At 39.4% G+C, this 60,228-nt stretch overlaps 2 protein-coding genes and 1 pseudogene across 17 annotated transcripts; 2 read left to right on the top strand and 1 right to left on the bottom strand.

Annotated features, from left to right (window-relative positions):
* The first annotated feature begins 1,078 nt into the window (after window positions 1-1,078).
* On the top strand, window positions 1,079-52,011 carry CCDC125 (coiled-coil domain containing 125). 6 transcript variants are annotated; one of them, XM_064596201.1, is made up of 12 exons: window positions 1,080-1,308; window positions 8,784-9,136; window positions 11,689-11,747; window positions 12,988-13,074; window positions 13,880-13,957; window positions 14,665-14,750; window positions 18,404-18,486; window positions 19,910-20,037; window positions 20,792-20,899; window positions 22,044-22,218; window positions 26,143-26,273; window positions 50,676-52,011. In XM_064596201.1, the coding sequence occupies exons 2-12, from the start codon at window positions 8,827-8,829 to the stop codon at window positions 50,697-50,699; spliced, it is 1,269 nt and encodes a 422-aa protein (XP_064452271.1). In that variant the 5' UTR covers window positions 1,080-1,308; window positions 8,784-8,826; the 3' UTR covers window positions 50,700-52,011. The 6 variants fall into 6 exon arrangements, with proteins under 6 accessions (XP_064452270.1, XP_064452271.1, XP_064452272.1 ...); XM_064596202.1 differs by lacking the exon at window positions 50,676-52,011 and adding an exon at window positions 30,259-31,861; XM_045895998.3 differs by lacking the exon at window positions 50,676-52,011 and adding an exon at window positions 27,495-28,543 and having other exon boundaries at window positions 1,082-1,308.
* On the bottom strand, window positions 3,469-57,871 carry CDK7 (cyclin dependent kinase 7). Of its 11 annotated transcripts, XR_010413090.1 has the most exons (14): window positions 57,605-57,871; window positions 56,984-57,043; window positions 51,025-51,058; window positions 50,056-50,123; window positions 48,151-48,219; window positions 45,886-45,996; window positions 44,684-44,802; window positions 43,331-43,430; window positions 35,476-35,562; window positions 34,037-34,186; window positions 31,717-31,864; window positions 10,039-10,090; window positions 6,520-6,666; window positions 3,469-3,682 (listed from the first exon to the last, which is right to left on the bottom strand). XR_010413090.1 is itself a non-coding variant. In XM_045896053.3 (13 exons), the coding sequence occupies exons 1-12, from the start codon at window positions 57,668-57,670 to the stop codon at window positions 10,071-10,073; spliced, it is 1,032 nt and encodes a 343-aa protein (XP_045752009.1). In that variant the 5' UTR covers window positions 57,671-57,871; the 3' UTR covers window positions 6,086-6,666; window positions 10,039-10,070. The 11 variants fall into 11 exon arrangements, 10 of the variants coding, with proteins under 10 accessions (XP_045752009.1, XP_045752025.1, XP_045752014.1 ...); XM_045896053.3 differs by lacking the exon at window positions 3,469-3,682 and having other exon boundaries at window positions 6,086-6,666; XM_045896069.3 differs by lacking the exons at window positions 3,469-3,682; window positions 6,520-6,666; window positions 10,039-10,090 and adding an exon at window positions 10,170-11,314.
* LOC135365277 (ATP synthase subunit g, mitochondrial-like) lies at window positions 34,158-34,566 on the top strand (annotated as a pseudogene).
* Window positions 57,872-60,228: the final 2,357 nt, after the last annotated feature.

The raw sequence follows: 60,228 nt of genomic DNA, 5'->3' as shown, positions 1-60,228 counted from the left end.
ACCTGGGTGGCTGTCAGTTAAGCATCTGACTTCAGCTCGGGTCATGATCTCTGGGTTATGAGATTGAGCCCCCAGATGGGCTTCCTGCTCAGTGGGGAGTCTGCTTGTCCCTCCCTACTCTCCCCTTCCCCTGCTGGAGCTCTCTCAAATAAATAAAATCTTAAATAAATAAAATTGGGACGCCTGGGTGGCTCAGTCAGTTAAGTGTCTGCCTTTGGCTCAGGTCATGGTCTCAGGGTCCTGGGATGGAGTCCCACCTCAGGCTCCCTGCTCAGTGGGAAGCCTGATTCTCCCTCTGTCTGCTGCTCCCCCTGCTTGTGCTTTCTCTTTCTGACAAATAAACAAAATCTTTAAAAAAATAAAAATAAAAATAACTGGTTGTGCTGATTACATAACTGAATTACTAAAAAATCAGAGCTGTATACTTTAAATTGTATGCTATGTGGATAAGAGCTAAATAAGGCTGTTAAATAATACACATCAGATTTGAAATGTACGTTTTTAAAGACATTCAGCACACATTTGTTATGCAATAGTTTACCAGCATAGCACATAGTGATGAAAACCAACTTCAGACTCATGTCTTACTTATTTTAAAGATTTTATTTATTTATTTGACAGAAAAGAGAGTGAGCACAAGCAAGGGGAGCAGGAGAAGCAGGCTCCCCACTGAGCAGGGGGCTCGATGCCAGGACCCTGGTATCACGACCTGAACTGAAGGCAAACACTTAACCGACTGAGTCACCCAGGCGCCGGGACTCGTCTTTTTTAAATAAAAATTTTATATGCATGCATTCAAAGTTCTGCTTTCTGGAAAAGTCTGACAAAGAAAATAGAGTTAAAGTTTTTCTAGGGGTAAAGTTTTGAAATATTTTTAGGGTAAAGAAGGCTATTTTAAATAGTTCAAAGTTTAAAAAAAAAAAACTATTTTTGGTTTCCAAAGCTACTGAATATGCTAGATAGTAGGCAAACTGACTTTAAAGCTATAAATATATTAATCTCTTATGATAATCTTAAATCCCCCGAGGATCTAACATGCACACAGCATTGATCTTGTTCTAAGTCTGGTTTTCCATTTGTGTAGGTTATGCTTCCTTGGGGAAGTGGGCGGTTAAGGGAAATGTGGGCTGGATCTGGAGAAAAGGAAGAATAAAGGAAGTCTGCTACTGTGAAGAAGGGGCTCATTAGCTTGTTTCTAATCCAGAGAAATCTTTAAATCCTGCCAAGTTTCTGGACCACCACGAAGTCCCTTCAGTTACTTCAAGGACGTCGGACATTAGAAAATACTATCAAAATCACTTCCCCCAGGTAAAGAAGCTATTGACTTGGCACGTTCCGGGGGGGCTGGTGGGAGCTAGGGCCCGTCTCCGGAAATCCACGGGGCTCGTTCCCAGCAGCAGCTCTCCAGGCCCCCTCCTGTTCCTTCCCACTGCCACGCCTTTGCCCCAGCAGTTCGTCTCGCCCGCAAAGCCCTCCTCATTTCTTGCACGGAAAGCCTGCTTTCCCGGTCCACCTACACCGCAGACCTTCAGTTCGCATCCAGCTTCCTCTTACGGGACCCCTGGACACTTCGTGTTTCAGCCATCTCATTTCTACCTTTACTGACGCATACACGGGCTTGTCCTAAGGCTCGCGCTACCATTTCTAATTCGGTCACTCGTAGTGGGCAAATCTTGGGACCTGCAGCTGGACGGAGCCTGCGGCGGGCGCGGGGGGGCCGCGGAGGCGTCCCAGACGACGCCGGGGGCCACGGCGGCCTCGCCCCTCCTTCCGGTCCGGGCGGCGCGCGCGGTCACGTGGCTGGAGGGCGGCGGCGCGCGCGGCGTAGACGCTCGGCGCCAGGTGAGCGCGCTGGGTGGGGTGGGGTGGGGTGGGGTGGGGTGGGGGGCGGGGGCGGCGGGGGTTCTACGCGCCGGGTCGGAGTCTGGGATCCCGTCCCCGCGATCGGCGCTGCGGAGGTGCGGGGCCAGGCGCGGCAGGTGGGGACGGCCGGGGGACGGGGAGGCCCACGGGCCCGGGCTGCGCGGATTCGTGGAAACTCGGCAGGTTGTGGACAAGCTGGCACACCGGCTACTTTTGCCCTAACCGCTAGTTTAATGGCCTTTTCTCACGTTGAAAAAATAAGGAATAGATTTGAAAGATTCTGTTTCTGCTTTCCGCCCCCCTCCTCCTTTATTTTTCCTATTAGTGTTGAGCCTTAAAATTACAGCGCATTAAATGCAATGTAGTGTCCTGCAACAGAAAAAGGACATCAGTAGAAAAACTGAGGAAATCCTAATAAAGTTTGTAGTTTGGTTAATAGCATGTATCAATATTAACTTATTAATTATGATAAACGTACCCTAATATTAACAGAGGAGTCTCAGCAAAGGATATACAGGAACTCTCTGCACTGTCTTTGCAACGTAATGTAAATCTAAAGTTATTTTCACAGAAAGTTGAAAAATAAAATGCCAGAGAATGGTGTAACAAGCCATTGTTCACCAGGGAGGGCCCACATTAGTTCCTCTTTGTGGAACCTGCCAGGAATTAGGTATCTGTTTGACCAACCTGTTTGCTAGGGCAAGAGTTGTCAGGCTAGTGGGTGTGGATGCTTCTACTCCCAAGTTTTCTGGGCAGGAGTCTTTTTCTTTCAGTTCCGTCTATCACATTTCTGTGGATACTCCTTGCAGGAGGGGCATGTGTGATAAAAATGTCAGGAAGGACCATTAAAAAGGTACAGAGATGCCTGGCTGGCTCAGAAGAGCATGTGACATTGCATCTTGGGGTCGTGAGTTCGAGCCCCAGGTTGGGTGTAGAGATTACTTAAATAAAAACTTTAAAAAATGGGGCGCCTGGGTGGCTTAGTCATTAAGCGTCTGCCTTCAGGTCAGGTCATGATCCTGGGGTCCTGGGATCAAGTCCCACGTCGGGCTCCCTGCTCAGCGGGGAGCCTGCTTTTCCCTCTCCCACTCCCCCTGCTTGTGTTCCCTCTCTTGCTGTGTCTCTCTCTGTCAAAATAAATAAAATCTTAAAAAAAAAAAAAATTTTTTTTTTAAATGGGAGGCATGCTTGGCTCAGTCAGCTAATCATCTTACTCTTGGTTTCTGTTCAGGTCATGATCTCATGGATCATGAGATCGAGCCCTGTGTTCGGCTCCACACTCAGCGGGAGTCTGCTTGAAGATTCTCTCCCTCTGCCCCTCCTCCCACTTGCTCTCTGTCTCTCAATAAATCTTTTTTTTTTTTAATTTAAGATTTTATTTATTTATTTGACAGAGAGACACAGCGAGAGAGGGAACACAAGCAGGGGGGTGGGAGAGGGAGAAGCAGGCTTCCCGCGGAGCAGGGATCCCAATGCGGGGCTCGATCCCAGGACCCAGGGATCATGACCTGAGCCGAAGGCAGACGCTTAACGACTGAGCCACCCAGGCGCCCCAACTCTCGATAAATCTTAAAAAAATAAAAAGGTACAATACAGAGCTAGGGAGCTCAGAGGTAGGAGAAATCACGTCTGGCTCAGGAGTGTCAGGAGCGCTGCTGGAGGGAGTGGCTGTCATGAGCTGATGGGGACTTAGAGGAGAGAGCATTCCTGGCGTGGAGAAGAGCGCCGGCAGCGGCTTGAAGGTGACTGCACAGAGAAGGCCCGGGTGCAGGTGCAGTCCTTAATGGAAGCACAGAGCCTGTCCAGGGAGCAGTGACAGCTGAAATGGGAAGTAAAAACTGAAGTCTCATTGTAGATAACAGGGTGACACTTTAATTATATATGCCACAGGAGCCATGGAACATCTTAGGGTAAGAGAGGGTTATCACTAGATCTGTGCTTGGAGCAACAGTGTATAGGATGGCTTGGAGTAGAACAACTAGGGAACTATTGGTTTAGCCCAGGAGAGGTAATAAATTCAGCCAGGGCTGCAAAGTTAATATCCAAAGAAAGATATGGTTTGGGGAGATTTTGTGGGCCTAGAGGACTTGGTAACTGAAGGGATCAAGGAAAAGAGAACTTCCAAAGTTTTGGATCTGGGTGTTTTGGAGTATGAATGATACATATGCAGAAACAGAGGACCCAGGATGAGATCTTGGGTGGGGCGGGAGGGCATTGATTTCTTTTTTGAACAGCTGTGTTTGAATTGCTGGCAGGACATCCAGCTGGAAATGTGTTGTAATTGTGTTTAACATTTGAAGCCAAATGTACACAGCAGGGACGGAAAGAGGAAAAGGAGCCTGAGCAGGCCGGCAGGAGGCAGTCAGTCATTCCTGTGGGGCTGAAGGGCTAAGGTCACTGGGGGCCTGCTCGTAGCAAATCGGTAGTGTCACAGATTCTGCACAGGTGGGAGAGGCTGTGGAGCAAGCCTAGATCTCGGATTTAGCAATTAGGAAGTCAGTGGCCACTTTTCAGAGAGTTGTTTTAGTGCAGATGTAGGAAGATTGCTCATTGCCATCTGTTCATCCTATGGCCTCTCCCAAGTGACCAGAACACTGTGCCAGGAGCCAGAGATATGGCTTCTAAATATGGCCACTACCTGTGTAATTTTGGGAAAGTCATGTATAGCTGTACTAGCAAAGAAAAATAAAACTGGAAGAACCCTTTTATTCCTAGCAACAACAGTCCATTGAACTAGTGTTCTACAGGGCACACTGGGAAATGCTGATACAGAACCAGAATTTTAGAGCCTTAAAGAAACAAAAAACCATCTTATCCAATCCTCCCATTTAACAAAAAAACTGATACTCAAATTCTAAATCAATAAACATTGATTTCAAATACATCGATGGTACCCAAAACAACCCTATAAAGTAGTAATGCTTAAGCCCATTTTGGAGATTGGAAAACACGCTCCGAGAAGTTAAAGGACTTGCCCAAGATGATAGAGCAGCAAGTGGTGGAGTGAAATTTGAACTCAGACCTCCTGAGTCAGGGCCTTCTCTCTCACATATCCTGCTGCCTGCCTGGTTTTCAACTGGCTACTGGAACATTAGTAACTTAGAACATTTTCCCTTTTTTAGAAGGCATGTGTTCAAAAATAAAAAAATAAAATAAAAAAATAAAATAAATAAATAAATAAAAATAAAAAAAAAAGGGCGCCTGGGTGGCTCAGTTGGTTAAGCGACTGCCTTCGGCTCAGGTCATGATCCTGGAGTCCTGGGATCGAGTCCCGCATCGGGCTCCCTGCTCAGCAGGGAGCCTGCTTCTGCCTCTGACCCTCCCCCCTCTCATGTGCGCTCTCTCTCTCAGTCTCTCTGTCTCAAAAAAAATAAAAATAAATAAAAATAAAAATTAAAAAAAAAGAAGGCATGTGTTCTAAAAGTCGTTTAGTTTGACTTCATTACATATGAATATTAGTAAATAAAACATGAGAGAGTACACAGCTGGCCGTTCCCAAGTTATATTTTTAAAAACGGTAGAGTACTGGATCATGGGAAAGCTCATTATGTTCAGCTGTGAACAGCAGAAAGACAGAACGATGATACCTGATTTTATGTGGCACATTAAAAAATATTCTTAGCTAATCCTGCGGTTGCTTACTCTTTCCTCATGCTACTTTTTTCCTTTGTGTTGACCAATTCCATTTTCTCCACTGCTGGCTGCCCAGTCCTGATCACACCGTCCTTAACAGAGGTGTGAGATTGCATTTATAAGCAGGAATTTGTGATAGAGGTAAAACACAGCTTCTTAGGGAGTAATTTCCTGTCTATCTTGACAAGTAAAAATAGATAAACTTACTTATTTCAGAAAGGAGCCAAGATGATTTTATAAAAATTTGGGGGAAAAAATGACTTTTACTTTCAGTTCTGTTTGATGTCATAAATAATAGAAATGTGGTTTATTCTGATGTTAATTTCATTCACATTCCCAGAAAGCAGTGGCTAAGAGTGTCACAGTGTCTCTGACATGAGGGATCAGGATTCAAAATCTGGTTCTATCTCTTGTTAGCTATGTTACTTAACCTCTCTGTGCTTAAGTTTAATTATCTAGACTTAAACAATAACAGGAGTGTCTTGCAAAGTAAAGATTAAATAGAATAAGTAAAACACTTAAATAGTGCCTAGCACATAGAAATAAGCAACAAGTACTATTATTACATCACTGAAAAAGAACTGGAGCCGATTTAAAGCATCTAGTTTAATAATTTGCTTATCTAGGAGGGTTACAACTGATGAACACATTTCTCATCTTGTTCCCTAATCCAGTTAAAGATCCCTTATTCTTTTTTGTTTAAACATTTTTTCACATTCTTAAGGTATAATTTACATACAATAAAATGCACCATTGTAAGGATGATGAGTTTTGACAAACCATCACTCTGGTCAAGATAGAAGACTTTTCTATCACCCCCAAAAAGTTTGTTCATGCTCTCTGAAGGCAGCCTTTCACCCTAGGCAACCACTGATCTGTGTCTGTTATGTATATTAATTTGGCCAGGATTTCACACAGCATGTCTTCCTCTGTTTGCATAATGTCTCTAAGATACATCCACGTTGTCACATACATTAGAAATTCATTATTTATTGCTGAATATATTCTGTTGTATGGACTTACCACAGTTTGTTTTTCTGTTGATGGACATTTGGGTTATTTCCAGTTTGGGGCCAATTTGAGTAATGCTATGACCATTCATGCACACACCTTTGAGCATATGTTTTCATTTCCCTTGGGTAAATATCAAAAATGCAATTGCTGGATCACCTGTTTAAAAGAAACCGTCAAACTTTTCCATAGGGGTTGTACCATTTTATACCCCCGCCAACTGTGTATGTCCCCATCCACAGCAACACAGAATTGACAGTGGTATGTAACAGAATCTCATTAGAGTTTAAATCTACAATTCCCTGACAACTAATGATGAGCGTCTTTCTGTCCGTGTACCTTCTTTTATGATGTTATCTTTTCAAATCTGTAAGGGATTTTGCTTTCAAATATTGAAAATATATGGTACTGGGGCGCCTGGGTGGCTCAGTCCATTAGGCATCTGCCTTCGGCTCAGGTCATGATCACCGTCCCGGGTCCGGCTCCCTCTTCTGCAGGGAGTCTGCTTCTCCCTCTGCCTGCCGCTCCCCCTGCTTGTGCACTCACTCTCTCTCAAATAAATAAAATTAAAAAAAAAAAAAAAGTATAAAACAACAGAAACCCCTTCAAACATGGTCAGATTTATCTGGCATCTATGTGTGGTTTTCTTTTTTTTTTTTTTTTCCCAAGATTTTATTTATTTGAGAGAGAGAGAGAGAGAACACAGAGGGAGAGTGAGAGGAAGAAGCAGACTCCCTGCTGAGCAGGGAGCCCGATGTGGGACTCAATCCCGGGAGCCTGGGATCATGACCTGAGCTGAAGGCCAACACTTAAACGACTGAGCCACCCAGGCGCCCTATGTGTGGTTTTAATAGTGGAAGAATAAGAGAAACATCTCACTAAAAAAATGCAACACTTAGATTTAATTATTTTTTAAAGCCCTGGTAAGCAATTATGTAAACAGCAGGATATTTAGAAAAGATGTGAGATGTATTTTTTTTTTTTAATGAGTCTTGAGAAAAGGATGAGATGTTTCTAAACAACTGCATCAAAACAGCGCTTTTGAAATGCCTGGTGGCCAAAGTCCTTCTCAACCGTCCTCTGTGCAGGAGGAACAAGGCTGAGCAGTTAAGGTGCTCTCCAGCCACCAGGTAGGTGCCTACAGTGGTCAGTGGTCTCCCCACAGGGAGGGCTCAGTGGTGGGCACTGTATGGCATTTTATCTGGAGTGTTTTCTTCTGGGAAGAAGGGTAGGCACTTAGCTCCACGGTATGCAGGGTGGAGCCTTGCTGAGGTGACTGTTTTTATGCCGGACAGGCAAGTATTTCAGTTTGTTTGTTTATTCCTTCCTTCATTCACTTATTTAAGAAGTATTTCTTGAGTACCAGTTATGTCCCAGATACTGTCTTAGGCATTGGGAACGCAGTGATGATCCAAACAGACAAAATTTTCTATTCCGCTTAGGGCCATCTGGAGCAGGTCTGGACTCCGGCAGAGGAAAAGTTTCAGGTTGCCCTACTTTTGAGAGGCATCACAGGCCGGTCAGAACCAACTCCTACTTTCCTAGGCTCCCACTTTTGTACTCCCTTCCCCCTTTCGGTGGCATGATTAGAAAAATGAGTAAAATAGGGAGGGGTATGTTAGAAGGTCCTAAGTGCTAAGGGGCAAAATAAAGCAGAGAAGTGGGAGAAGGAGGAGTTGGCAATTTCAGACCCGGTGTCAGTCACGTAGGTGCCACTGAAGGAAAGACCCAAAGGAGGTGAAGAACCAGGTGAGCAACTGTCTGGGGAAGAGCATCCCAGGAGAACTGTGTCTTCATAGAAACAGAAGATGAACCAAGTAGAGCTAGAGGAGAGGCTCTAAGCACCGAGCCCCTGAAGTGCATGAAGGGCCATGAAGGGACAGAGGCGGGGTGGTCTCCATAGTCACTGCAAGTCCCCGTTTTCAGAGACTTCTTGAATTCTATATAGTTCTTCGCTTGTGAAAGCCATACCCTTTCTTCTCTTCCCTTGGCAAAAGCTGATCTGCTTTCTCCTGATCAGGAGATGGTTAGATTCAGTTAAAAGGTTTTCCTGCTTCCTTACAATTCACTGCAATCTTTGAAATAAGAGGTTGGATCTTCTCCGACCTAAAAGGCCCTTAAATGTTAAATAACTTGGACTGGATTGTAAGGGCTCTTTGTGTGCCAGTGCCTCGCTGGGATAGCCATGCCTGTACAATAGAGAAAGAAACTTTTCTCCCCACCAAAACCCAACTTTATTATACTGATGGTTTTTAAACTATTTCTCTGAATCACAGATAACAACCTGGTTTTCCTTATGTTAAATACGGCATCTGGCTGATGAGCAGGGTTGTGAGGCCGCCGAGTGAGGCAGAGGTGTGGACCTGGGAAACAGAGGACGATGACATGGCAGAAGGCGACTTAGGGTATGGCCTCGGAAGAAGGCCCGGCGGTATTTACGAAGTGCAAGTTTCACACCTACCGACATCAAGAAAAAGATCTGATGGCAAGAACTTCAGCCCGCCCCCACTTCCAGGAAAGGGGGAAGAAAGAAGTGGTGCCATTTTTCAGTATTCCAGGCATAAGAGCTTGCAAGATACATACCCCGCAGAGCCCAGAACTTCCCACTACACACGACAGAGTAGCAGTGGTAAGAATGCTTAGTGCCCTCTCCTTTCTCCTCCTCTCCTGTGAATTTCATCAATGCTTTCACCCTTCCAACACCAGATAATAGGTCACTGTAGTGTGTGGAAATTCATCTTTACTCAACCAACTACCACTTGGTGATAGTATAAAAGTAACCCATGTTTCTATTTCCAACTATTGTATGAATGGAGGAGTGTAGCAGTTATTCTGCATTAATACACATATGTTAGTGATATTGGTGATTACCTACCTTGCTTTTGTGTGTGTGTGATTTAGTGGTATGCGTCATCCATTTTTTTTTTTTAATTCAAGTATTTATTGGGTACCTCTTAGGTGCCAGGGGCTGTTCTAGGCTCTGGGAACATTAGTGAACAAAATAGTCTCCATGTCATGCAGTTCACATTCTAGTAGAGGAGTGAAAAAATTAATCTACTAGTCAACAGCTATGTAACATCAGGCAGTAGTAAGTGCAGGAACATTGAATATTTGGAGGGGTTGGCGCATGCTCTTTCAGGCAAGGGTCGGGGTACCTATCTAAGGAGGTGGCTTTTGAGCACCAGAATGAAATGATGTCCAGGCCTGGTACTTATCTGGGGAAGGTGTGTTCCAGGCAAAACATGTATGCTTCTAGTTATTTTACAAATGTCATGAAATCTTCCCCCTAAAAATTAATCTTTTTTAAAAGTAATCTCTACACTCAGTGTGGGTAGTGCAACCCAGAGATCAAGCGTTGCACGTTCCACCGACTGAGGCAGCCAGGTGCCCCTCGAAAAATTCATCTTAATTTATCAGAAAAAAAAATAAATTATGCCATATATTAAAAAAAGAATAAAATTCAGAATCACGGTGTGATAGAATGTTACAACTCCAAAATGGTTGGGAACCCAGGGGTGACTCCATGCCTACCTGGTGGCACAGCTCTTGTCTGGCTGAATCTTCTATAATCCATGTGGTAAAACTTCCCCCACGCAAGTGGAACAAACACAAATTAGAACAACATGAGAATAATTTAAGAAACATGGTTTTTAGATTTACAGAAAACATGCTGCAGATGCGGATCTTATCCCCCATCTTTCAAAATCCTTCTTGAAATTAGGACAGGATTATTTATATATTTTTCTTTCAGTTCCTATCATGCATAGAGGTTGGGTTCTGTTTTGCAAGCAAGATGTTGAAAACCGCACATATTGCTAAAATGCCTTTATAAGAACATGAGGAAACCACTGGGATATAAACAAAATGTAACAGTAAAAGTATGAGCTCCTGTCTTGTTGGGTTATGGACTTTTATCTTAAGTTAGCTTGATCCTACCTAAGGATATTGTATTGGTTTCTTGTCGCTAATAGGTAATTTCCAAATTACCACAAATTTATTGCCTTAAGATAACACAAATTTATTATCTTACAGTTCTGCAGGTCAGAAATCCAAAACAGGTTTTACTGGGCTAAAATCCAGAGGTCGGCAGAGCTGCGTTCCTTCTGGAGACTCTATTCCTGAGAATAGTATCCATTCCTGAGCCTTTTTCAGCTTCTAGAGCCCACCTACATTCCTTGGCTCGTGGCCACCTTCCTCCATCTTCAAAGCCAGCAATGGCTGGTCAAGTCTTTCTCATGCTGTTTCACCCTGACACTGACTTTCCTGCCTCCCTCTTTCATTCATAAGGACCCTTTGTTGAGTACAGTGGGGTCACCTGAATAATCAAGGATAATCTCCTACTCCTTAACTTAATCAAACAAAGTTCCTTTTGCCATGTATTCACAGGTTCTGGGGATTAAGATGTGGTCATCTTTAGGACCATTATTCTGCCTAGCACAAGTATTACTACAACAGAACTTGTCATTGCCAACCCAGTGTCACTTGTCTCTCCTTGGAGCCTTGTGCCATCAGAATAAAAACAAGATTTAGTTTTTGCCTCGGATACTGTCATACTGAAAGTTCAGAACAGCAAAGAAGATATTGTTTTGAGAAGTTTTTAATGTCCCTCAAAATACTCTTTCTAAAAAATCTTTTCTTCCTTTTACTTCTTCTTAGTCTTCTTGCTTGTAATTTACCACTTTCATGTTTTTCTATTGCCAGTGAGACCACAATGAAAAGGAAGCTCCTGGGAAGCTCAGTTTAATGTCTCAATTGATCACAGTAAGGAGAGAATAATTGAAGTTACAGGAGACTTCTAGTCATTCTCCTTGGAAAGAAATTAAATTCAGGTTATTTCTTAGATATTTCGTATCACTATATTGATCAAACTTAAGCCAAACCACCAAAGTTTATTTCACTGACCAATATTCATGTTTTTAAATACTGTTTTGTATGTAATAATTAACCAATTCATTAACAACAGTTTTATTAGAGAGTCCCTTTTTAAGGAGTATTTTTATTCAAAAGTATGTATCTTTTCATTTGTGCAATGTTTTAAGCTACCTATTTTTATCATTATGTGGCTTATTACAATTCTTTCCTCTTGACAAAAAATTGTATTTGATATTTTGTAAACAGATGTCCTGTATTCAACTGGTTAAAAAAAAAGTATTTGTTTTGTTTTGTTTTTTTTCCTAATAGATTCTAATTCAGAATTGTCAAATGTAGAATTAAAGCGACGTCTTCAGGATACTCTAGAGGTAAGTACTCCAGCTAATATAAAAATTCTCCTGTGAACAAAGCCCACTGATATTTTAAATAATGCTGGCTTTCCAGATATGCTCAGTGAGCCACAGTGTAAAGCTCATAACTTTCAACTGTCCTCCTCTATCTCTTATCTTCCTCATCTCTCAAGAAAGCTATTTACGTAAACAGGCCCTTCAGCTCGCCTTTCGCCCGGAACCTTTCACAAGAGAGTTACAGACTTCCCTCCATCTGTCTTCCCTGTGTGTATGGCTTGAAATAAACTGACTTAATTTAACCTCTTTGAAGTCAGAGGACAGCAGGCTTCCCAGGTGCTCTGAGTCCAGCCTGCTGCTGGGAGTAGGAGTATGTGTGCAAGGTCCCTATCTTTCCAGGAACAGGAAGACCGAATGTGAATTTGTAACTCTTCTGGTGAAAGCTACCGAGCTACCGTTCTGTTTTCTAGGGCTGCTATGTAGCAAAGCACCACCAACAGGTGGTTTGAAACTACAGAGATTTATTCTCTCTCAGTTCTGGAGGCTAGAAATCTGGAATCAAGATGTCAGTTGGCCATGTTCCCTCTGGAAGGTTGAGGAGAATCCTTCTTTGCCTCGTCCTAGCTTCTGGTGGTTGCCCCTGACATTCTTGGCATTCCTTGGCTTATAGCCACATCACTGCAGTCTTTGCCTCTCTTTTCACATGGCCTTCTCCCCTTTGTGTCTGTACCCAAACTTCCCTTGTCTTAGGACGTAAGTCATTGCATGAGGCCTACCCTAATCCAGTATGACCTCATCTTAATCTGATTATATCTGCAAAGACCCTGTCTCCAAATAAGGTCACATTCTTAGTACCAGGAGTTAGAATTTGGACAAAACTTTCCTTGGTGGGAAGGACATAATTCAACTGATGATAGCCACTAGCTCTGTGGGTGAGCACGTGCTTATTGTCGGTGCTGTAAAGATCATTTTCAGATTATTAGCTGTGTGGTCTGGAAGGGTAAAAGCAGGTCTGGGCTTTTAGTTACAATGGGTACCTGATGGTGAGAGTTTCAGTCTAAAGCCTGCCTGGGCCGCTTAGGAAGCCTGGAGGAATTCCCAGCCTCTTTTGTAAGGTCAGAGCGCTTAGGTTTAGAGCGCTTAGGTTCAGAGTGCTTGCTGAGTGTCAGAGTGTTGAGCTTACATGTAAAATATCCAAATTGATCATTTTGGGGGTTGCATATCTTACAGATATGTAGACTAATTTTACTTCTCCTCTCAGGAGGTAGAAATTTTAAAAACTGAACTTGAGGCATCTCAAAGACAACTAGAAGGTAAAGAGGAAGCACTAAAAATTCTTCAAAGCATGGTAAGAAGTTATTTTTAAATTTTGGTCACTTACACATTCCAATCATAGGTAGTATGGTTTTATCTTTTAAAACAAAAGCGTCAGTGCTTATTAATATAGGGTTTTTTTTTTTTGAGGTGCAGATTTTTAAAACAGTTTTATTGAGGTAAAATTTATATGCCATGGATTTCACTTGTTTTCAATGTACAACTTATTTTTGCTAACCTTAGAGTTGCATAACCATCACCATAATCTAATTTTGAATATTTTCAATATTCCCCAAAAGGAAGCTCTAACCCATTAGCAGTCATTCCCCATTCACATCCCCAACCCCAGACAACCACTAATCTCCTTACTGTCTTTTGGATTTGTCTTTTCTATTTCATGTAAATGGAATGATATAATATGTATCTGGATACCTTTAATTAACATGTTTTTGAGGCTCATGCATGGTGTGGCATGTGTCAGTACTTTCTTCCTTTTTATTGCCTAATATTCTATTGTATGGCTATGCCGTATTTTATTTATCCATTCACCATTTGATGGGCACTTACACTGTTTCCTCTTTTGGGCTCTGATGAATAACACTGCTTTATTTGTTCATGTGCCAGTCTTGTGTGGAAAGTTCATTCATTCATTCTCATACTCATCAGGAGAGTCAAACCAAGATCTTTTGACGTGTGAACTATCAAATTCTCTATAAAAGGTGGTCTCTATGGAAATTCTCTGGTTTTCTATCGTCTTAAAATAAAAATGTGAACCTTACTGTGCATATAGGAGTAATGAGAAATTTAATTTATACTGATGGGCTTCTTATTCTTCTTAGGCAATTTTTGGCAAAGCCACAAGTCACACCCAAATGATGCTGCAAAAAACTATGGAACAAAAGAGATCCTTGGAGAAGGTATTTGCCACTTTTAGTGTAGACTTGTTCAGTCCACCAAGCTTTCAAATAGAATTTCCTTTAAAAATCACCATACTAGATGGATATGTCATTTGCCCATACCCTCTTTTAGTTGGGCTTCTGTTTTATACAGTCCCTTCCCTTTTGGAGCTTACAATACAAAACATACTATTACACGGGCAAAGAATTAAGATTTCTTTTACTGCCTCATTTTAAGGTAGTAGGAGGCTTGCCAAGTTGACACTATTTTTCTTCTTTTTCCTTTTTTCTTTCTCCTCTTGCCTGGCAGAGCCTGCCTCTTTCTGACCATCTCATCGTCACTAAACGGTAGTTAGGAATCACCTTGGAAGGTCTTGTTCCTGTGCCTGTTGTAGCCTCTCTTGATGGCAGTGTCCTGGGCTCAAACTCCCGGGCACGTGTTTTGCTTGTGGTCTGTATGGGTTGGGGATGGGGCAATGAGAAATCCAGCTTCCGAGCAGCAAAATTTGAAGCTGTTTCTTATAATAAGCAAGCTTTGGCAAAGCTTTTCTTGAGTGCTAAAAAGGCATGTTACATGTGCTTACAAATGTCACAGACTCTTTTTGAACAATAATTAGTTTCTCTTTAACCTATCCCTTTAAGTGACTGATGATTTATTTCAGCTATTCACAGTGTCCTGAAGTGATCCGTAGTAATTTTCCATGAAAAGTGCTATTTTCTTTCTACAGGAAATAAATGCCCTGCAGTGGGAAATAGAGTTTGATCAGAATAGATTTAAAAATATAGAGGAATCATGGACCCAAAAATATGACAGGTTTGTATATTCTTATTCTATAGTTTTTCTTTGGAAATCTTTTTTTTTTAATTAAAAATTATTTATTTATTTGAGAGAGAGAATGAGAGAGAGAGAGTACATGAGAGGGGGGAGGGTCAGAGGGAGAAGCAGACTCCCTGCCGAGCAGGGAGCCCGATGTGGGATTCGATCCCGGGACTCCAGGATCATGACCTGAGCCGAAGGCAGTCGCTTAGCCAACTGAGCCACCCAGGTGCCTCTCTTTGGAAATCTTTGAAGTGTGTATAAGTTACCTGTATTTTTATTATTTTTAATATTTATTTATGTGAGTAATCTCTACTCCCAACATGGGGCTTGAACTCATGACCGCGAGATCATGACCTGAGCCGAAGGCAGACGCTTAATGACTGAGCCACCCAGGCGCCCCAAGGTTAGGGATTTTTAAGATCAGTATTTCCTGGGCATCTTGTGGGGGAGATGCTTTGAGATTATGTAGTTTATCAGATTTTCACCCACTAGTTTTTACATCCACAGATTATTCTGCCTGAAGCAATCATTACTGTGATGGTTGCCAAATGGTAATTTGCTAATTCTGTTACTTCTTCTGCATTTATTTGCTGGCATTTTACTATAGTAAAGAGCTTTTTTTCTCCATTTGTTTATACCAAAATGGATTCATGAATTCTTGCATTATTCAACTGGTTAAAAGCCATTACTATTGTAATTTCTTTTGTTGCTTAAAATTTTCCAATTTTGGGAGCGCCTGGTGGTGCAGTGGGTTAAACATCTGACTCTTTTTAGTTTCAGCTCAAGTCATAATCTCAGGGTTGTGAGACTGAGTCCTGCATCAGGCTCTGCACTCAGTGGGGAGTCTGCTTCAGATTCTTTCTCTCCCTCCCCTTCTGCCCTTCCCTCCTCCCCTGGGTGTGCGTGTGCTTTTGCTCTCTCTCTAAAAAAAATATATAAATCTTAAAAAAAATTTCCAACTCACTTTGCTTTCTGGTATAAGATATTGTAGGCTGTTATGCATAAAATATTAAGCATTTCTTCAGGGATCCCTGGTTCCTTTTAGTGGGGAATGGTGTTTAGAAATCAGGATCTTGGGATGCCTGGGTCGCTCAGTCGTTAAGCGTCTGCCTTCGGCTCAGGTCATGATCCCAGGATCCTGGGATCGAGCCCCGCATCGGGGTCCCTGCTCGGTGGGAAGCCTGCTTCTCCCTCTCCCGCTACCCCTGCTCGTGCTCCCTCTCTCGCTGTGTCTCTCTCTGTCAAATAAATAAAAATAAAATCTTAAAAAAAAAGAAATCAAGGTCTTAGTGCTAAGTGTGCTCATTGCTACTGGAAGTCATTGCTAAAAGGTCTCAGAGGACAGAGCTGGAAATACACACCCACACTGACACAGACCTAAACCTCTGTCTCTCTGTTCAAAACCCTGAGTTCAGACCCCTATCTCCAATTGCAGACCACCACCACAGCGTTAATTTTAGCCTTGCTCCTTGCCACATTTGTAACTTCCACAGTGAGAAACATGGCTCTTTTTACCCAATGTTTACTTATTCATTCTGTCATACAATATGCAGAAAGTAGCTTTAGAATTGCTAATATACACCATTACAGAATCAAACCTAGAGTTCAGTATTTGTTTATAGTTTTTTTTCTAGCCTGAGGAGATCCAGTCAATACACCGTGTTCAAAACTTGTTTAGTTTCTTGGGGCACCTGGATGGCTAAGTTGGTTGAGTGTCTGACTCCTGATTTCAGCTCAGGTCATGATCTCAGGGTCATGAGATTAAGCCCTGTGCCGGGCTCCATGCTCAGCGAGGAGTCTGCTTGAGTTTCTGTCCCTCTCCCTCTGCCCCGCCCCACCCCCTGTGCTTACTTGCGCTCTTTCAAATAAATAATTCTTTAAAAAAAATAAAACTTGTTTACTTTTTTCTCTTCAGTATGGTTATACTGTTCATTTAAGTTCATTTGTTTCTATCTATATTCGATCTTAGGTTTTTTTCACCATCCTTGTTGATTTAGTTATTCGTCTTTATTTTTGACCTTGTAAAACATTCCCATGCTTCCAAAAGTCAGAACTATGCTGAGAGGTATACTCAGAAATGTCATTTTCCCCCCATTCCCAACCTCCTGTCATCCTTCCTTTTCCTCACCATCTGTAGATAACCAGTCTATTTTCTGATTTATCCTTCCTGTGTTTCCTTTTGCACAAATGGGCATATATGTCTGTTCTCTTATTTCTCCTTCTTTCTTACACCAAAGAACAGTTGACTGTAGATAGTCTTTTAAACTGTTTTTTCTGTTTAACAATATATCCTGGAAACCAATCCATTGTGTGGATGTGCCATAGTGTATTCAACCATTCTCCTTGATAGGCACTTAGATTGTTTCCAGTATTTTGCAGTATAAACTATGTATCTTTTTATGCAAGTTCTTGGAGGTGGCCTAAGTTTATAGGTGGGGGTTAAGATGATTAAAACTTTAGTAAAGAAAATGAATATTTAAAAGGATGCCTCAGAGATACTTCTGATTCTTTTATTATTTTTATTTTTTTAAATCTTATATGAGAGAGAGCGTGATGAGCAGGGGCAAGAGGAGAGGGAGAAGCAGGCTCCCCACTGAGCAGGGAGCCCAATGCAGGGCTTGATCCCAGAACTGAGAGATCATGACCTGAGCCGAAGGCAGATGGCTCAACTGAGCCACCCAGGCGCCCCACTTTTTTTTTTTTTTTAAGATTTTACTTGTTTGAGAGAGTGTGTGTGTACACAAGCAGGGAGAGGGGGAGGGATAGAGGGAAAAGCAGACTCCCCATTAAGTGCAGAGCCCGACTTGGGTCTTGGTCCCAGGACCCTGAGATCATGACCTGAAGTCAAGATGCTTAACTGACTGAGCCACCCAGGTGTCCCTGATTCTCTCTTTTTTTTTTTAATTTTAATTAATTAAAGGGAGAGGGAGAAAGAGAATCTTAAGCAGGCTCCATGCCCAGCGTGGAGCCTGACATGGGGTTTGATATAACAACACTGAGGCTCATGACCTGAGCTGAAATCAAGGGTCGGACAGATGCTTAACCCACTGAGCTGCCCAGGCACCCCTATTAATTTTTATTTTAAGTAGACTCCACACCCAATATGGGGCCTGTACTCATGACCCTGAGATCAAGAGTCATATGCTCTACCCACTGAACCAGCCAGGCCCCCTCCCTTTTTATTATTTTATTATTTTTTAATTTGAGATACTTCGATTCTTTCTCAGCTAAATACACAGACAAATTAAAAGTATGTTCAAAATCTTACCACACTTTTTTTTTTTAAAGATTTTTATTTATTTATTTGACAGAGGGAGAGACAGCAAGAGCAGGAACACAAGCAGGGGGAGTGGGAGAGGGAGAAGCAGGCTTCCCGCCAAACAGGGAGCCTGATGTGGGGCTCGAACCAAGGACCCCGGGATCATGACCTGAGCCAAAGGCAGACGCTTAACCATCTGAGCCACCCAGGCGCCCCATTACCACACTCTTTTAAATTGTTTTTGTTTTGTGACACATATATGTTCTAGACTGTTTTGAAGTAGGAAAAATTTTATTTGGGTTTTTGTGTTCTAATTATGGGATAAAAATATTCTCATTCAACCATGAAGTGTTAATGTTTTAGTTATTTGGAGGGTACTTTTTTCCAGGCTAAACTGTGAAAATGCAGTCCTCCAAGAAACTTTAAATGTAAAAACAGAAGAAATTAAAATGCTCAAGTCGGAAAATGCACGTAAGTGAAGAGTGGTATTTTGATGATTCTTTAAAAATACTGTTACAAGATCATTTTTAAATAGAGTATCCTACGTTAAGAACATACATATTGATAGACAAAGTGCTATTATTTCAAAGTAATATGCTTTAAGGATAATAGAAGATATCCATCTTTTAGGGTTTTTGCAATTTAAAAACATTTTTAGGTGAAATTCAATTAACAAAATTAACCAACCATTCAAAAGTAAATAATTCATAACACCCACAATGTTTGCAACCATCTCGTTCCAAAAGATTTTCATCACTCCAAAATAAAACCCTATATCCATTAAGTATTTCTCCCCATTCTCCCTTTATCCTTTAGTTTTTATACTCCTTGTAAAACAAGATTGTAGAGCATCTGATGCTGAGGAACCTTAGTTGGTATATATTTTATTGGAATACTAGTAGTAACTGTGTAATTCAACATTACTTTCTCTCAAAAATATCTTTTGTGACTTTATTGCTAAGATTAATATTCTTAATTTTTCAAGATGACTCATTAAAAACTTGAAATTTCTTACATATATGTGTATACCTATATACCCTTTATGTAGTGAGCCATCTTATGACAAAAGTTAGTAAAAGAATAGTAAGGTGTTTTAAGAATATTAAGATGGCATCAACTTTTTATAAAATTTTAAGAGATGTTGGTTCTTCCTTCTTAGCAGAAACTGTTTTAAAGTAGTGGCTTGAAGGGGACAAAGTTCTAAATCATGTCATGGACCTGAGAGGGGCACTTTCTGTAGTTCAGTAAGTGTACTGTGGCAGGGTCCCTGGGTGAGAATTGCACACAGAAAGTGGTGCTTCCCAACACCAGTGATTCGAGCAGATGGGAGATCTCTCCTGTGTTAGGTTAGTTCAGGACAGAAGTTGCCCATAGCCACATCCCCTCCCCCTCTACCACCTCACCCTGCAACAAGAGAGGGAAAGTTACTATTTTCTGCTCAGTAGATCGCAGGACCCTTCTTGTTCTAAATGTTTGGTTGAGAGCCTCTTGTGAAAGCTCTTAACAGAAGTCCGATAAAGTTTGTATAGCTGGTACATTTGACGTTAAGGTAGGAGATCTCATCATCTGGTTGTCTTACTATCCAGCAAGTGCAAATAATTTGCATTTGTATGTTCTCTTTGAAAATCCTGCAAATTTTCTTTGAGCAAATGAAGACCAGACTTTGTTTGCAAAATTAAAATACTTCAACGTTAAAAACAGTCCTATTTAATCTAGTGTTATATATGTATTATCTCACTTGATACCTTTTTTCAGGATGGGGCCAGATGTAGTAGGTAATGTCTGTGTATATGCATTGCTTATAAGAAATGAGTGCATGATGCTGGTGTAACTCAACTGGGTGAGGCTGGAGTTAAATTTCATAACTAACACTCTGCTCTTTGGCCCTTCCTAGTTTTAAATCAACAGTATTTAGAGGCCCTCGCCATGCTTGATGTCAAACAGCAGATGGTGGCTCCGGAAAACGTGTGCCATGATAAAAGTGGTTTTACAGAGGTTTCAGGTCTTGAGGTAGGTAAGCAGGTAAGAAAATTGAACAAGAGGGAAGTTTTCTACTTTCCTTTTCCCCATCACCTGCTCCATGTTCTAGAATAGCATTATACTTAGCAGTTTGAGAGTGAGGGTAAGGAGAGGCCCATCGGTTTCCCCAGGGCAGTTCTTCAGCCTTACTGGCACCATGCCCGTCCATGCACTATATTCTTGGACACTAGAAGATGTGCGGGCCACCTCCTGCCCCTTTTATTTCTTATTTTTATAGCTTTAGCAGAAGCTGTGTTAGCTGTGTCTCACATTACATGATGATAGGTATTTTTTAGAAGTGGAAGGATGATGATTCTCCTGACGTATTAGAAATCATTCATCATTTCTGAGCATGCACCTCTCCCTGGTGGGAACTGGAAGGAGTAAATACTGGGCAGCAGGACCAAGCTCAGTCACAAGAAGTAACAGTGGGTGTTAATATTTACTTCATTAGGTCAAGTTGCTGCCAGGGATACAGAACTATACAAAACTGGTGCCCACTTAAAGGTTTTGGAGAAGGAAAAGCAAGGTAGAATTCCTTTAAGGTTTTGTTCCAAGTAGTAACATTGTTTCCTCATTTGTAATTTCCACTTGGATCTTGAAATCCTCCTCCCAGCTTTCTTTTAGTTTTTTCTTCTTTCCAGGTTCTTTGAATGATGCTTGAATAGAAATGTGTATGTGTGTGTGCGCCCTTATGTTTGTGTGCAGCTAGGCAGTACGGCACTTAGTAACAGGAATAATGCTTTTGGATTTGAAGCTTGCTGTCCTCGGAGCCTGCCTCTGCCATGGCCCTAGAGGGAGGCCCTGTGATTGTGCCAAAATGGCAGCGTCTGCTCGCGGAATGCTTCTTAAGCTCAAACAGGAGGTACTGTATTATCAAAACACTGAAGTTTTGGTTTTGTTTCTCTAGTAATAGAATAAAGGAAAATATCTGCAATAATTAGCTCATTTTGGTAGTCATTGGCTATGGAACTTATTTGTAGTTTTATGTGATAGAATTAACTTATAAATTTAATTTTATTTTTATTTACACGGTTCCAAAATACAAATAGTACCTGGCACAATATGGTGGCAACATAAAGTTGTTTGCCTCAGCTTGTACTTAACATTGCCTAAATTTTTCTTTTCTCTATAAATGGCCCTCAAAATTACTATATTGCACACTCATGCTTAAAATCACTAGGATCCACAACTCTGATAAATGGGGAGATAAACACGAAGCTTATTAGAAAAGCAGCAAGGTACAGTGGAAAGAACCTTTGTACCAGCCAGATCTAAGTTTAAGTCTTAGCTCTAGTATTTTCTAGCTGTGTGGGTTTGGATACACATTAGAGAGTAATAACTAGTTATTGCGCTGTTGCGATGATACAGAAGAAGCAGACATTTAATGTTTAGCACAGCGCCATGCAGATGCCTGGCATTTAATCAAACAGCGTTTGCCATTATCATTAGTTTTAATAACAAATACGGAACATGGACCATAATTTTAAAAATATTTTACCTTTATTGAAGAATGGAATTTTAAGTCTTCAGATATAGGAAAAATAACATAAACATTGGCAATTCATTAAGAAAAGCCTAAGATTACACAGATCAGAGTCAGGGTCAGCCATGGCGGACATGTAAAAAGTGATACTCGTAATTATTTTCAGTGATATTGCCTGGAATGGCCCAAGGCGGAACTGAAATGCAGCCTTTGGTGTCCTCCTTTCTTACTCTCTGGGCAGGACACACATAGGGCCTGCCTAGGGTAATGTGGTGAGGTCCAAGAAATGGATTAACAAGGAATGATCAGGCACCACAAGGGAAACGTCTGGTAATTTAGCTCAGAGTGGGCAGCTACTATAGAGGGTAATTAGCAAGTACTAATTAGTTTAAGCAGATGGACTAGATCAGACACTAGAACCATGCTTAGGCAGGGAGACTACATTTGCTAATCTGATTCAGTATTCAGGCAAGAATTGTTATGTTTTGCCTCTGACACCTCTCAAACTTTCTTTCAAAACTAGCTGGGACTTTTGCAGAAGAGTAAAGAAGAAGCTTACATAATGGCAGATGCATTCAGAATTGCATTTGAGCAACAATTAATGAGGAAAAATGACCAGGCACTGAGATGGACACAAATGGATAAAATGTATACAAAAGCAACAAAATGGATAAATTGGAAGCACCTTAAGGAGGATGGTAAATATGAGTTATAATGGCAATAATCAGGTGTAATTTTAGTTGTTTTTGGTAATAATCAAGTTGATTAAGCATAGTTAATGTAATGGAGAGTATAACTGAAATATCAAAGATAGTTGTGATTTATTACAGAATTTAGTAACTGTGGTTAAAAATGGGGTCACTGGATGTTACATATGCAGATGAGGTAATAGGATCACCAAAACCTTAAAATAACAGAATCTCTTTTTTACTATTCATCTGTCTCATTTAAACAAGACTACGTTTCGTGGGAAAACTTTGTAAAAATGCCAGATGAGTAAAGGGAAATTGCCTAGGAAGTAATAATGAAAATAGTGAGGGGCGCCTGGGTGGCTCAGTCGTTAAGCGTCTGCCTTCGGCTCAGGTCATGATCTCAGAGTCCTGGGATCGAGCCCCGCATCGGGCTCCTCGCTCTGCGGGAGGCCTGCTTCTCCCTCTCCCACTCCCCCTGCTTGTGTTCCCTCTCTCGCTGTGTCTATCTCTGTCAAATGAATAAATAAAATCTTAAAAAAAAAAAAATGAAAATAGTGAAACCCAACATTAAATGTATCTAATTAAACTTTGTTGAAATATGTAAAGAGATATTGAGGGGTAGAGGAAAATTTTTAAGTTGGAAATATTAATATTCATGGGGTGCCTGGGTGGCTCAGTTGGTTAAGTGACTGCTTTCGGCTCGGGTCATGATCCTGGAGTCCCAGGATGGAGTCCCGCATCAGGCTCCCCTCTGACCCTACCCCCTCTCATGCACTTTCTCTCTCAAATAAATAAATAAAATCTTAAAAAAAAAAAAAGAAATATTAATACTCATAAAAATGAAACAAGTTAAGGTTTAGGTTTTGGTTCACAAACCTATCAAAGTTCATGGCCATGGCCATTTTTTTAGTACTGTTGTACTAGTGGAAAACAAAATATATAAAAATGTCATCAAAGAATAAAATTACAGTTGAAGTATATCATCCAATATAATCAAAGTACCTGTTATTTTTTAGAAATGTTAGTTCCTCTAAATGGTCAGTATCAGTTTTTATTTATTAGTATTATTCAGTGCAACTTCTAGTGCTTCAATTTAAAATTCTAATTTGAAACCTTTTCTTATTCAAGAAAGATTACAGTGAAGTTTATAAGTTTAAATGTTATAATATTAAAATTCTGAGATGACTATATTTCTAAATATTTTTTAGTATGTCAAAATCCATAATCCTAATTCCAGTATCTCTCATTCTCAGATGAATTTGGGTTAATAAGAATCTTATATTAAAAATTAAACTTTTAATAATAGATACCTATTTTGCTTTAAATATTTTTTTTCAATAGTACATATTCCTAATAGCATACATGTTATGTGTTGTGAAATTTTAGCTTCATTAACTAAACTTTACCTGTCTCTTTGCTGAAATGGTAAAAAGTGCTAAGCTTACAGGGATAATAAAAATAGAAGCAGTACACAAGAAGTATGAAAGTAGGGGCGCCTGGGTGGCTCAGATGGTTAAGCATCTGCCTTCGGCTCAGGTCATGATCCCAGGGTCCTGGGATCGAGTCCCACATCGGGCTCCCGGCTCAGCAGGGAGCCTGCTTCTCCCTCTGACCCTCTCCCCTCATGCCGTTTCTCTCTCGCTCGCTCTCTAAAAAATAAATAAAATCTTAAAAAAAAAAAATAAGTATGAAAGTAGACAGAAGCAGATCATAAGAGTTACATATTGAGACTTTTCATCTGGGAGAAGTCAGGGAAACACAGGAAAACGTATTTCTCAACATTCATTCTTAAAGAGGCATTCCACACTGTCCTGAAATTAACTTTTAAAAAGTTTTCGGACATGAGACTTATAAAAGAAATCACTGAGCTGGCTAATATAATGTCTAAGTCCTTAACTATCATTTATGATAAATACAAAATCAGTATTTATATGACTGTTACTTATAATAATCCCTTAGTAAAAGCTGAAGGTATAACCTTAATGTCCAGCTCAAGGTAGGTGATTCTGCTAGGGAAATAAGCACAGTCCATATACTTAGACTTTTAGGAATCGATGGAAAATCTTTAGAGTATCTATCAAGGACAACAAATGTGTAGGTGATCTTCAGGCACCTCTTCTAAATTAGTCCCCCGATAGGAGTTGGGACTGCTCAATTTTCAAAGATACTGTCTTTGAGGATAGCCTTGGTGTTCTGTGACATAAACTAAAGGCAAACCCCTTTGGAAATCTGATCTTAACTGCTTGTTTTTACAGAAGGTAAGGAGAAAAGTTAGGGGAGAAAGAAAAGGGAAAGGCCTGGTTAATCCTAGGAAAGCAGCCACGTTCTTTCACCTGGCATAGTAGACCCAAGGGTGTGCATGGAAGTAGGCCACAAGGGTAGTGGTAGGTAGAAAAGGCTGGGTTTTTCCTAAGAGGTAGATTTGTATACATTCAGCACTTGAGTATGTATTCATTTCATATGCCAGAACTCCTGCCTTTCCTAGCTAATAAGGAACCTCAAGAAATTCTCCATAAAAAATATGATTTGATAGGTATAGCTCCTGATCTGTTTTCCATTAAGACCCTGAAGAGACTGGAAGCAGTAAAATAACTGATTCATCTCAGAAAGACCTTTACAAGTCCATACAAGTGTCAGTAGCTCTTTGTCAGTTTTTCAGTGATGAGACTGATTTTATTCATTTATTTCAATAATCTAAAGGTACAGGATGACTGTCACAGGTCATTTTCTTATATGTGGTTAACACGTTAAGAAGACATCAACTTTTGTCATTGATACGCAGCTTAGACGAGTTCTGAAAGATAGGTTATAAGCATATTTCTTTTTTTTAGACTGCCAAATAGACATTCATCCACTTGTCTGGCCTTTCTCCTTTTGCCACAGTTGCTGGAGGAAGAGGTCATGAGTGAGCTCGTCACTGCAGTTTATCAGGATTGGGTGTAAAGGGAAATGTCTCTTATCTGTTCTCAGTTTTCCATTAGACCATTTACAGAGCATTCCGAAGGCATTCTTGATGTTTTCTTTGTATAAATCCGCAATTTTTGTACCGTCTGCTATAAAACTGCATTCTTTCTATGAAGAACATCATCAGTGTACACATTTCAGGATGTGGCCTCTTAAACATTATGTCCATACCTGGGCTAGTTTTCACAACTGTGGCTATGTTATTTTTTAATTGTGATAAAATATATACATAAAATTTACCATTTTAACCATTTTTAAATATTCACATTTTTGTAACCATCACGACCATTCATCTCTACAACTTTTTCATCTTCCCAAACAGAAACTTTACCCATTAAACACTAACTGCCCACTCCCTTCTCCCAGCATCCCCCCTGCTCTATTATTTAATGGCACCGCAATCCTGAGGCATAGGTACTATTCTTCTTATTCTAGAGGTGAGGAAACAAAGCTCAGAGACCTTGTCCAAGGTCATTTAGTAAGTGGTTAAGTGAGGATTCAAGTCCAGGTCTTTCTGCTCTAAAACAGAATTTGCATGGTTCAGAGCCAGGTTTTGTTGGGTGTGCACAGTGTTCTCAAATAACAGGGGTGCGTAAGTGGCTGACATTCAACATTGGGAGATTTCACATACAAAACTGGATTGCTGCCTCCTCTGGAAAGCTGCTGATAATGTGGGCTGCATGCTGTCCCCAGGAGCAGCTGTACGATGAGACAGAGCGGCAGGCAGGGCATTGCACTGGGTCTTACACTGTGGCCCTCTCAACCTCCGTTTGCCATCCTGGCTCTAAAGTCTGTGTTCTCCCAGTACACACTGTGATGCCTGACTCACTAGAGGTCTCCTGAAGAGAACCACCTCCTGGCTGATTTACAAATGAATTATCCCTGGTTCATACTTACCTCTATTCCTGGAACTACATTAGTGAGTGTGTTTTTATGTCTCAGTTGGATGTGCATGTTCAATTTTAGGGTTACCATCACGAGGAAGTAAGAAGACCTTAGGGCAGAAACTGCTGGGGATGCTCCCTTCAGAAAACAGTTCTAAGAAGACCGATGACCAGAATAACCCTCAGGAGGTCTTTAAGATGCTAACAGAGTTGGTTAGTATCTTTGCTTTCCTTTTGTTAGAGGTTGTGGTTAAGTTAATCTTTCTGCTTCCTATTAATTAAACTCTTTTTTTTTAATTTAATTCTTTAGCACTCTATACTTGCCTTTTATGCCCTTTTCCCAGCTGAGGTACCATCCTCCAGTTTTGATCTTCATCTCCTTAAATTCCCTGCATGCTCTTCCCACTTCTCCCATCCATGTTCTTCCTGTACAAGTTTAAAGCTTCACTTCTGAAAAGAGGGGGCTCCCCTGTAATTAACTGCAGGCACCTCTGTCATCTGCATGTATGCATACAATCCATGCCACTCAGGAATTTTTAAGGTGTACAAGGCAACTTTCTCACACATTATATCCTTTAATCATCACTACAACCCTGAAAATCAGTCCTATTATCCCCATTTCATATATTACTAAACTAAAAGACCCATGCTATATGAACATACTTATCTATAGAAGTGTTCAAGTTATTCTCAAATAAATATATAAAAACAATTTCACATATAAATAACTTCAACATTCTCTTGCAGAGGTAAGTACATGTTAATATTATATACACATAGGGCGCCTGGGTGGCTCAGTTGGTTAAGCGACTGCCTTCGGCTCAGGTCATGATCCTGGAGTCCCGAGATCGAGTCCCGCATCGGGCTCCCTGCTCGGCAGGGAGTCCGCTTCTCCCTCTGACCCTCCTCCCTCTCATGCTGTCTCTCATTCTCTCTGTCTCAAATAAATAAATAAAATCTTAAAAAAAAAAAATTATATACACATATATACACACACACCCCATGTATATGTTTTTCCCCTTTCTTCAGATGATCTACAAAAATTTCAGCAGAAGGAATGCTGCTTTCTGTTCTTCCTTTAAAAAAAAAGCCTCAGTAATGTGTACCGTATTATTTGGGAATCAGTAAACAATTATTTACATTGACTGACTTGACAGACTGAAGACAGAACATTTATTGACTAACTGGCGTATTTTTATTTAATCTTTTTTTTAAAAAGATTTATATATTTATTTTATAGAGAGAGCACATACAGGTTGGGGGGGGTAGAGGGCGAGAGAATCTCCAGCAGACTCCCCAGTGAGCGTGATGAGCACTGAACGTGGGGCTCGGCCTGATCTCATGACCCAAGCTGAAACCAAGACTCAGATGCTTAAATGACTGAGCCACCCAGGTACCCATAACTGGTATAATTTTAAATTTTTGTATATGCAGTTGAATGATAAAGAAGAAGCTCTGGCTCATCAAAGAAAAGTTAGTTACATGCTTGCTCGGGCACTGGAAGAGAGAGACACCACCTCAAATGAGAATAAAGAAAAAAGTCCCGTGAAAGACAATTTTCCATTAAAAAACCTCTGGGGGAAATCTTCAGAATTCCCTGAACTGCATGATCCTGTATTTTCAAGTGTTCAAATTTTAAATTCTGCGGGCTGCATTTGTTCAATCCAGCACCTTCACAGAGATCAAAACTGCACAAGAACTCTCAAAAGATCCTGTTCTTTGCCATCAAATATCATATTTTGAAAATAAACCAGTTGAAATCAGAACCAAGAGCTGTTTCTATCAAGAGACTTTAAAAAAGGACTTAACAAATGTTGCTACATCATTAGAAGTTGTGCAGCTTAAATACTCATTTTCTACAAGAAATTTATTAGTATTATGTTGACATATTTTATAAATTACATTACCATACCTTATTATATTTTCAGTATTTGCCAACATCTTAAAAACAACAAAATGATTTTTGAGAAAAATAGTTACTTACTTAGATTGACTAAAGGGATCTTTGACTGGCTTAAGTAACAATATAAATTAATGCTCTAAGAAGTAACAATGCCTAGGAGTGACTGAATGTTAATTTTTAGATTACATATATTTTGTTTTATTGTATTTTTCAGGATTTTTCATTTGCCACAGAAAGTTTAATAATTTCCTTAACTTCAATTAAAAAGTTATTATGGTGGGACTTTGGCAGAAGTATATTCAAAACATTGTTAGTTACCTTTATAGCTTCTTTTTTTGTTGGGGTGGTGACACTTTGTAGCCAGATCTACACATAATTCTAGCACTCACACCATTCTGATTTACCTTCTTGGTTTTGATGCTGAATTTTAAGCCATTTAATTTTTTCTTTCTTTCTATAAATGTTACATAGTAAAGATCTTTAATAACTTCTGGGAATGTTGCTATATTAATAACATCACATGTCAAAGGAACTGTATTACATTATCAGAAATTTTAATAAAACTTTTATCTAGTTATGATCTCTAGTAAAAAAAAAATACATACATGGCTTGGCTACGTTAACTACTACTTAAATAGATGAGGTAACAACAGGGTAAAATGAGGTAACAACGAAGTATAAACTATTGTTGTGTTAAAGCAACACCATTTAGTTGGAATTAATAAATATTAATAAAAGATGAAAACTTGGCAAATAAATTTTGCAAAAAGGAGTAATGATGAGGAACTAGTGTTACTAGATATTAAAAATGCATTGTCCTGGGGCACCTGGGTGGCTCAGTTGGTTGAGCGACTGCCTTGGGCTCAGGTCGTGATCCTGGGGTCCTGGGATCGAGTCCCTGCTCGGCGGGGAGTCTGCTTCTCCCTCTCCCGCTCCCCCCTCTTGTGCTCTTTCTCTCTCTCACTCTCTCTCTCAAATAAATAAATAAAATCTTTAAAAAAAAAAATGCATTGTCCTGATAGTAATATAAAGCTACGTTATTTAAAACAATGTGGTACCAGTAGGTCAATGGAACAGGATAAAGACCACACACAGATTTAATACATGTAATGATTTAATATGTGTAATGATTTAATATGAAATAAAAGGTAAGAAAAGGAAAGATTTGGTAATGCTCAACAATAACAAACCTGGAAGTGTAAAAAAAAAAAAAATCAAATAAAAAAGGTTCTTTTTTGGGCGCCTGGGTGGCTCAGTTGGTTAAGCGACTGCCTTCGGCTCAGGTCATGATCCTGGAGTCCCAGGATCGAGTCCCACATCGGGCTCCCTGCTCGGCAGGGAGTCTGCTTCTTCCTCTGACCCTCCTCCCTCTCATGCTCTCTGTCTCTCATTCTCTCTCTCTCAAATAAATAAATAAAATCTTTAAAAAAAAAAAAAAAAAGGTTCTTTTTTAATGTGTGTGTGTATAATATGTGTATATATATAAAATGCAAGTTCATATAAATTGATAAACTTTGGAACACTCTAACTGAAAAAGAATCTAAATCAACAGTTCACAAAAGGGATTACATATGGTTAGCAAATGTGAGGAGCTATTCAACCACAGTAGAAATTTTAAAAATGTAAATTAGAATGAGATACCAAATTAGCAAAGATCACAAAGATTATGTGAGTACTAGAAATGATGAGGTGAAACAGATCCTTTCATACAGTGTTGATGGGACTGTGTATATTTGAGACCCTGCATTCAATCTTGGGGGTATACACTCAGAAGTGAAACTGCTAGATCATATGAAAATGCTCTTTAAAAATTTTTAAGGAAAGGCCAAAGTTTTCCACAGCAGTGACACCATTTTACATTCCAACCGATAATGCACAAGGGTCCCAACTTCTCCACATCCTCATCAACACTTGTTATTTTCTGGGATTTGTTTTTTGTTTTTTTTTTATAGTAAAGATCCTAACTGGTATGAAGTGATATCTCATTGTGGTTTTGACTTGCATTTCCCTAATGATTAGTGATGTTGAGCATCTTTTCATGTGCTTATTGGCCATTTCTATATCATCTTTGGTGAAATGTCTATTCAAGTCCTTTGCCCATTTTTTAATATTTTTTTATTGTTGAGCTTTCTTATCAGATATATGATTTGCATCTTTTCACTCTGTGCTTATCACTCCTTTGATACATACAAGTTTTAAATCCTGATGTAGTCTATTTTGTCTTTTTAAAGAAAGCAGAGTTTTCTCTCTTGGTAGCAAAGAAACCAGATTCTAAGCACACCTGTTGGCTTATAGATGGAGAATACCATGTGACAAGGCATGTGGACTGCCTTAAGAAGCTGGGAAAGGCCTCTGGCTGACAGCTACCAGGACAAGAAGCACGTGCATTAAAATTACATGAAATGAATGAGTTTGGAAGCCAATTCTTCCCTAGAAACTCAGATCAACTGACATCTTGATTTTGACCTATGCAAAAAACACAGTTGGGCCAGGTCAGACATCTGGCTTACAGAACTGTGAGCTAGTAAATTTGTGTTACTTTAAGCTGCTATATTTATGGTAATTTTTATACAGAACAAGAAAAATAACAGTCCATAAAGCATGAGTATGTAGTGTTATATACATAATATATATTTTTATATATTAAATGAATATTAAATAAACTAGATTTATATGTATTAACATGGAAGGAATTAAAGTTTTGAGTAAAAAAAATTATGAGATGTACAGCCTATCACTCATAAAATTTTGAGACCCAAAACAATATGGTGTATTATTACACGTATTTTTATAAAATAGCAGTATAAAATCATGGAAGGACACACTCATTTCCTAAGAGTCACTCTCCTTTCGGGAAGGTGAAAAGGAAAAGAATGGAATGACATATTAAAGGACCTCAATTTCATTTGTAATTTTTTCTTCTTTTTTTCCTATTTAGTATATTAACATTTGTTAACTCTAGGTAGGAGGTATATGCTACATTTCTACTCCTGCTTCAATTTTTGAATACTACCCCTGCTACTACAAATCTGTGGCCAGATCACCAAAGTAACTGATGATTATTTTTATTAAGGTTTCCTTAATGCATTTTCAATTCTACATTTCAGAGAATTGAACTTAATCTTACTTTTGCACTCTCATCAAAAAAATCAGAATTAAGTTTGTTTTAAAATACATTTAATAAAAATAATCCAGTTTTACATATTTTACATGTGTGGAATATTTACAAATTCCTTCTACAGCATTTACTAAACGTTTACTATTTCTCCATTATTTGCCTTGACTATTTCCTTCAGTAGTAAAATACTGTCCAGTGATCTCTGTAACTAAAAAATTAGCTTCTTGGGTAATCCTCCTAGGTGAAAAAAAAATGAGGTTGTTCACATTTAATCTTAACAGCAATTCTAACCAGTCACTGCATTCCAACTACATTCATTTTACTTGCTTTGATTTGCTAATAAGACTTATTTAACATTAAGCATACAGGATACCAGTAAAAATTTATGAAGAAAATAAGGTACATATTGGTAAGTTCTCGCAACTCTGAGGTATACTCAGAAGTGCCCATATCCTTTTAAAAAGCTTGATTTAATTATTTTCAGTGGAAACAAATAACACTAAAATACCACATTCTGTACCACACTTACGAAACAGCTCACAATCTACATTTCTTAGCTGCCCCTCGATCACTAGCTATATATGACCTACTTGGGAGTTTTCTGAATTCATTTCTTATGAAAATGAAAGTTTTACCTTGTTCCAAGGCCTGTGTTCTCTTCCGTTTTGTTGCTACAGCTGGATTTGACTGCTCCTTTAGAGTTTCCAATGGACAGTTTGGTCTTGGCAGCTGACATCCAGGTGTTGGCCCTGGCCGATTACTGAAATATTTAGTTTTCAATGCCTTGAAAAAGGAAACATACCAAGGAAAGTAGCATTTTAAGTGAGTATCTGAACCGTGTTTAAGGAAATCTAACCTCCAGGGGCGCCTGGGTGGCTCAGTCGTTAAGAGTCTGCCTTCGGCTCGGGTCATGATCCCAGGGTCCTGGGATCGAGCCCCGCATCGGGCTCCCTGCTTGGCTGGAAGCCTGCTTCTCCCTCTCCCACTCCCCCTGCTTGTGTTCCCTCTCTCACTAGATCTCCCTCTGTTCAAAAAAAATCTTAAAATCTACCCTCCAGAATTTTGGGAATATTAAAAACACTATGTGAATACCCCACTTCCAAAACGAAATTAATTTCAAGAATTTAGATGAGCACATTACTACAAATAGACATAAAAGAGCTTAAGATCAGCTGATAATTCCATTACCATAAGAAAAAGACACTAAAGATTTTATTTGACAAAGCCAGAACACATTTTAAAAAATGTATTCTATCAAAATACAACTCACATAAGTTGTCACAACTAGTATTTTTCTATAAATTTCGAGTTTTACTATTAATGAAAACAACTTTCTAGATAATCTGACCTAGTCTCAAGTTTCTTATGATGGAGCTAATAAATATATGTGTATGGATGGAAAGGTAACGAGGTATTCTAATGGTAAAATATCTAGCATGTATGTATTAATGTAGCATCATGTACTGCAAAAAAGAGATGGCCTATAGAAATAAATGTAGTAAACAGTGATTTGGTAGTCTGTAATAAAATTAAGTGGAAAAAATCCACTTTGTATTCTTGGTATATTGTACATTAACATCATTTGTTAGATATGAAAACTTGTGACATTTCATTTTAATCAGTCTTACTTTATGAAGCCAAATCATTGTACTGTGATGCATTCCTTCATTTCCCTGCTCCAATTTTAAGTGTTTGTGACATTATCCTTTTTTGTTTTGTGCTTGTTTTGAAAACAAAGAAATTGGATTTTGCCCCCCAATCCACAGGGCTTTTATTTTTTTCTTTGGTAACATTTCTCCCTTCTTTTATAAGAGCAGATATTCTTGGTCTTCCTAATGTTTTCTGAGTTTGATTCTTATTTCCCTTAAACAAGGGTATCAGTATTTGTTCTATTTACAGTATCTTTCAATCTCTTGTAAGCATAAGTTGTATTAAGAACTATACGGGGTGCCTGGGTTGCTCAGTTGGTTGAGTGTCTGCCTTCAGCTCAGGTCATGATCCCGGGGTCCTGGGATCAGGCTGCATGTTGGGCTCTCTGCTCAGCAGGGAGCCTACTTCTCCCTCTCCCTCTGTCTACCGCTCTGCCTGCTTGTGCTCTCTCTGTCAAATAAATAAATAAAACCTTAAAACAAAAAACAAAACGAAAAAAACTATATGATTTTTGGGGTGCCTGGCTCGTTCAGTCACGAGAGCACACAGCTCTTGATCTCGGGGATTTGAGTTCGAGCCCCACATAGGGTGTAGAGATTACTTAAAAATAAAATCTTTAGGGCACCTGGGTGGCTCAGTCGTTAAGCGTCTGCCTTCGGCTCAGGTCATGATCCCAGGGTCCTGGGATTGAGTCCCGCATCGGGCTCCCTGCTCTGTGGGGAGCCTGCTTCTCCCTCTCCTCCCCACTTGTCCTCTCTATCTCACTATCTCTGTCTCTCTCTCAAATAAATAAAATCTAAAAAATAAAATAAAATAAAATAAATAAAATCTTTAAAAAAGAAAAGAACTGTATTATTTTCTTCCCCATTATCACTTTCTGACTATGACAATGATCAGGATGCATACTGGGACTGTATTTCATGGGGAAAAAAACCAAAACACTTTTGGCATTAGGCTAGCACAAACCTAATTGAAATAACCATTATCTTAACAAGTACAGAACCCTTATTTTTTCTTCTCTAGGTAAACTACTTGAAAGCCAATTAATTATGAAATAAATATATATTTATATGTTCCTTAACAAAAGTAAATTCTCCTGTTGTTATGTGTGCTTGATGTAATTTAATATCAGACTGAACAGCTTGTAGCCTGGGGACAAGATAAAATTTGTTATTCCTTAAAACAAAAACACATCTTTACAGTACTTAAAGAATGTTAGAATATCTTAAGAAATTCTACTTTTATCTATGCCAGAATTAAGATTATCCTCATATTTCCTAATATAAGAAAGATATGCTAAAATACCTGTGTTGCTGTAATTCGAGTACATGGGTTAAATAAGAATAAGCCTTGTATGAGATCTAGCAAGTCGTCTCCTGCTGCAATGAAGATGTGTTGTAACGGGATTCCAGGAAAACTCTTAAATGTCACGAAATCTGGAAGACTACACATGTCCTGTAAAAATATTTATAATTCAAACTTAAGGATTGAAAGGCATATAGTTCTGAAATGAAGAACTAAAACTGTCAAATGGAGAATGTAATGATTTCCATTGAATTGCTGTGCACCATTGTCAGAAATCATTTGGTCAGATTCAGTGGCCATCCGGGGCACTGGACTTTCCATCCTGGAACCATGGCCCAGTTTGTTCATAATCTTGTGGAGAAGACCTGGTGTTGTGAACGCTGCTATGACTTACTTCAAAACTTTGATTGACCACATTTTGGCACTATGGCAAGGTTGAACTGGTTCCTCTAACACCTGCTGAGATTCCTATAGCTATTCAGAGCTTGAAAAAATTTTTACCACAGTTTCAATCAGAAGGTAGAGTCTGATTAAAATTTCTCTTTTCTAGTATTTATTCTCAGGAGATGGGCTGTAATAGGGTTAGGAAAATCTAAAGGTTTACAATTTTAATTTAAGAATAAACAAATGAGGGGTGCCTGAGTGGCTCAGTCAGTTAGGTGTCTGCCCTTGGCTCAGGTCATGATCTCAGGGTCCTGGGATGGAGTCCTGCATCAGGCTCCCTGCTCAGTGGGGAGTCTGCTTCTCCCTCTCTCTCTGTCCCTACCCCCGACCCCCTACCCCCTTCCTCGTGCTCTTTTTCTCAAATAAATAAAAATTTTAAGAATGAACAAGTGAGATTATCTTACTGAACTATAATATATAAAATTTAGCAACTTAAATTGGTGTAAATTTTACCCAAGATTTTTCTTTTTTGTAGACAAGGTAATGGGTTAAAAATATTCATGGTACTGAGACATCTTAACTGTTGGTGAAAATTCTATAAATACACCCTAAATCCACCGAGATGTTGATAAACATGAAATACCCATCAAATGAATTATCATGCAGCTGTTAAAAAGAAAAAGGTTAGTAATAAATATTAAGTAAAAAGAGCAAGTTGGTTGCAAAACAATTATATGGTATGATCCCATTTTTATTAAGACAAGACAGAAAATGCAACTCTATGTTTATGTGCTTGTATATGTATCCTCATAGCGAGACTTTCCACCAAATTGACAGTGATTAACCCTGGAATGGGAACTACTGGGATGGAGAAAGGGCAACATGTACAAAGAAGGCTGGACGGTATACCACAATTTTAACTTTCTATTTGATATAAATTTTTCAGAGTATATATTACTAGTAAATTAAGACAATGAATACATTTAAGTAATATCTACATGACATCAACATGAAGAATCCTAACTAAATTTCAAAGAACATGTATGAAGGCTTACAGGCCACTGTTCCTCAGTTGGTGTGCCCAAAGTTTCAAATATTCTTGTTAGTTGATCAAGGTCTGAATCTCCTGGCAAAAAAGGAACCTGAAAGAGTGAGATGCAGGTATTTCAAGGTGGTTTATAATAGTTACACAAATAATACTATAAATTTAATAAAAAACCTAAACTGTGGGGCACCTGGGTGGCTCAGTCGGTTAAGCATCTGCCTTCGGTTTAGGTCATGATCCCAAGGTCCTGGGATTGAGCCCTGCATCGGGCTCCCTGCTCAGCAGGAAGCCTGCTTCTCCCTCTCCCACTCCCCCTACTTGTGTTCCCTCTCTCGCTATGTCTCACTCTGGCTATTAAATAAATAAAATCTTAAAAAAAATACAAAACTAAACTGTTTAACAAAAATCAAAATGTAGTCTGAGGTATACTAGATGTGGCACTGGATCCTACCACTGCTAACCAAATAAAGAGCATCATGTTTCCCATTTTATTCACTCCAGAGATCTTTAATAAACACCATGTAATAGGTACTGTGCTAACTAATTAAACCCTAGGCATTTAAAGAGGGAACAAGACAAGGACACTTGGGTGGCTCAGTCAGGTGAGTGTCCAACTTTTGATCTCAGTTCAGGTCTTGATCTCAGGGTTGCAAGTTCAAGCCCCACACTGGGCTCCACATTGGGCATGGAGCATACTTAAAAAAAAGTGAACAAGACAGTCCTTGCTCTCCCATAGGGTGCATGTAGAGAATGCTGGTAATACAACTAAAGGGGCATCTGCCAGATGATGTTTTCAGTGAGAGCAGGATACTAGCATACACAGAACAGCACCTAGCCCACTCTAATAGGTCAAGGAAGGCTTCCTAGAGGAAGCAGCGGAGAAAGCTGAAAGATGAGAGTTAGCCAGAGGAAAAGTGTTAAGATGGAGGAAAACTATTCTAGCTAAAGTATAGGAGCAACGGTTGCCAGGCAGAAGAACATCTATATTACAATCTTATTTATTTTTTTTATTTAATTTTTATTTTATTTTTAAAGATTTTATTTATTTATTTGATAGAGAGAGAATGAGAGACAGAGAGCATGAGAGGGAAGAGGGTCAGAGGGAGAAGCAGACCCCCCGCTGAGCAGGGAGTTCGATGTGGGACTCGATCCAGGGACTCCAGGATCATGACCTGAGCCGAAGGCAGTCGCCCAACCAACTGAGCCACCCAGGCGCCCTACAATCTTATTTAAATAATATCTTGGCATACTATTTCTCTGAAGAGGTATAATGCAAACTTTAAAAGGAAAAGTGATTACAAGTTAAAAATTAGAAACTAATAAATAATTAAAATCCTTGCTATACACAGACATTATTTCCCAATTCATTCTCAAACATCTAAGTAAATACATAGGAGAGTAAAAAAGAGTTTGCTCTGTGAATAACAGAGGCCTTCCATACTGTTAGAGGCCTTGAGAAAGTTTATCAACTCAATGAGAAGATAAGATCAAGTACCAGCTTTCCAACATTTCTATTACTGTGGACCACTACCACCACCTCCACCAACCCCTGTCAAAAAAGCATTTAACTCTACCAGTTATCAATTTATTCCAAGCTCACCCTTTTTGCCTTTTCTGAGAAAACAGATGTGGACCTTTAAATGTGTTTCTTTTGGCAGCTGAAACATTATAGGAAGACTTCTGCTTCCTGGTTCTAGCTTATATGCCCAGTCGACTCCTGGGGCACTCTCAGCTTCTCTAGCAACAGGTTCCCATAACGGTGGGCACCTTCTTCAGTGCCCAGTGCACAGAGCCGCTTCCCTCTACAGAGGGTTGTGTAGCAGAGTGCCTCCAAAAAACCATCTCTCCCAGAATAGCTTTCCTCTGCATGTAAGAGGACAGATTTTCAACAAGTTCTGCCAACACAGCTCTACAGCAACTTCTCTATCATCCAGTGTGCCACATTGTGCCCTTTCCAAGGTCTCAGTCCCAGCGTCCTCTTCCTTGGGTGCTCTCAGTCCTAGGGTGGCTGCTCCTTTTGACCATTCATATATTCTTTAAAATATTCTCTTTGGGGCGCCTGGGTGGCTCAGTTGGTTAAGCGACTGCCTTCAGCTCAGGTCATGGTCCCGGAGTCCCGGGATCGAGTCCCACGTCGGGCTCCAAGCTCAGCAGGGAGCCTGCTTCTCCCTCTGACCCTCTCTCCTCTCATGCTGTTTCTCTCTCTCAAATAAATAAATAAATAAAATCTTTAAAAAAAAAAAAAAATATTCTCTTTGCTTGCTTTCTTTTTAAGATTTATTTATTTTAGCGAGAGACAGAACTTGCACTCGTGGGGGGGGCGGGTAGGCAGAGGGAGAGAGAGTCTTAAGCAGACTCAGTGCTGAGCACAGAGCCCAATACCTGAGATTGCAACCTGGCAGAAACCAGGAGTCAGACACTTAACCAAACGCACCACCCAAGAACCCCTCTCTTTACTTTTTATTAGTCAATCCTTCATTATTCCAACAGCTAATCATAGTTAACTCTTAATATTAAACTTCCCTCTTTAATATGTGGTTTCTATTTTCTGACTGGATCCAGATTTAATACAATCCCTATGTATAACACTGGACTATTATGTATATATGAAATGTGCACCCAAAAAAAGAAACCTGAAATTAACACTGCATGACTATTTTTAGGCATGCTAATATTTTCTTCTCATACTTCAGAAGATAATCTCCTACTCTGCAGACTACTAAAGTAAATTGTACTGTTAAGATCTGAAGAGGGGGGCCTGGGTGGCTCAATCGGTTAAGCATCTGCCTTCAGCTCAGGTCACGATTCCAGGTTCCTGGGATCGAGCCCCGTGCTGAGCTCCCTTTCCTTTTGCTCCCCTCTCCACTTGTGCTCTCTCAAATAAATAAATAAAATCTTAAAAAAAAAAGATCTGAAGAAAGGGACACTCATCATCATAGCCTTATAATTTTGTGGGCAAGCTGGCAATTTAATCAGATTTTAAGGATGGGTGTTTTAGTATGATGTAAAAAAAAAAAAATTTTTTTTTAGTATTTATTTATGTAATCTCTATACCCAATGTGGGGCTCAAACTCATGATCCTGAGATCAAGAGTCACACACTCCAAGGTGCCTGTGTGGCAGTCAGTTAAGTGTCCGACTCTTGGTTTCAGCTCAAGTTGTGATCTCAGGTTTGTGAGATCAAGCCCTGCATTGGGCTCTGCACTCAGCATGGAGTCTGCATGAGATTCTCTCTTTCCCTCTGCCCCTCCTGCTCATGCTGTCTCTCTAGATAAATCTTAAAAAAAAAAAAAAATCACACACTCCTCCAACTGAGCCAGTGAGGCGTCCCATGATGTAAAATCATGGATCTCAACTTGAATAAACCAACTATAAAAGACATTTATGAGAAAAAGTGGGAAATCTGAACACGGACTGGTACTGATTTATCATCCTTCCTTTTCTTGAGAGGATAATGGTATTGTAGTCATAATAAAAAAAATTCTTATCTTTTAGAGACATAGTAGTATGAAGAAAATAGCATATCTGGGATTTGTGGCAAAAAAAAAATGTGGTGTAAGAGAATTATAAAATAAAGCTGGTCATGTGTTAAAAACTGTTGAAGCTTATTGGTGGGCACACTGAGGCTCATTTTTCTCCCCAGAGACTCCCCTACTGAAACTCTCATCCCTTCTGCTTCAATCTGGACTAGTTGCTTTCTGGGCCTGATGCACACCTGCTTCCTCAGAACTTCCTTTCACTATTAAATGAGGAATTCTATTCACCCCTTTTCTGTACTCAATCTCATGTTCTTGGGATCCTACATCTTTCTTTTTTTTTTTTTTAAAGACTTTATTTATTGGAGAGAGAGAGGGACAGTGACAGAGAGCACACAGGTGGGGAGGAGAGGGAGAAGCAGGTTCCGCACTGAGCAGGGAGCCCAACGTGGGGCTCAATCCCAGGACTCTGGGATCATGACCTGAGCCAAAGGCAGATGGTTAACCTACTGAGCCACTCAGGCGCCCCTCGGGATCCCACATCTTTCTCTTGATTTACTGTCATGTAATAGTGAGCACAGCTTCCAATAAATTCCTAAGAAAGGAAGCAGATGTAAAATTTTTAGTGTTATAAATTGTATTTATTCTCAAAGCTAACTGAAAATACAAAAGGGCACAAAATTCTAGGTTGAAAATTATTTTCCTCCACAATGTGTTCTATTGTCTTCCAGATTTCAGTGTTACTATTGAGAAGTCAGATGCCATTCTTTTCCCTAATCCTTCATTATGGTTTCTATGTAAGCTCTCTGGTTTTCCTCTCTGTGGAAATAAAGTATTTTTCGTATACTCTGGTACCCTGAAATTTCACAATATGCCTTGGCATGGGTCTTTTTTCATTCACCGTGCAGTCTTTTTGGCACTTTAAGTCAATTCATATCCACCAATGCTGAGATATTGTCTTGTGAATTTCCTATCTTACATTTTCTTTGTTCTTTTTTGTTATATTCTAGGATCAATCCTGGATCAATCTGCTAGTTTTATTTTTTGGTCCTACTTGATGAAAGAATTCTTTAGCTAATTTTCCAATCTTTCCACTGTTTCTATTTGCTTTTAGTTACCCTATCTGGAAATTTTCAAGTATCCCTTATTCTTTGACTGTTCCTTTAGTAATAGAGCATCATGTTCTTGTTTTACAGATGCAGTATATTCTCTTAGTTCTCTGAAGGTGTGGTAGGGGTGGAGGGTTAATTTTCTCCTGCTACCTATTTTTCCCAAGTTTCTTTTTTATTTATTTTTTAAAAGATTTTATTTATTTGAAAGAGAGTGAGAAAGAGAGCATGAGCAGGGAGAGGGGCAGAGGAGAGGGAGAAGCAGACTCCCCGCTGAGCAGGGAGCTGGAGCGGGACCCTGGGATCATGACCTGCGCTGAAGGCAGACACTTAACCGACTGAGCCACCCAGGCATCCCATATCTAATGATCCTTGCCAATTACCTTATAATTCCTACATGCTGGAAGCCTTCATTAAGTATCTGGAAATCCTTGATAACTATGTAGTTATCACTGACTAACCATTCAAGGGTAAGGTATTAAAAACATTGATTAGAACTCAGAGGCTTTCTCTAGAAAGACTGGGTGGGGAGTTTAATGCCAGTTATCTGTGGATCTATTCTCTGGGGCCACTCAGTTCTTCCAGTAAAGGATCCTCTAATCTTTTGCCTGGGTTAAAGAGTTACTACAGCTTATTATAAAGGCTACCAGCATTCTGGGAGCTGAGCAGGGACCTACATTGAAGGTTTTACTGTTCAGCATACAGACTTTTATGTAATTTGCATGTTTTCACCCACATCCTCCACTGTCTCTAAGAATGGCTATGTCTGGAGATTTGTGTTTCAATTTCTTTAGAAAATAAACCTGTCTCTAGTGGAGGTATAAATAAGGTGGAAGTACAGTTGGACAAAGGGAAGTGACCTAGCTGTGTAGAGGGACCCTGGTATTAACGGCCCATATACAATTTTTTTTTGACCAACCCAGTTTTTAGTCTTATACCTCATTATTGTCATCAATGGTCACAGGTGCTTCTCAATAACTAAGCAACTTTAGCATTGTGTGTGCCAAGCCAAAACTGCCTCTAGTTGGCTTCTTTTTCTGTAAAATTTAAGCCGCCTTCATTTCTGGTTTTACATCTTCTGGCATAGTATTATGGGCATCTCCTAGTTTCAAACATGGCATTTATATACCTTTTTCAAGATAATTTATAAGGGTGAGGGGGGAGTTTTTGCCCTGCCATATTGAAAATCTTTAAGATATAATTATCACTTGGGCGCCTGGGTGGCTCAGTCGGTTAAGCAGCCGCCTTCAGCTCATGATCCCAGGGTCCTGGCATCGAGTCCCACATCAGGCTCCCTGCTCAGCAGGGAATCTGTTCTCCCTCTCCCTCTGCCCCTCACCCCTGCTAGTACTCGCTCTCTCAAATAAATAAAATCTTAAAAAAAAAAGAATGAAAGAGAGTGTGAACAGAGGGACAAGGGTGGGGAGGGGTAGAGAGAGAAAGAGAATCCCAAGCAGGCTCCACACGACCCTAAGATAATGAACTGAACTGAAATCAAGAGTCGGACACTTAACTGAGACACTAAGGCGCCCCTCCAACCTGTTTTTTTTTTTTTAAAGATTTTATTTATTTATTTAATTGACAGAGAGAGAGAGAGAGAGAGACAGCAAGAGAGGGAACAAGCAGGAGGAGTGGGAGAGGGAGAAGCAGACTCCCTGCCGAGCAAGGAGCCCGATGTGGGGCTCGATCCCAGGACCCCGGGATCATGATCTGAGCCGAAGGCAGACGCTTAATGACTGAGCCACCCAGGCGCCCTGTTCATTTTTAACTTGTCTCTCTCCACTTACTTTCTCAATGGAATGATAATTCATAACATTAGGGGCTATTTTTTTTTTTTTTTTTTTAAAGATTTTATTTATTTGGGCGCCTGGGTGGCTCAGTTGGTTAAGCGACTGCCTTCGGCTCAGGTCATGATCCTGGAGTCCCGGGATCGAGTCCCGCATCGGGCTCCCTGCTCGGCGGGGAGTCTGCTTCTCCCTCTGACCCTCTTCCCACTCATGCTCTCTGTCTCTCATTCTCTCTCTCTCAAATAAATAAATAAAATCTTTAAAAAAAAAAAAAAAAAGATTTTATTTATTTGACAGAGAGAGACACAGTGAGAGAGGGAACACAAGCAGGGGGAGTGGGAGAGGGAGAAGCAGGCTTCCCGCTGAGCAGGGAGCCCGATGCGGGGCTCAATCCCAGAACCCTGGGATCATGACCTGAGCCGAAGGCAGACACCCAACGACTGAGCCATCCAGGTGCCCCAGGGGCTATGGTTATATCCTGGTAATGAATGAACTGTGTTTGGGGGAGCTGACAGATTCTCAAATGTAAACTCTGTGTTTTCGTGAGTAGCAGAGCTGTCACATAGCTCATCCACAGGACCCATCACTAGCACAGGGATTACTATTCATCTTCAAATCTAAATGTGTGTTTCTTCTGCAAGCACCCAGAGAAGCAAGCTTCTCCAAATGATGCAGAGAACTCACACCAAACTAAAAAAAATGTTTGAGAAGGTAACTTTTCTTTGTGGCATATAGAAGCTATTTTCTGTGTTCAAGGAACTAAAAACCTGTTTTTTATGTCTCGGGTTCACATTTCTTTAAATACATATCACTTGAGAAGAAGAGTAGGGGTTGGAAACTGGAAGGCAGGGAGGAAAACACTCTCAGCTTCAGAAGGATTCCCCAATATTCCTTTGCCTTCATCATTCAGAAAGGCTAAACTAAACTTTATAGCTCAAGAAAAGTCTCTAAGGCACCATCTTTATCTCCAGTGCGGGTAGAAAGACGATGTTTTATTTTAAGATGGTTCCAGTCCAGAGAAATGCTACAGGACCACCACATCTACTTAGTTTGAACAGAACTAAAATAATCTTACACACACTCTGCTGAGAATGCAGCTGTGGTGGCTGGTGTTACATATCTCCTAAAGTGTAATTTTTAACAGCCCCAAACAAAAAAAGTCCCAGGACTACAAAAGTGCATCCTAACACTTTTAGTTACAGCAAAGATGTTACAATATTACAGCCTGATGAGTTTTATTATAATTTTATTTTAGATTATAGAAACGAGTTATAATAAAATCTTTATTGTCCTCAATGAGAGGTCTTCTCATCTCACATTAACAAAAAGGTTTGCTTTGGAGGAGGTGGTTTTTTTTTTAAATGGTCTGTTTTTTGGCCATTTTTGGAAGAATGGTGCTCCTCTCTAAGAATTATCTATGGGAAGATAATTCTTACACAAGTTATACAAATAGCTATTACAATATTGTAGTGTATACATCAATCCTAGACTTACCCTTAGAAGCAGCTCTGCTAATATACAGCCAACAGCCCACATGTCCACACCTACACCATACATTCTAGCTCCAAAGAGTAACTCAGGGGCCCGATACCACCTGAAGAACAAAAAGAAATAATGTAATCTTAAAATGGAATTATTAAAGTATTTCTTGGAGAAAACTCCTCAGCAAAACATCATCCCACTGATGAAATTCACTTTTATGGATATAGTAACTCAAGAAAAACTGGCTATAAAACCAAGCAGTTCCAGGGCTCCTGGGTGGTTCAGTTGGTTAAGCGTCTGCCTTTGGCTCGGGTCATGATCCCAGGTCCTGGGCTCGAGTCCTGCATCGGGCGCCCTGCTCAATGGGGAGCCTGCTTTTCCCTCTGCCTCTGCCTCTCTTCTCTGATGAATAAATAAATAAAAAATCTTAAAAAAACAAAACAAAAACAAGCAGTTCTATACTGAAGATTATACACATCCTTGGTCCATTTACTCTCCCAATCATAGATGTTTAACACCTTCTCTCTCCTGAAACTCTCAACACCGTCCTTCCTCTAAGCCAATGACCTTACTTCCGACTTCACTGAAAAAAAATCCAAGTAATGGGGGAAAAAAAAAGGGAAAAAGAAAAAAAATTTCCATGGACTCACCTATGGTCATTTATAATTCACACAGTCTGCCTTTCCCAACTACAGATGAACTGTCCTAAACTGTTTTAATGCTAATATGTCAACTTGGGGAACCAGGTAGCATGGTACCATTTTCAAAGATACTGAAATTCTCTGTCTCCTACATCAATGTTTTCTTCTTCACTAGACTTTTCCCACTAACATTCGAACATACCATAATTTCTTCAGCCTTAAAAAATAAACTAAAAACAAAGTAACAAACAAGAAAAACTTCTTTAGGCCCAACTTCCTCTAACAGCTACCTCCACATTCTCTGGTTATTCTGAAAAGCTGTCTGTTCTTACTGTCTCCAATTCCTATTTTCTTATCCTTTTAAACCCTTGCAGGGGGTGCCTGGCTGGCTCAGTTGGTACAACATGTGACTCTTGATCTCAGGGTCCTGAGTTCAAACTCCACCTTAGGCCTACATAGAGCTTACTTAAAACAAAAAAAAGCCAAACAGGGATGGCTGGGTGGCTCAGTCGGGTTAAACGTCTGTCTTCAGCTCAGGTCATGATCTCAGGGTCCTGGGATCAAGTCCCACATCAGACTCCCTGCTTGGCAGGGAGTCTGCATCTCCCTCTCCCTCTTCCCCCATGCTCATGCTCTCTCAAATAAATAAATAAAATCTTTAAAAAATTAAAAAACAAATTAATCCTGCACAATATAAACTTTCCGTTTTTTAAGTGATTCTTACCTGGTTACAACCTGATGTGTATAAGCTCTATTGGGGCTCCCAAATGATTTGGCCAGGCCAAAATCTGCCAGTTTTAGAACTCCATTTTCATCTAGCAACAAGTTGTTTGGTTTTAGATCCTGTATCATTGAGGTTTTAAATAAACAAGTAAGCAGGTGAGAGAGAATACCATAATGATATATTTAGTTGGCTTCACTTTAAACTTTGCAAAAAATAGGGTAAAACCCTAAATTTAAACAATAATCAGTATTTTTTTCATTGACATTAAAATCTTACCAAAGCAAAATAAGATTGGTTATATTACTTAGTGAGACCTTGGATCAAGATCTTGGGTCACTGAGCTTCAATTTACCTACTTCATAGGGTTGCTGTGAGAATTAAATTTAACATTTTTCTATAAAGAGCCTACTGTAGTGACTAAGAACTCAATAAACAGTTGCTGCTATTTATTAAGAGTAATACATATTAACTTCAGTAAATAAAAATATTATGCACTTACAGAGGATGAGGAATATATTCCTCAAAATCTATACTAAAAAGATACTAACAATAACCTAAAAGGGATTCCAAGTTTAAGGTCTGAGAATTACGGACTATAAATTATATATTCTTAGCGATTTATCTAAATAGAGTGCCTAAGAACATCTACCTATTGAGATTTTCAGCCTTGTTTCAATAGCTGAATGTTTCTAACATTGACTCAACCATTTCAGAAACTTTCATTACTTCATAAAATTTTAGAGTTACTAGAAATATTTTTTTTCTAAAAATATTTTAGCATTGTATAATTTAATCCAGACTCTTGCTATATTTTTTTTCTGTTACAACAGTATAAGTATAGCACAAGAACACCGGACTTCAAGCCAAAAATGTAGATTCCAATACTCTGTCAGTTACCAGCTACTGACCTTGAAAAAATATATGTAACCTTGGTCAGGTGATGTAGCAACTTAGCTCTTCACCTATGAAAAAAATGAAGAACTGGGTCTCTTCCATTTCTAAATTTTACATAGTATTTTAGAGTCTTCATGTCACCACCTGGTGGAACAACTGAAGGGAACACCCAGAGGAAGGTGGGAAAAAATGGCCTGGCTCTATTTTTATTTTAACAATATACATATTTAGACTATTTATGTAATAATTGACTATATAAAACTTGACTAAAACATAAAGAATCAATCATACTTGGTTAAAAACCTTACCCTATGTAGAATCCAATGTTGATGTAAATATTCTAACCCTTGAAGAGTCATCAGCATGTAGGCTTTGATGTGTGATGGTGTCAGCACAAGACTATTATCCTTTATTATAACCTGTAAATCCAGTACATAATATACAATTATTCCAAATAAATCACACCATATAAAATCACATACAGACATAAAATGAATTTATCTACCATACAGGAGAATCTCAAGAAACACTGCCTAACTCTCCCCTTAGGAGGCTCTGTCAGAATTTCCAGTTATATGGTTAGGGAAAGTATCTCTCCTGGTGCTTTCTCTCTTACTTCTTTGTAAAAGGCACTAACATACTGAACATCTGTTGTTTTGCTTGCCTGACGATGTACAGCCCCTTCTGATAATAGCATTCAGCATTCCTCTGGGAAACCACCTGGTTAAAATAGGACTGACCACGACCTGTGGCCTCTAGAGGTAGATACATGACTCCCACATAGCCAACCACCACACTGAAGCCTACTGTCCAGAAGATTGGTTTAGGGATGGACATGTGATCCAAGCCAAGCTAATCAAACAGGCCAAATACTTCTGCTAGAATCAAAGCGAACAAATCACCTTCTTTCCTTACAGATTATTAAACTCTTAAGGATATAAGCATGAGGTGCCTGAGCCACTATATTGAGAAATTATGCCCATGAAGGAAGGGGAAACAAAGAAGAAAACAGAGCTGAATTAAAGTGCAAGACTGAGTTCTCATGGCATTATCTGAGAACTGTGCTTAAAGCCAATTTATTCCTAAACTTACAAGTTATATTAGCTAAAAGTTCCCATTTTCTTTTAGAAATCAGATTTAGATAAAAGGTATCCAAATTGTAAAGAAGTAAAACTTTCACTATTTGCAGATGACAATGATTTATATAGAAAACGCTAAAAACTCCACCAAAAAACCACTAGAACTGATCAATGAATTCAGTAAGGTTGCAAGATACAAAATCAATATACAGAAATCTGTTGCATTTCTATATACTGATAATGAAGTAACAGTAAGAGAAATTAAAAGAGGGGCGCCTGGGTGGCTCAGCCGTTAAGCATCTGCCTTCGGCTCAGGTCATGAACCAGGGTCCTGGGATCGAGCCCCGCATCGGGCTCCCTGCTTGGCGGGAAGCCTGCTTCTCCCTCTCGCCACTCCTCCTGCTTGTGTTCCCTCTCTTGCTATGTCTCTATCTGTCAAATAAATAAAATCTTTAAAAAAAAAAGAGAGAGAGAGAGAAATTAAGAGAACAATCCCATTTACAAAAAAAAAAGAAAAGAAAGAAATCAGATTTAGGCAAAATATGCCCTTTTCAGTGCAGAGTTCCATGAGTTTTAACAAAGACATCCAGTTGTGTAACCACTACCATAATCAAGATAGAGTTCTTTAACTCCCACCCCCACCCCAATCGCCTCAGGCCCCTCTATACCCAATACTTTCTTCTACTCCCAACCCTGGCCACCACTGATCTGATCTGTTTCTTTAGCTTCACCTTTTCCAGAACATCATATAAATGGAATCATACAATATATAGCCTTTTGAGCCTGAGTTCTTTCATTTAGCACAATACATTTGAGATTCCTCTATACTATTTTATGTATGGGCAGTTCATTTCTTTTTATCCCCAAACAGTATTCCATTTTATAGCTATACCACAGTTTGTTTATACATTCACTAGATGAAAGGTATTTGAATTGTTTCCAGTTTGGGCAATAATGAATAAAGCTGAACATCTATGTACCAACTGATTTCTGTGTAGACATATTTTGGTTTCTCTTAGATAAACACCTGGCAGTGGTATGGCCAGATCATTCTTTAGCTGTGTATTTAACTGTTTAAGAAACTGCCAAACTATTTTCCAAACTGGCTGCACCATTTTGCATTCTCACCAGCACTGTATGAGAATTTCAGTTGTTCAACATCCCTGAATTGTCAGTTTTTGAGATTCAATTAGTATTAAGGAAAAGCATAAGATCTTATTTTCTCAAAAATAAAACAAAAAACTTGGTTTTCAAAAGGAGGATATTCTGTGATAATATGGAAAAGGAACTCTAAATTCTCAAAGGCCTAATATTCATTTCTTTAAAAATAATGTCAATAAAGGTATAGGGAACTTGGCAGACAGAAATGCTTTGAAATCCCAATCTCTATATTTAACACTGGGCTAAATGATTCAGAAGAGAAAAGGAAATAAACATTTAGGTTCTCTTTTGATAAAAAGAGAAAAGAAAGTCCTCTGGGAATCTTAATCTTACCTCTAGATCAGTTTCCATAAAATCAAAGACAAGGCTAATATTAGATTTATGTCCAAAAGCATCAAGGAGCTGCAAAGCAAAAATAAATAAATAAATAGATAGATAAATAAAATGTGATTTTTCCATAAAATACTCAAAAATATTATACCAACTAAAGTAATCTTTAAAAATTTAAACAAGCAGGGGCGCCTGGGTGGCTCAGTTGGTTAAGCGACTGCCTTCGGCTCAGGTCATGATCCTGGAGTCCCAGGATCGAGTCCCGCATCGGGCTCCCTGCTCGGCAGGGAGTCTGCTTCTCCCTCTGACCCTCCTCCCTCTCATGCTCTCTGTCTCTCATTCTCTCTGTCTCAAAATAAATAAATAAAAATCTTTAATAAAAAAAAAAAAAAATTTAAACAAGCATGTGGCCTGCTGATAATTCCCTGCTAAATTTGAATTATTTTATTAAATTTGACATTTATCCTTTTTCTTGCTAGGAATTAGTAATTTGAAGCACAAAAATACTAAACTTTATTTTTTTTAAGATTTTCTTTATTTATTTGAGAGAGCGAGACAGAGAGCACAAGCAGGAGGAGGGGCAGAGGGAGAGGGAGAAGCTGACTCCCCACTGAACCGGGAGCCTGATGCCGGGCTCCATTCCAGGACTCAAAGATCATGACCTGAGCCAAAGTCAGACACCTAACAACCAACTGAGCCACCCAGGTGCACCTAAACGTTACTATTTTTAAAAAGTCGGGGCACCTGGGTGGCTCAGTCATGAAACGTCTGCCTTCAGCTCAGGTCATGATCCCAGGGTGCTGGGATCGAGCCCCGCATCGGGCTCCCTGCTCAGCAGGGAGCCTGCTTCTCCCTCTCCTACTCCCTCTGCTTGTGTTCCCTCTCTCGCTGTGTTTCTGTCAAATAAATAAATAAAATCTTTAAAAATAAATAAATAAATAAAAATAAAAAGGCACTAAATACTTAAGCTCTCCTCCAAAATTTTGAGTTATAATTAAGAAGTAAATTAATGAAAACCTCATCTCAGTCTCCAATTCTGCGCTCAGTATTTAAGAAAATCCTATAAACAGCAGTGGCAGCTATCATTCATTGTATGCACCCTCTATGCCAGGCTCTATTTCCAGGTACTTTACATGCATTCAATCAATTAAGTAGTCTCACCACAACCCTCTGAGGTGGAATTATGGCACCAAGTTGTAGGGGAGCTTACTCAAGATCTTATGCATGCTAGGGCTCTCTACGCTTCAAAATGATTTTTGACAAAATTAGGCCGTATGCCAATACTAAATTTATTTCATCAGCTGTATAGCTTTAAAGACACTGCCTAGGGATGCCTGGGTGACTCAGTCGGTTAAGTGTCTGCCTTTGGTTCAGGTCATGACCCCAGGATCCTGGGATGGAGTCCCACGTTCGGGTTCCCTGCTCAGCGGGAGTCTGCTTCTCCCTCTGCCCCTCCCCCCTGCTTGTGCAGGCTCTCTTCCTCTCTCTCTCAAAATAAATAAAATCTTAAAAAATAATAAGAATAAATAAATAAAGACACTGCCTACAGTATCAATTAGAATAGAAAATACATATTAGCCTGATAAACTTTTAAGTTTTTTTGAAAGGTTCACCTAAAATAATTCATCTTGCTGAGCTTTCAATCAACATCTACCACATTCAGAAATGACAGGGTCCCAGGACGCCTGGGTGGCTCAGTCAGTTAAGCGTCTGCCTTCGGCTCAGGTTATGATCCCAGGGTGCTGGGATCGAGCCCCGCATCGGGCTCCCTGCTCAGGAAGGAGCCTGCTTCTCCTTCTCCCTCTGTCTACCATTCTGCCTACTTGTGCTCTCTGTTAAATAAATAAAATCTTAAAAAAAAGAAATGACAGGGTCCCAAATCCCAGAAACAACTTAGATCATACTCACACCAATTATATTTGGATGACTTAGCTCCTGTAATAATTTTATCTCTCTTAAGGCTGTTCTATTTATACCTACATGAAAAGGCAAAGCACAATGTGAAAAATAATTCTGACATCTCAAATCTTATAAACATATTTTTGGGGATAGGTTAAGCAGTGAATATAAGAAAAATAAGGACTATTTTGACAATTTTTTTTGATATCTGGTTTTCTTTTATATTACTTCATTTTCAAAAGAGCTTAACAATGACTATGATAAATGGTGATAAAAAGTATTCACTTTATACCATATCACTTGAGAAGACTGCTGGAATAACAATGTGATAGTGTGTTATTAAAGCAGTAAGTCAACAGCTTCCTCTTTCTCGCATTATGTTAGAAACAGATTCTTTTTTTTTTTAGAAACAGATTCTTGATGCTAACAACAAAGTAGTGGTAAGACAATATCTTTCCCAATACAAAGGACAAAACTCAAAATTAAAAATAAGATGTGGTACTGTTAAATAGAAGAAGCGTCCTTTTTATAAAAACTAGTTCTTGATGACTAAACAAGACTTAGCATACTAGTACAAAATGCTATGGAGGAAGGGTAAAACCATGTTTTCTTCCATTTATCTATTTCAGTGTGAGCTTTCTGTACTTCCATGAAGTTGTATCCTGAATTTTCAAAGTAATTAGAAGCTCAGAAAAAGAATAAACAACTGCTTGCAACACCTTAAAGAGTAATGAAGACAGCAAAACAAGCCACTAATAACCTTGTTGCCTTACATTTACTCAGATGACTTGGATGACTTACAGGACTCTTAACATCCAAATGGTAGATATCACAAATATCCTGTCTCTATCCTGAGTTTACTCTTCTATCACCCTGCAATAACTCTATCTAGAACCACTCATAACTCTAATACGTTGCTAACTTCCTTAGTGAGAATAAAAACTTTTCCTGTTCTGTCAGATTACATGGAGTACTCACCATCTTTAGCTTCTGATCTATGTCCAAGTTTAATCTGGGGGGGGGGAACCCAAATACATTAAAAATGTTAAATTATTTATACTTAATTCATAACATATAAACACTTCAGAAACTTAGCCACAGTAAAAACACGTAGCAACTTATATGCAAGAAGGGAGTGGAAATCATGAATTTGAAAGGCAAAATTAACAATATAAGAAAGGACCAAGTACCTATCATTCCTTGCCCCTTAGTTTTTGAATTACATTCAAGTAATGGAATTAAGAAAATAAATGTCTCCTTTATCTTTGCAAGATTAAATGTACAAAAGTAACTGAGGGCATACTGACTAATAAACAACAACAAAAAATGACTTCAAGTTAGCCTACTTGGGAGGAAATATATGACATATAAACATAACATGTTTAATACGCCCAACATGTTCTTAGGGAACACATTTTCCAAAAACCAAAATTACAAATTATGATCGATATGGTTAAACTGTTACTATTAATACACATAACAAAACAAAACAAAAAAAGCACAACAAATTGCATTAATAGGTTCAGGCTTACACCAGTCTCTTACTCACTGCTTTATATAATGACTACATGTAACCAAAAATACAAAAAAAAAAAAAAAAATTACTTCTGGAAAAACACAGCTATTCTACCTTTAAAAATATCTCCCAGGGGCACCTGGGTGGCTCAGTCATTAAGCGTCTGCCTTCGGCTCAGGTCATGATCCCAGGGTCCTGGGATAAAGCCCCGCATCGGGCTCCCTGCTCAGCGGGAAGCCTGCTTCTCCCTCTCCCACTCCCCCTGCTTGTGTTCCCTCTCTCTCTGTCAAATAAATAAATAAAATCTTTAAAAAAAAATAAAAATATCTCCCAGCTAAATGCAAACTGGTACAGCCACAGTGGAAAACAGTATGGAGATTCTTAAAAAATTAAAAATGTAATTACCATATGATCCAGTAATTCCCCTACTGGGTATATAACCAAAGAATACGAAAACACTAATTCAAAAAGATATATGCACCCTATGTTTATTGTAGCATTATTTACAATAGCCAAACTATGAAAGCAACCCAAATGTCCATCTTTATCCATTAATCTCTCGATGGACATTTGGGTTGCTTTCGTAGTTTGGCTATACACACACACACACACACACACACACACACACACACACACTGAAATATTACTCAGCCACAAAAAAGAACGAAATCTTGCCATTTGTGACACGAATGGATCTAGAGGGTATAACACTAAGTGAAATAAGAGAAAGACAAATACCATATGATTTCATTCATATGTGGAATTTAAGAAACAAAACTAACAAAGAAAAGAGACAAACCAAGAAACAGTTAACTACAAAGAACAGATGGCTATCAGAGGGGAGGTGCGTGGGGGGATGGGGGAAATAGGTGAAGGGGATTAAGACTACACATCATGATGGACACTGACTAATGTATAGAATTGCTGAATCACTGTACTGTACACCTGAAACTAATGTATCACTTTATGTTAACTATGCTGGAATTAAAATTAAAAAAATAAGATTCCTGGTAATGATAAAAATAGATTAAAAGATATAAATAAATATATACATATCTCCCAGCGATATACCACAAACACAACTTTTTACTTAAAGGTAAACTACTATAACACCAAAAAAATAAGGCACTCAGTAATAAATCTGACAAAAGATTTGCAAAGCTTTCCAAAACTAAGTAATAAAACAATATGAAAACATGCTTAAAAATGAGACTAAAATAACACATTCATGGATAGCAAGACTCAGTAATCATAAATATGTCAATTTTTTTTAAGTTCAACCAAATCTAAAGCTCAACAGCATTTTTTAAAGATCACTGACAAATCAATTCTAAATTTTATATGGAAAAGTAAGGATCTAAGAACAATTTTAAAATTTTTTACATTTTATAAACACAATAAAAATACATTGTTTTCACGAAGCCATCTACTTCCTCACCCAGATTAAACAACTATCAATATTTTGCCACACTTACTTCATTATTCATCCTCCCCTTTCTGCTGGCTAAAATGTTTTATAACAAACCTGAGATTTCATGTCATTTCATCCCCATGTACTTAGGTAAGCATCTCTAAAACACGGGACATTTTCTTACATATTCAAAATGCCATTTTCATACTTAATAATAATGCCATAGCAGTAGGTAATACCTAGTTCATATCTAATTCTCCTGATTGTCTGAAATTTCCCAACTAGCAGATAAAGTAGCCAAGAGATAATTTTGAAGAAAAACAGGTATGTTTATCTTATCAGATTTCAAGGCTTTTGAAAGACAGTAGTAATTAAATACACTATAGTATCTGAGCAGGGATGGAAAAAAAAAAATCAATCAATGGAAAAAAATAGTGTGCCCAGAAATGGCTCCAAGTATATACTGGAACTCGGCATTACAACTAATGCAGAACTTTGTGTTACAACTCACCAGGAAAAGGACAGACTATCAATAATGCTGGGACAGCGAGGAAAAAATATTGGATCGCCATATTACACAAAGTAGAAAAATTAATTCCAGATGGAATAAAGACCTAAATGTGAACAGCAATACTTTAAAATTTTTAGAATATAGAATCCTTAATAAACGAGGTGGCAAGCAGACAAAAAAGAAAACCATAAAGCAAAAAAATGGATAAACTCAACCAGAACAGAATTATAAATTTCTGTGCCCCAGAAGATACTATATATAAACTAAAAGTCTAGGCAAAGACTGGGAGAAGATATCTGAAGTGCAGATTTCTGACAAAGGATCAATGTCCAGAATATAATAAAAAATTCCACTAATCAACAGGAAGAAAAAAATTTAAGCACCCTAACAGAAAAACCGGTAGGAGAAAGTCTAAAAAGCCAATAAATCTAAGAAAAGATGATCAATCTAACTGGTATTCAGAGAAATATTAATTGAAACAATCATATGCCAATTTTGATCCAGGTAACTGACAAATGTAAAATTTGACAATACAAACATGGTAAAAACGTGGAAGGAGGTTAAATTAGTCCAAGCACTTTGAAGAGCAATGACAATATGTGGTGAGGCTGATGCTGTATATTCCCTAAAACAGGCATGTCTGTAGGGCTGTATAAAGGGAAAACATAAAAAATAACAAAATAGCTTAAGTGTGTGCATCAAGAATTTGGACAGGCAAATTTTAGTGTAGTTATATGATGGAATTTAATTATCAATGATCATATATAAACCACATCTACATGTATCCATGTAGAAGATTTCAGAAATAACGCGGATTCAGAAAAACAAACTGCAAAAGAATATTTACATATGGGGGGGTGGGCAGGCAGGCAGGCGGGCGGGCGGGCAGGCGGGCAGACAGCCAGCCATTGAAAGAAATAACCTAGAAGGCCACCAATAGAGGACTGGTTAAATAAATGGGGAAACATAAATTGAGTATGATCTTTTTAAAAAGATGAGGCAGAGATCAATGATTTTTTTAATAAATTTCAAAAGAAATGAAATTTTACACTTACCTCTAAACATACTTTAAAAGTCTAAGATACAATAGGTGAAAGAATATTGAATATTCATTTTTTGTAAAATTAAACATAAATGTTAGTAAATGAACAAGTGTAATACTTTATAGCAGAAAGACTAGATAATGTCTAAAATGAGGTAGGGGCAAGCACTCAAGAAATAACGATATAGGGTGCCTGGGTGGCTCAGTTGGTTAAGCGACTGCCTTCGGCTCAGGTCATGATCCTGGAGTCCCGGGATCGAGTCCCGCATCGGGCTCCCTGCTCGGCAGGGAGCCTGCTTCTCCCTCTGACCCTCTTCCCTCTCATGCTCTCTCTATCTCATTCTCTCTCTCAAATAAATAAAATCTTTAAAAATAAATAAATAAATAAATAAATAAATAAATAAAAATAAAAAAAGAAATAACGATATAAGCACATTATTTAATGTAATAGAAGTAAATACCAGAGGAAAACTATAGGAGTTGTGATTGCTCTAAGGAGTGAAAAACTGGGCTAGAGGAACCAAGCACCTTAAAAAGCCTGGGCCTTTTAACTGATTTTTAAAACCACAAAGCAGCATTATTTGAAATAAAAATTAAATGTAAAAGAAGATTCCATTGTGAGTAACCTTCAAGGGGTAAAAGTCTATCAAAGAGAAACAGGAGGGGCACCTGCATGGCTCAGTGGGTTAAGCGTCTGCCTTGGGCTCAGGTCATGATCTCTGGGTGCTGGGATGGGCCAGAGTAGGGCTTCCTGCTCAGCAGGGAGGCTTCTCCCTCTGCCCCTACCCCCACTCTCAAATAATAATCTTAAAAAAGAAAAAGAGAAAGGATGGATTCTAAATCCTAACTTATGTTAAAAAAAAAAGCACACCCCCCCCCCCCCCCAACAAAACAAATCCCACTAGGACTTTCAAACAACTACATTAACTCAGTATGCCAACAATGAAGATTATATCAGTCGGGTTAATACGTGTTTTTTTTAGGTTAATACATTTTTAATGAATGTCCTAAGTATAATTTGAGTGGAAGTAAATAGACAATAAGCTCACAGATAAGAGGATTTCAGATTTTGATAAATGTTATGAAGATAATGGAGAAATATGGCAAGGAACACTAGGGAAGTAGGGAGGCACACCTATTTTAACTAGAGGCCTCTATGTGGGGGAGACATTTGAGTGAAATCTAAAACTTGCCAAGTTTTAGAGAAAAATATACTAGCCAGAAGGCAGGCAAATCCAACGATCCTGGGAATGCACTGAATTTAATGTGTTCAAAGGACAGAAAGGTCAGTGTGACCAGAACATAATGGACCACGGGTAGAATAAAAAAGGTAACTTTAGAAAGGGTCAGAATAGATAAGAATTTTTACACAGGAGTAGCTACAATGCTGGATTATAGAATTTAAGTTGGAAAACAGAGATGAGAGAAATCAGAAAAAGTAAAAAGATAACAACAGCAGGAATAATTGTGGAGAGGGTGACAGGGAGTGGGTGTAAGTGAATCAGGGGACTAGGCTTCAAAGGAGTTAGGAATTTTGAAGGAGAAATAAATTCAAATAGCAACAGGAACAATAAGGAGGTGAGGACACCTGGGTGGCCCAGAGTCCTGGGACGCAGCCCCATGTGGGGGCTCCCCGCTTTAGCGGGGAGCCTGCTTCTCCCCCTACTTGTGCAGTGCGCGCTCTCTGACAAATAAAATGAGGAGGTGGAGGTCACCTACCCCACCAAGAGACCTTGAGATATGACAAAAACCTCTCTTTGAGAGGATTACTGATTTCAGTAGCATGGGAAAGAACAAGCAACCTGGCAGCAAAACACCTGGATTTAAATCCTAGTTTTAGTATTAGTATCTGTGTCATTTTGACAAGTTACTCAATCTCTCTTGGTCTCAGGTACCTCAAGTGTAAAATAAGGATACTTCCCCTACTTCACATGGCTATATTGAAGGCTAAGTGAAAAGAATGTAAGTGAAAGTGCCTGACATGTGGAAAATTAGCTACATATGACCCAAGCTTCTTTAATGAATGCAAGTAAAAAAGCTACTAAAAAGGCACATCAGTGTTTATGCTCACGAAAGCCTTTCATGGAAAATCTGTACACAGAAAACACAGATGATACACATGAGGGATGCAGGTGTGGCACAAACCGTGACCTGGGAATATCACGGCACTAAATAGTTCTGAGGACCCAACAGATGGGTACTTGGTCCCCTTGCCTACGTCTGAGTTTATAAAGTAATATATAGCTTCCTCTTCATTTCAATTCCAATTAATGGGACAACAACAAAACTAGTTCAACCCGAGTTCCATCCTGAACACAAGCACTAATAAATTGTTTTCTCTGAAAACGACATAAATATCTCATTAGCAGAGCACTGTTGAGAGTTGTAAAAAGCCCAGGCATCAGCTCATACCTACAAACATCTTCAGGGACTCAAGGAAAAATAACAGTAACTCACTTTCTTAATGGCGACAATTTGGTTGGTGTTCTTGTCTCTGGCCTTGTAAACCGTGGCAAACTAGAGAGAAAAACAGAAATAATCCTAAGTTTGTGGGAGCTTTGTGTTTGTGTTTGCCTTTTTACTTATTTAGTTTGGAGAAGCAAAGAGCCCGGGATTCCTGGATCGGATCCGTGGCGGCGTGGAACGTGGTGAGGCAGGCCACTTCCCGTTCCAGTCTATCCTTCAGAAAGGACAGGGCCCCGAGGGGCCTGGGTGGCTCAGTCCTTAAGCGTCTGCCTTCGGCCCAGGTCATGATCCCGGGATCTTGGGATCGAGCCCCGCATCGGGCTCCCTGCTCCGAGGGAAGCCTGCCTCTCCCTCTCCCACTCCCCCTGCTTGTGTTCCCTCTCTCGCTGTCTCTGGCAAATAAATAAATAAAATCTTAAAAAAAAAAAGGACAGGGCCGCTTAGGGGTTCCCGTCGAGGCTACACACAAGGGGCAGCAGGTGCGTCTGGGCAGCCTCGCCCAAAAAGGAGTAGCCAGGTCAGTCCTCTCAATTGCACCAGAAAATCTGTGAGGGTGTGAGGCGGCTCCGCGTTCTCTGTTCAGAGACCTCCGAATCCCGCCGAGAGCCTCACCTGTCCCTCCCCGAGGAAGTCCAGTTTTTCATAACGCTTTGCTCGCGACTTCACGTCCACCGCCATCCGTCCCACGAAACTCGACTCCAACAGAAAGGGGCAAGCTTCCGAGACACCAGGAATTTAAAGCTACCTTAAAGCCTCCAACAGCCACTTCCGTTGAGTGGGCGCCGACGCTTTATTAGCTCCGCCCCGACTTCCGGTTTGGGCTTGGGCGCTGCTAAATAAGTCCGGCTAGAGCCCGCCCTACGGAAGCTGAGCGAGGCAGCGTTCGACGGCTTTTCTGCGCAGTCCCCGCCCTGTCGCTCCGTAGCCTGTTGGTGCCGGAAGCGGAGTGTTTTCGCAGGTGATTCTGTCACCCTGTTACCGTTATTAACTTCGATATTCCCTTCACTACCGGGGACAGGTCAGCGTTCTGATATGATATTCTGAGTTCGGGATTTAATGGGTGTGTATGAGTGTGGAAGGCTTGACCTTATCCCTGATCTCGCTTTCTGGTTCTTGCTCAAGGGCGTCCGTCGCCACGGTTGCTATGGACGCTTAGCGTCGCAATCTCAGGTTACTTGGAAGAGAGCCCAGTTCTTAAGGGCTGGTCTAGAGGCTCTCTTAATTCATTCCTTTGTGAAATACTCCTGGGGAAACAAAATCCAAGTCCACTGAAGAATTTCGTGCTGTGGAACAGACTTCTGGTCATCAGTTTTCTATTCTGTAAAATGGTAATAATAGGCGACATCATAACTGGTTGTGAAGACTAAATGAAACACCCAGAAAGTTTAGACATAGTAAGTGCTCAATTAAGTGTTAATTGAGTACTCAACCTTGATTCTCATAAGTTTTCATGCAAATCAACACGTTAAATACATTAATTCACTTACTCATCAAATATGTATATAGAGCGCTTACTATGTGCCAGGCTCTGTTGCAGACTGAGAAAGCAGCAGGGAAAAAGACAAAGATCCATGCTTTCCAATGGAATGAGATAAAATATGTTATGATACATACTGTTAAGTTCTACAGAGATAAAGCAGGGGAAGGGGAGGGCTTGCAGTTTAAAACAGGGTGTTAAAAGACGTCACTGAAAAGCCACTGCAAAAAAAAAAAAAAAAAAAAGGCCACTGCAGTTTTCTGCAAAGTGGTATGATCTGACTTAATGTTTTAGAAAGTTCACTAATGGCTGTTTTGAGAGACCCAATATAGACTTAGAAAGCAAAAAAAGCAAGGCCAGTGAGAGAATTATTGCAGTTATCCCGATGACTATATAAGATTTTATCAATTTGACTTCTAGCCAATAGGATTTGCTGACAGACTGGATATGGGTTGTGGCAGAAAAACCCCCGATAATTCCAAGGTTTTGAACTGAAGCATTTGATGTTTCTAAGAGTTGAGAATATTCATTTTCAGAGGTGTTGAAGAAGGCAGCAGAATATTAAGGTTCATAATTTAGTCACGGTAACACAGAGTCAGGGTTGAGTTCTTGCTCTGGATCTAGACTACTTGCATTTGAATACTGACCTCACAAGTGTTCAGTCACTAGATTTATTACTTGGGCAAAATATTTAACCTTTTCATTCCTAGTTTTCTAATTTTTAATAGGACTACTCATTGGGTTGCTGCAAGGCTTAAATGTTTTACATTTCCAAAACCCTTAGAAAAGTGTCTGACAGTGCTCAGTTAGCTATCATGTAACTATTACTGGTCACCTTCCAGCTCTTTGTCACTTGGGTTTTTATTGAGTTTTAATATGTTCATAGACAAAATTCTCATACATTACACAAAACACCATCTTTACTATTTTTCTCTTATGTCAAGATATACCTAATGATACATGGTATCATAGAACTTAGGTCGAAGTTCCTTCTGAAAGTTATCACTTCAACAGTAATCTAACCTCACTTGTAGTAGAAATAAGTAGTGAGCTAAATGTGATGGTACACTTGTGAGGCTAGAAGTTCCAAAGTGTATCATGGCATATGAATTGATAATAACTGCATTATACTATGATGCTAAGTAAATTCTGATTTGGGGACATTTTAAGTATGGTAAAAAAGGCAGTTATTTAGGTAATATTCTGGGTTTACTGGGTCACTGTATTTATAAAATGCCATTCAGCATCTGTATAGCATTGTCCAGTTTACAAAGCACTTGCACGTATTAGCTATAGCCAGCTTTCAAGGTGGTCCCAATGAATCTTTCCTTCTGGTATCAATGCACTTGTGTAGTCTATTCCCACAGTGAAACAAACTGTTCTGTGTTACCTGTAGAATATGGCAGAATTCAGTACGTGTAATTTTTAAGATCATAAAAGGCATTGCTTCTTTTGCTTTGCATGCTTAGATCATTTGCTCTGAGGGAAGTCAGCCATCATGTCAAGAATTCAATCAGGTAGCCGTGTGAAGAGGCCTATGTGAGGAGCACCTGGGGCCTCCTGCCAACAGGCAGCATCAACTTGCCAATCATGAGTGAGCCACCCTGGAGGTAGATCATATAGCTCCTATCAAGCCTTCAATAACTGCAGCCCCAGCTGGCATCTGATTACAACCTCCTGAAAGACCGGGAGCAGAACTGCACAGCCGAACTGCTCCAGAATTCCAGACCCAGAGAAACAATGAGCTATTAAGTGATTA

Source organism: Mirounga angustirostris, unplaced genomic scaffold (assembly GCF_029215605.1).
Source record: "Mirounga angustirostris isolate CCGP_5_RB_7025 unplaced genomic scaffold, mMirAng1.0.hap1 SCAF_7, whole genome shotgun sequence".
In the NCBI taxonomy this organism is placed as follows: Eukaryota; Metazoa; Chordata; class Mammalia; order Carnivora; family Phocidae; genus Mirounga; species Mirounga angustirostris.
Note: the sequence above shows the minus strand (reverse complement) of the source record. Positions and strands in the feature narration are given on the sequence as shown.

Coding starts and splice junctions, on each gene's coding strand:
- CDK7 (XM_045896044.2), bottom strand. CDS start 57,670: ATGGCGGTGGACGTGAAGTCGCGAGCAAAGCGTTATGAAAAACTGGAC. Junction 43,431..44,683: donor ACACATCAGGTTGTAACCAG/GTAAGAATCACT, acceptor TTTGTTCTTCAG/GTGGTATCGGGCCCCTGAGT. Junction 34,187..35,475: donor CAACTGAGGAACAGTGGCCT/GTAAGCCTTCAT, acceptor ATATTTTTACAG/GACATGTGTAGTCTTCCAGA.
- CCDC125 (XM_045895998.3), top strand. CDS start 8,827: ATGAGCAGGGTTGTGAGGCCGCCGAGTGAGGCAGAGGTGTGGACCTGG. Junction 20,038..20,791: donor GTCTTGAGGTAGGTAAGCAG/GTAAGAAAATTG, acceptor TTGGATTTGAAG/CTTGCTGTCCTCGGAGCCTG. Junction 20,900..22,043: donor TTCTTAAGCTCAAACAGGAG/GTACTGTATTAT, acceptor TTTCAAAACTAG/CTGGGACTTTTGCAGAAGAG.